At 33.7% G+C, this 72,089-nt stretch overlaps 1 protein-coding gene across 3 annotated transcripts; it reads right to left on the bottom strand.

Moving 5' to 3' along the window:
- Positions 1-24,727: 24,727 nt before the first annotated feature.
- Positions 24,728-64,436, bottom strand: LOC124365844 (transcription factor SPT20 homolog). Of its 3 annotated transcripts, none has more exons than XM_046821900.1 (17): positions 64,184-64,434; positions 60,169-60,280; positions 58,625-58,751; positions 57,926-58,042; positions 57,034-57,143; positions 56,311-56,507; positions 53,103-53,233; positions 52,154-52,252; positions 47,026-47,165; positions 45,553-45,630; positions 43,875-44,009; positions 40,793-40,966; positions 39,614-40,462; positions 38,851-38,924; positions 28,670-28,782; positions 26,064-26,114; positions 24,728-25,328 (listed from the first exon to the last, which is right to left on the bottom strand). In XM_046821900.1, the coding sequence occupies exons 2-17, from the start codon at positions 60,274-60,276 to the stop codon at positions 25,066-25,068; spliced, it is 2,766 nt and encodes a 921-aa protein (XP_046677856.1). In that variant the 5' UTR covers positions 60,277-60,280; positions 64,184-64,434; the 3' UTR covers positions 24,728-25,065. The 3 variants fall into 3 exon arrangements, with proteins under 3 accessions (XP_046677856.1, XP_046677857.1, XP_046677858.1); XM_046821901.1 differs by having other exon boundaries at positions 39,614-40,459; XM_046821902.1 differs by lacking the exon at positions 28,670-28,782 and having other exon boundaries at positions 25,241-25,328; positions 64,184-64,436.
- Between the last annotated feature and the right edge of the window lie 7,653 nt (positions 64,437-72,089).

Below are 72,089 nucleotides of genomic sequence, written 5' to 3'. Positions count from 1 at the left end.
TCTGTTGTTTGAAACTAATGATGTAATTTGTTTCTTACCTTTTTATTGATTTTATTTCTCTTCGACATTGGAATGAATATTGTTGAAGCTATTAAAATTTCCAATTACCAGTACCTAGAGTCGTTTTCACATGTAAATATACTACCTATTTAGGTTCATTAGAAATTATGTTTCACAGTTTAATATGTTGATCCAAAAATTAAATTTTACTTTTTTAATGAAAAAAATTGGGTTTTTAAGTCATCCAAATAAAAAAGGGGTTTTCCGAAAAGTATGTACTGTGAATGTACTTGAGTAGCTGTTACAAAACAAAAGAAACACATTTAAATAAAATTTGGCATAATTGGAAATACGTATTAAATGACTAAAATGTATAAGAATCCTATAACATTTTTATTGGTTTTTATTTGTACCTATGTGCACTTTCAAATTTAGGGAATTCATCTTCAGGTACTAAGAGTAAATACAATAAAAAAAACAAATAATTGAACTTAATATGTGTATAAATCGGTGGCTAAATGTTTTACTTAACTTATATTGTTTTAAAGTCTATCAAATAATAAATCTGTCTTAATATTAAATTTTGGGATATTAAATGTATATTTATTTCATTTTTAATCCCTATCCTATAAAAGATGCTTTTAGTAATCTCTAGAAATTCTGATTAAATGTTCACTGTTTATTTCCAATAGCTTGAAAATGGCTCAATCTTTATTCCTTTCAGAATAAAAAAATGTTTATTTCTTAGATTATTGCATATGTAACATTTATGACAGCTATTTTACTTATATTTAACTAATATATTAGTTTCTGCTATTAAGTATTTATTGAAATGTACTTTCCACATAAGTAGGATAGAGTTGATATTAATTATGTGCACTACAATTTGTACATGTATTTATAAAGCTACTGCAAGATTAAAAAAGCAAGGAATGAATGAATGTAAGAAGAATGAATTTTTGAATTGAACATATTGAATTAGATTTAGAATATAGGTATAATACAAAGTTTTTTTGGATTTCCATGAAATCCACAAAAGAATAATCAATGTATAAATAACCATTCCAAGATATTTTATTCTAAATAAATAATTATCGTTACCCAGTCAACATGTTTTTCGTCATTAAAGTAGTTTTAAGTCATGATGAGTAATTAAATTTTCACCATTAATGTCAATAACATTGTATAAACTATATGTTTGTTCAATTTTTGATTTTGTGTAAAATTAACTATAGGTACCCAAATGATGTCTCAACCTAGACTTTTCATAATTCACTGGTTATGTATAAAAACAGTGATATATCAGTTATTACAAAATTGTAGCTTATTTCTGAATTAGGTTCATGTAACTTGACACTAAACAAAGCAAGCTATAAATGCAGTTTTAATACAATTGTATTAAAATACAATACAAGCGCTCAAAACAATGGAAGGTTTAAGCCATTGAGGGCAGATATGAATAGATTGTGGTTGTCCCTATTCTCGCTGTGTATACAGACTGAAGCTGATCCACCATCTATTGACTTAGAAAGTATAAACAATGTTTTCTCAAACTTTGAATAAAGTAATGAATTTAGAATTTGCCACACTGCAAGTATTGAAAAATCTTGAATATTTCAATAAATTTAGGTTAAAATGGAATTATATTAAATCATTATTATGTATTTTAATTAAATAGGATGTTATTTTTACAGTGCAGGTAGTATTTTATTTTTTTGTTATAGATTTTTTGCAAAAATGCTGTAAATTTTAACTGATTAAAAAAAGTTGTATGCTTTATATAGCTATTTAAATAAATTTCTTAGCTGAAAATGGGTAGAAGTAGAAGGTTTATACAGGTATAAATAAAAAATGCCCTTACAAATACATATCATGTTTCTTCATATTATAATATAATGGCCAGTATTCAAAAATTTAAATAAAATTAATTTGAGGTTAGAAGGTTTGTAGAATTTTATGTAGAACAATAATCTGTATGGACAATGCCGATGTCTTGTGCATATCAACACAATTTACGCGTGATATCTTTTACTAAGACTTTGAGGTGACCATCTTATCCTTTTACGTAGTATCTGATGTTTCTGGTGTGCATAGTTTTGGTAAGAGGTGTCTTTTTCTAGGTGGCATTACAATGCAAGGGGTTATTTGCCCATAACTTTTGCTAGGATCATCGTAGAAATGTTTTGTTCATGCCATTGGGTTTCCATTGAATAGACCTTTAAAATGGCATGTTACAAGATAGGGGTTGTAATTTGAAAATTTAAAGTTACCCCCTTTTAGCTCCCTTTGAAAAGGGGATGGAATTGTATTCACCTTCCAAAAAGGTACTTTTATAAGTATGGAGAAGATTTTACATCAATATCTCAATCCAGTTGGAATAAATCCAGGCGTATCAGGACTTAATTTACACCTTTAAATGTAAGGGGTTGTTTGCCTACAACTTTTGCTAGAATCGTCATAGAGATGTTTTTTTTTCATGTCATAGTGTTTCTTTTGAATTTACCTTTCAAATGACATGTTACTAGATAGGGATTGCAATTTGATAATTTAAAGTGATCCCCTCTACTCCCCTTTAAAAACGAGGGGTAAATATTTTTACTCTCCAAAAAGTATTGTAATAGGTATGGTGAAGACTTTATACACCAATATCTCAATCTGTTTGGAATATATCCAGGCGTATCAGGACTTAATTTACACCCTGTATATATATATAATTTTAATAAACATTGAATTAAAAAAGTACTTACTCCGCTGGACTTGAACCCAGATCTCTCACTCCCTGGTGAGTGCACTACCGCCGCAGAGGCCTTACTTTTTTACAATTCAATTATTTTTGTATTTCACATTTTCTGTCACAAAGGTGTTAAAATTTCCAAACTAGCACATGACCAGAAAACCACATAGGCTACCTCTAATCCCCTGACCAACTAAAATTATAATTATTTTATTTCTAAATTGATTTTAAAAACAAATTTGGTATCGTTACTTTTGTAATTAAATTTTTAATAGATGATTATCCTTGCAATTTTTACTGAGATTAAAAGTTTTTTGGCTATTTAAGTTTGAAAACTTTAAAATGTTGCCATTTGAAATGGAAAGTAATAATAAGTATTAACATTTTTGTTGTCTTTTTAATTAACCTAACCATGTCAAGTTTTATGTTATTTGCTCCGAGTTCTGTGAGATTTTTGAAAAAAAAAACACATATGAACAAACAGACAGATATATTACATATATATCATAAAACGAGATATTACATATATTCATAAGAACGTTTTTGGTTGTTTTTGTGGCTATTATGTTATCCTGAAGTTGCGCTGGCATGAAACACACTGTGTATATATAATGAGTGTAGGATATGTTACATTCATATCATAATAATATCACTAACATTTCTCAGCATATTTTTAGATATGTGACATTAACTGATTGAATACATCAAAACAAGACTTTTTTAGTTACTCAGTTTTAAGACAGCACTGATATTCTGCCGGGAAATAAGGAAAAAAGTGGAAGAGAGCTAATGACCAAGTCATACTGCTTGTATAGCTGCCTCCATCCTGGTTTTACTTGGTAAATTATTACTCAATTTACATAATTATCTGTCCTCAATAGTTTAAACAGACTCTAGTATGTAAAATGAGAAAGTTTATACCATATTATATTAGCAATACTTATTTACCCACAGATTCTTTATTCGGTACACATCTTACAGAAAAAGTAATAACAAAACATTTATTTCTAATTTATATGGAAAAAGCTATAATCAGTCTCATTTTATAACAAATTGCGCCAAAAAACAAAAGTATTTAACATTTTACACAAACCAAGAATATTCACGATTGTGGGATGCACGAGTAGTAAAAGCCACCTTACCACCACCAGTTCCGCCGGAAACTAATAATCTAATTTTCCCGTATGGTAACAGGCAGAAGCAATTTTACCTGCTTTGATTTCCGAACTTTTCCTAATGACTTTTATCAAAATAATATTTAACATAATGACACACAAATACTTATTTACTTACTTTACTTTTAGTGAAGTTTTTTCACACAAATTTTTAAATTCCATTCTTATTATACAGTTCAATACAAATTGAGCATGAAAATTTAATAGGAAGACAATTTTATTGTAACATATTCTCCACTGTTATTAAGCAAAGAACCAAGCATGGTGCTTTGCTTACGATCAGTCGAAGAAGAATGGAACTAACACAATGCTTTACATCAAATCAGATTTATCTTCCACATTAATTTAAAAATAAAAATGTTATGTATGCTTAAGCTTTTGTAATTATGCACTTATTCAGGGATATTAAACTAGTTTCTCCGGGTCAGCATAAAGAAGTAAGTATATTTTGTGGCAGGAGAAATATTAACAGTTTCTTTCTTATGAGATTTACATGTAATCAATACATTGAAAACAGTTAAAGATACAACAAATATTGTTAACTACAGAAAAAATTTAGAATATGTTATAAGCATTTCAGGTTACTTGTTATTTTTCCTCTAGGTCCATGAATAACGGAGATGTGAATGTTTTAGAAGTTTAAATGGGCGTTATATTTGGTACAAAAGGGGTATACTGAGCTGGCCAATAAACTTAGCCAAGATTCAGCCCCATTCAGTTTATTTTGGGGCAGTTATCATTTCTACTAGCTGCATTATATAAAACACACACATATATATATATATATATATATATATATATATATATATATATAAACTTTGAGAGACTTTGGTTTTGGGGCTCTGAAGGCCATATTCGGTGAAGTAATATGGAAGTTTTCCTTATGTACTACCATGAGGACAATACAAAATCTACCTAAAGAACATTTTCATCAGTAACTCAATGGGTTAATATAAATAATAAAGTTACTTTGATTATACACTCTCATTAAATCTTGCTTCATTTACCATGTGTTTGTTTTTCCTTAAAAAATTCCTAACTAAAAAATTATTAGAGTTGTAATTAGATACGGTACCTACATATGAATGTTTTTAACTTACTATAAAACTTATTTTCACTAGTTACAAAATGTAACCAGTTTGTTATATCAACCTTTACAAATACAAATGTGAAGAAAATATTGTAAAGAAGCTTACAGACAAAATTTTTAGTACTTTGTTTGTTATGCTGGAAAGACTTTGGCTACCGAGTAATCATAAATCTTATGCAAATTTATTTAAATTGTTTGCACAAGAGTTGTAAAAATGCATTTTCTATGTTATTACACATCCAAATGTAACAAGTAAAGTACAACGTTTGGTATTTTTAAAGTTATTTTTAAGACCCTTAAAAATATTTTGATCTCTTACTCTTAGATGTACATCTTACAATTGTGATGTTTGACATGGAATCTTCACATACAGCCACCATTGTGAAACAGTAAAAATAAACTTCTTTGTCAGTAAGTCACATGTAGGAAGATAAGTGTTCATTCCAAATTGCATTACTATCACTGTTTTATAGCTTTGAATTTTTCAAGGTAATCCTGTATAGCCTGATAAATACTAAACAAAGTAAAATCTAATATATATACAACCGCATGTGTAACTGACTGACTGACTGACTCACGTATACTAATTCTAACCTACTTCCAGATGAGTTAGAGACTTGAAATTTGGTACACAGATAGCTTTCCACGTGTAACCACCAGGAAAATCCCGAAAAGTGAGAATTTTTCATTTTCAACCCCTCAAAAAAATTCCCAAAAAATCGCGCATTCTTCACCCCTGCAGGCATTTTTTGTAAGCCCGATAGCGGGCGAACCGTTGGAGCTAGCTCGGATCTGACGGAAAATTCATGGTCAGGAATGAAGTGAACTACAAAAAAGGTCTAATGACTTTTTGCTCTATCTTCCATGGTTAAGCGACAAAACGCTCGAACATTTGAAATTCCAGAGATTTTTTCGATAAAAATAATGTTTCAAGCCCGATAGCGGCCGAACCGTTGGTCGTAGCTCAAATCTGATTGACCCATCAAATTAGCAAATTGCGCGATCTACAGAAAAGGTCCAGTAATCTTTTGCCCTATCTCGATTGGTTTGGCCGAAAAACGTGATTATGTACAATTTTGTTGTAACTTTTACGCGAAACTTTTGTTTTTGGGGTCGATAGCGGCGAAAACCATTGGTCGGAGGTCAAAATAAGACAAACGTTTTATTTAGGAAATAAGATGACCTACAAAAAAGGTCCAGTGACTTTTTACTAAATTTCCCTTAGTTTGACCGCAAAACGCGATTAAGTGAAAATATTGGACATTTTCGCCTAAAAATTTACATTCCGGGCTTGATAGCGGCTAAACGGTTGGTCGTAACTCAAAACAAATTTTAAACGGGATTTAGGAAATCACGTGATCTACAGAAAAGGTTCAGTGACTTCGGGAGTTGGCTGAGCGTTAGCTAAGCGTCAATAGTAGATAGGGACAGAGGAATATTTATTATGTTCACAGACACAATACCCTCTAAAAAAGGCCCAAGTGTGTCATTAACCCCCGGTAATATTAACCCCCCCCCCCGGGGATTTCCTGGTATGACCTGATAACCTCCTGTACATTTCAACCCCCTGATGTGTTAACCCCCCTGGTAACATTAAACCCCCCCAGGGAATTTCCTGCCATGACCTCATGTCCGAATTTTACCAGTCACCAAATCTCTTAACCCCCCCCCCCCCTGGGAAGATCCTGGTATGACCAGATAACCCCCTGGAGACTTATCCCCCGGTAACGTTAACCCCCCCTGGGAATTTGTTCATATGACCAGACAATATCCTGACGAAATTAAACCCCCTCTTGTCTTAACCTCCTTAACATTAATCACCCACCCAGGGAATTTCTCGCCTTGACTAGATAGTCTCCTGGTGATATTAAACCCCCTGTTCGACTTAAAATACTGCCTTGAGGTCGGTTTTTATTATGTTTATACTAAACAATTCAAGATAGCTGACCCGTGCAGACTTTTCTCCCGAGCTCATTTCTGGCTAAACCATAGGTCGTAGATCAGATCTGAGGGCACAATCGAAAGACAAAATTAAATTTCCAACAAGAAAGGTCCAGTCACTTTTTGTCGTATCTCTAACGGTTTAACCGCAAAATGCCCTCAAAGTCAAAAGTTTTTACGAATCCGGAAAAAAATCTATGAAAAAGGTCAATTTTTAAATCCCTTGTCATTTACTTAATGTCCGGACTTAACCAGTCACCGAATTCCGCTTATCCCCGAATTTGCAAGCGTTTACTTTGGGGGCCTGGGGGCGTAGCCCCCAGCGAGCCGAAGGCGAGTATGTCATATAAACTGTTTTGTTTGTTTTAACCAATTTAATAATTTTCCCCTGCATTTCCTCATGGCTTTTAACACCCTGTACAAAGCACATTTTCAAACAATTGTGTTTTTGTACATTTAAAATAAAGCTTTGTCTGTTTCAGTTTTGTTGAATAATTTAATAGATTTAGTTCAGTACCATTTTAGGCTGCATATCTTGTGGACAATAATTAGATATTGTTTCCCACATATAACATAAGGGGTATCCCTCGTCTAACCCTTGATCATGAAATATAATAATCAAATCAAATTAAAATAATTTATTGTGCAAAAGAATGAAAAAATGATATATTATTAATATTTTCATTATCTTTAAAAATATATAATCAAATGAAATATTTGATTTTTTAAAATATGTTCAAAATAAAATTATAATTATATTATTTGAGAAATATTCTCACATGGGCTACAAAAGTCTGTGCGTGAGAACAAGTTACCACAAAGTACTTAGATGGAATTTCCAACCTTAAAAGTTTTAGTGTAACTTAAAAGAAATTAAGTAAAAAACAAAATTAAGTCTAAATCAATTTTTTATCAAAATGAAAATGAATATAAAGTGAGAATTTATTTTAATGAAGTAAGTGAATGGAAATCATCACAAAAAGGATAAAACTTTGGGCTTTGGAGCAGCTTTGTTAACAGACAGACATCAGAAATCAACTTAAGAGATTTTAACTAAAACATTATTTATGAACCTGTCTGATATTTTATAAAATAATTTCTTAAATGTTTGAAATATTTAATAATATTGCAATGTCACATGTAACAATTGGTGATTAATTTATGAAGATAAAACAAAACAAAAAATAATATTGAATCTAAATGCTATTTAGACATAATGCTAAATACTATAACTAACAAGAGAAGAAAGAAATTATTTTACAAGAGTAAAATATAACACTGACAGTAAAATAGTTATCAGGTACAGTATCAAGTTCCTTGTCTGCTTTATGAGGTATGCAATTCATCAAGCATTATACTCGTAGCATACTTTCCACTCATTAACATATGTAACAATATGGAAACATTGATAATGCTTCTTCTTGTATATTTCTCAGATTTATTTTTTCTCTTGTTTTCAAATTAGTTTTTGGGTACTGAAGGTATTCATTATTACTTCTAATTTTAACTTTTAATTTATATGATTGACAACAAATAAACCATATAGGTATCAATTATCAATGATATGAGAGTCGTTCAATAAGTCCTTAGTAAAACTAGTTTTTTCTGCAAAAACTTTTTTTATTCCTCAACATAATTCCTTTTAGCGCCATTCATTTTTGCAATCTTTGTTCCAAATTTTCTAAGTCATCCAAAAAATACGATTTTGGAAGTTCTTCAAAATAAGTATTTGTTTGCGCAATGATCTCCTTATTTGAAGTGAAGGGTCGTCCGCCAAGCCACTTTTTCAAATTTGGAAACAGGAAAAAGTCACTGGGGGCCAAATGTGGCAAATACGGTGAATTTTGCAATGTTTAGAACTTCAGATCAGCCATTTTGCCCGCCGACCACATGATTATTCTTTTTGCCCTCGGTAAGTAAACACAGCACCCATCTCGATGTGTTTTTTTTTTACTAACAATTTTTCATGCACAATTGAAGTGACTGCACCTTGTGATCTTCCTGTAGCCTTAACTATTGCACTTTAATTCTTCAATCATTTCCTGGATTTTTTCAATCATTTCTGGAGTAGACACTTCCACTGGTTGTCCCAATCGATGTTCATCATTTGTAGATGAACAGTCACACTTAAACTCGTTTACCCAATTGTAAACTGTTGCAAATACAGGAGCAAATGTGCCATGAACCGTATCCAACTCAGATTTTATTTTTTTCAGCATTAAGCCTTTCAAATAAAAATGTTTTATCATCACTCGAAATTAACTTTTCTCCATTATTATAAACAAACAAAAGTTGTTCACTTCAATCGTCAATAGCAACAAAACTATACGATAGAGATAGAGCTGAAGTTTTGACAGCTTCAATAATGTTGCTTATGAACTAAAGTTTTTCAATCCTATGAGCACCATCAGTAGGATTTCTAAGTGCTTATTGAACAATCCCCGAATTATGATCAATTGGTGCCCATAAGCGTAAACTCCCAAAACACTGACAACGGCCTCCAATATATTGTAATCTAGATTTTACCTAGAAACTCTTCATGCTCTACTAAAATGAATGTACTTACTACTGGTAGTAACTGTAAATAACCGTAATTTTTTATGGATTGCTACAATTTTGATATTGATCAATTATAGATGTAGCAGCTGAGAAAAAGCTATAACTCTTAATACAACTAGATTCCTAATACATCCCAGAACACGAGTGAGCCACGTATATTCATGGCAGCACCGTCTTCGGCAGTCTAGTGGTCTGCGCCTTCCAACGAGCAGGCACTGCATGAGCCACGGTACTTTAACAAAATCTTTTCCATTAAACCGGTGCTAAAAATTACAGTCTTACATTGTTGTAAATTGTTGTTACATCTTAATTATAGTTTACAAAATTGTACAGCCAAGATAATGACATTAAAAACCCTGTAACATGACCAATACAGAATTTTTGGTCATGTTATTGGGAAGACTGATAAAGAATAAAAGTTAAAATGCTAATTTAATAACATTTTTTTCATATAATTCTAAAATTACTTACTCAAAAACAATGTACTTTCACCTATCTTGTTTAAAAAAAAATGGTGTTCATATGATCACAAGTTTCCGAGCTATAATTGTTCGAAGTTGCAGTTGGTTAATGGCTTGGAAACCAGTCTCTTTTTTCATTCTTACTGACATAAGAGTTTGAAATTATTATTTTTGAGTAGTTTGCTTTATAAGTTTGGAATAAACACAACGCAGGAATAAACAAGCTAAAATTTAATGTAACTCCCATAATATTTAGTTCTACTTGTTACATTATGCTTAATGTTCAAACTTGGGTAGCTATACTTTTTTATCCGAGAGTAGAACAAAATTTTACTTACAGCCTTTAACATCGTATTAAAGTTTGTTAAAGTGTAAAACACAAAAAGTTTACATAAGAACTGTACAAATAATCTGTCATAAAGTACAGTATGTATAATAATATATCAAAGGTGTAACTACTTTTACCATTCCGATGTGGAAAACAGTAGGCATACATTTTAAGAACGAAACAAAAAAGTCAAAAGCACATTGCTACATTGTTGTTTACAACCTAATAAATTACTTTGTTTTCATAATTTTTAATATTCCATCATCATTTTATTTTACTAAACTTATTAAAATAAGAACTAGAACTATGGATTAAATTTTTTTTAAATTGAATTGTGTTTGGTGGATGTAAACAGATGAAAACATGCCGAATGAATGATGACTGATGAGTTGTTTTATTACATTTATCATAGTACGCCTAGCAATGCATGAGTGAAATAACACAACAGACTAAGTTAACTAGAGGCAAAGTCATAAAAGCTGCACAGTTAAGTCAATGATTTGCTGGCGTTTTCTCAGCAAATGTTTGAATTATAGACTCGAAAATAATGCTTGTAGCCAGTCAAAACCTCAACGAGGATAGGCTTGCGTAGGCGCACATGCTGTGTTGTACACTAGCTCTAGGTCTTCTAACTCCTTAAAGCTTAGCTTTTATATTTAAATTCATCCACCAATCAGAATAACTACCGTTGCTTCACAGTATTATAATTTTTTATGTTACCGTGGACTTTAAAACGGACAATAAAAACTCTTACCTAGCAATCCTCTAAGTACTATGTTATAAAATTGTGTTCTTTATAAGCAGTAAGTATCTTTTAAAGTTGTCATCAGAACTCCTTTGGGCCCAGGCCATAGAGATTTTGCCCCCTCCCCTCCCCACCCCGTTGGGCCTGCTTGCTTACACTGGTAAATTTTGTACAATCTCACATACAACAAAGCAAAAAAACTGAACACAATAATGATGAAATTAAAATTTTAAGCTAAACATACAGTATTCGTTTAGTTGAAAAATTAAAAAAAAAAACTTTAAAGAGGTATAAGTCCTAAACCTATGCCCTATTGAAACTCTAAAATACTAGAAGATAACCCTTCTTATTTCGAAAACTCTCCTTGAAAAAAAAAAAATTAGATACACTGTAAATAATTATAACAAATCAAATATAATAAGTGATGTGTAGCTTGCAATGCAGTTTGCAGGAGTGCAGGGACTTGGTCCACCATATTAATATCAGAGTTAATGGGAAAATGGTCCCAGTGTGCATTGGAGGTGACAAGAGTGTATAGACATTCTGAAAAAATGCTAGTAGAGTGCAAAAAGTTAAGGGATATACCAAATGCCTTATATTCATATTTAACAAGTAAGTTTCATCAAATTCAAATTAAAAAAATTATTTATTCATCAAATATACAACTGTATACATAAATGGTGTCAATGTGTCAACTAAAAAGAAAGTACAACATTATGTTTTTTTACCATTATGTATTAAAATTGTACAAGGCAGCCTCAACAAAAAATGCTTTTAAAGATTTTTTGAACTTTGTCAAATTTATTTAATTTTACATTGATATTGGGAGGTGATTAAAAAAACTGCATTCCTATGTAAAATGGCTTCTTTAAAAAATTTTTAATTATTTGTAAATTTTTTTATTCCTTGTGTTATATCTATGTTGTCAAAATGTTTAGGTAATGTGCCAATCACATTTCTCACATACAAAACGGTTTTTATACATGTAGAGACTGAAAATCGTCGTTATTCCCATTTCAGTGGAGTGTCTTTTACAGTGTACATCATGATTAAGAATTAACATCATTCTTATGGCTTTTTTTGAAAAGGTAAAATTCTGTTTATATTAAAGAGAGATGTTGACCCATACACTTCCACTCCATATGAGATGTGTGAGTGGATCAATGCAAAATAAATATATTAACGCCTTATTAAATTACAAGATAGAGATAACCTTTTAATTGCAAAAATACTCAAAACTTAATTTAGAACATAGTTTATCATTGTGAAAGGACCAATTGAGCTTGTTATCTACTACTAATCCTAAAAATGCTGTATTACATGAAATTTGCTAATTTGTACTCAAGTTATTGGAATTTTGACAAGAGAATTTGACAAAAGTGGTTTTACTTTCATTAAGCAATAGATATAATATGTTTAGAAGTTCTTTATTGTGTTTATTGCTGATTCCATTCCAGGAAAGATGTTGTCAATATTTTTGTTAGAGACAGTGAAGTTTACGTCATCAGCAAATAGACAAAATTCATTACTAATTTTCAGTTCTGTGAGGCATTGTTTTAATTTACCCATATAATAAAGAAATATAAATGGTCCAAGTACAGATCCTTGTAGCACTGAATATTTAATTAGTCTAGTTCTAGATTTTATTTTTAAGATTCTGTTTTTAATTATTTGTGTGATTTCAACGTATTGCTGCCTATCTGTCAAGTAAGATTGAATTAAAACCAAATCTTTACCAGCGATGCCATAAAAATTTAATTTTTTAATCAAAATAGCGTGTGACATATTTTCAAAAGCTTTAGTTAAATCAATAAACAAATAATTAACCATTAATTAATTAATTATTTGTGTGTGTTATTACTTGTTCATAATTATCTGTTTTATTTATTATGTATTCAACAAAGGATATTACAGCAGTAGTTGTTGTAGGTTTGTTCGACCTAAAACCATTCTGTTGATTATCTAATAAGTTATTATTTTCAAAGTAATCGGCCAAATGTACGAGTTATGACTAGAAAATAACCGGATAAGTATTGGCGGAGACACAAAACGAAAACAATAAGGCTGAATATCGTACGGCCGGTCACATGACTCCACCTCCCAGCCCTCCACGTGTCTCGACTGGCTCCCGTACTTATTCCGCCCATAGCTGATCATTTTCTGTAACCCTGTTCATTTCTTCTGTTGCTTTTACTGCTTCAACAGTCTCAAATCTCGTTCCTTTCAAAGCTGACTTGACATTAATGGAACACTTGAAGACTTGTCTTCGTGATAAACAGTCGTGACCGTACACTGCTGTAACATTAGAAATGTTTCGCTTACAGATTTTCCAAGTTTGAAAAGAGATTTGATGTTCACATGCTGTTATTTCTTGATACTCAAGATTTCAACACAGATACAAAAGGTTAACTGCTTAATTAATAATAATGTGAGCCAGATGAAACACCAGGAGGAGAAGTCATTTGACTGTATGATATTCAGCCTTATTGAATTCCTTTTTAGGCTACACCAACACTAATCCACACTAATCCGGTTATTTTATAGCCACACCTCATAAAATAGTATTTTACCTCTATATATTTTGAAACCTTAGTATTCATTTGACTTCAATGTAAATAATTAAACACTAAACCAATATACAAGACAAAGGGAAGAAATTCTTTAATGCTCTGCCAGAAGAAATCAAGAATAATCAAGATAATCTCAAGAAAATAAAGACAGCAATGAAGAACTGGCTACTGCAGAGAACCATCAATACAATAGAGGAATTCTACTCTTGGAGGCAACTCAATCAAGACCACTAATACTTTTATAATAAGACTTAACTAACAACTATGTACATTTTATTTTCATTGACGCTACTTGTAATGTTAAAGATTATCAATAAAGAATCTCCGATTTCTGAAAGGAAAACCCATTTCCATTGCCTTCTTATTACAAGAAATATTTGTTCTCAAATTCAAAATTATTGTTGTTTCTTTACAACCATTTTAGTGATTGTAATTCACCAGACCTAACTGTAATTTTACATACTGAAAAACTTTAAAACTATCCAATAAACAAAATTTATTTTTTTTCTATAAGCAAAATAATTTTTAAACAATACAATCCTTTATAAAAAATGTTTATAGTAGTAAGGTATAATTACTAGCTAACTAATAGTTAGGTAACTAATTAGTTAAGTATACCTATTTTTCGAAGAACACCTTCAACAATGCGATAATGATGCAAATTATGTGTTTTCTTCTTCATTTCCAATACGTTATGCAAGACAATTATGGATTTAATCCTCCACCCAATTTAAAAAGAGATCTGAAATTGAGTTATTTCAATTATTTTGTTTGGATTAGCTTCTGAACAAGTTATTAAATGAAATTAACCGCATAACTGTGAATGCACATAACACCACCTGAACTAAAAGCAATTATCGGTGTTGTCCTGAACATGAGTTTGAATCCTAAAACCTTCAATTGGAGACTATTTTTCAGACAGTTGGTTCAACCTGTCTTCAAAAGTATATTTTCCAAATATTTGGACCACTTCATGTCAGCTGAACATTGAATACAGGACTTATTTTAGATACAATATCCCAGTGCTTCTCAAAGTCTCGAATTCCTGCTAGGAGCACCGCGGTTGAGTGACAGTGTTTAAAATTTTGTGTGAAAAAATTAAAAATATACATTTATTATTTATTGCCTTCATGCTAGATTAGATTTATAATGTCATATCGAATTATTTCATTACGATTAATATATCTACAACTCCAAAAATTACTTATATGTTAAAAGAATTGTATATAAACTAAAGAAATTGCTAAGTCATCGCATGAATAGTGTTATAGTGAGAGACTCGAAGGCGAACTCTCACCACTATTTGTTGGTGTTATCTTGATGCTACACATCACTCCACCCAGACAAGCCAATAAGCATGACATTGACTACAAAAGTGTTGTAATATTCAGTCTACTGATAGTGGCAGTTCAATTGGCGGGTCGAAAAGGGGGCTTCAATCTCTGTTCCAGCGAGAGTGACCATTGCGATTTGGACCCATTGCATGATCCATAGAGAAGCATTAGGCGCTGAACATCTCATTAAGGAACTGCACGATATACTTAAAATTGTTATCAGTGCAATGAACTACATTACTCCTAAAAAGTAAGATTTTTTAAACAAATAAATAAGGACATGGGATCTGACCACTCATGTTTTATTCTACAGTAGTTCTTGGTCGTTGTCTCTTGGCAACCCCCTTTCTAGAGTGTTTGAGTTGAGACAGGAAATATATGCTCACCAGAAGGATAAAAACCATGTCAGTGTCGATAACTTTATTCATAAAAACTTTCTGTTGATGATAGCTTTTCTCACTGAATTGTCTGAAAAGTTGAATATACTAAGAAATTGCAAGAAAAGAACACAAATACCTTAACCTGTCAGACAAAGTGGAAGGTTTTTAAAAAGAAACTCAATTTGCAGAAGTCTATCATGGCTAAAGGTAAATACACTAGATTTTCCAACTTGAAAACAGTTTACTGAAGAAAGATCTTTCCAAACTGAGTATATTTTGATGAATATCTCCCTATCAACGATGTCAACTCTACAATGTTGGTATCATATCCATTTAACAAAGAAATGCTTCTAAACATTGAAGAGAGTGAACAACAGGTTGAATTTTTAACAGATACTTCGTTAAAGACTGAATTAAAAACTAATTATTTGCTAGAGTTTTGGAGTTTCGTCAAAAAAAGTGAGGTTGCAAATTGACAGGAAAGCATTGATTGTGTTGATACCCTTTGCTAACTCCTACCTTATTAAGGTGGGCTTCTCAGCTGTGGCAGTGATAAAATCAAAATACAGACCAAACTTAAAAAGAAGTGTGTTCAAACATCAGTCCAGTTTTTTATGTACTAATTAAAGGAAAAAATCTCATCCTTCACAAAGATATTTAGTAAATATTATGTCCAATTGGCTTGTGTGAAACCTTAAATGAATACTATGAACTGTGATGAATTTGAATAGATATAATCTGACTAGCTAAACTTTAATTTTTATGAACCAATCATTAAATTATTACAATATTTAAAATATTAAATACTGTATACTTTACTTACTTCCCACTATATATTTACTTATACTACTAAAAGTCTAATAATAATATAATAATAGTGTTCTTCTTTAAAAATCAGTAATAGTGAATAGGACATAGTTTTTATAATTTATTATAGTTTTTACTTGATATTTTTATAATGGTGAATTTACAACAAGCATGCAGACAAAAATATTTTACCGATGAGAAATAATTATTATGTGAATTACAAATTCAAAATTTTATGTTATTCTTCATCGACTTTATTGAGATGAGCTGAGGGGATGGGGCATCGCGGAAAGTAGTTCAGACCTAAAGTGTGCCCAAAACGTTTGGGAAAACACTGCGATAAACTGTTTTGGAAAAGTAAACCGTGTTCATTTCTACAGTGTCTTGAAAACAAGTTTCAAGAATATCACGTTCCCTCTGCAAATATCAGTGTAGATGAAAAACTATAGGTTTTGAAGGCTGTGTTACATTTAAAACCTACATAACAAAGATAAACCAACAAAACGGGACATAAAATAGGTTTTGCTTTATGCGATGCTTGTAATCGCTATGTGTACTGGAACCATACATGGGGCCAAAAACAAGCACTACTGAGCAGGCAGATTTATTAGCAACCAGTCTAATTCAGTAGGCATAGTCGTTCTAGCCTTACTGAATAAAATTGAAAATTCATATGGGAACGTGGAAGGTTTACACATATTTGAGATTTTTTTTCCTTCCTGAGGGAAAAAGGACAGTTTGTCGCCGCGCTTAGTCCTAAAAGGACCTTTGCGCCTCCCTTACTTTAATTTTGTGCCCTCAAAATTTGTTCGAGGCTTTTGCAAAAACCAATCAGATTTGAGGGCTCCTGTTCTCTGATATCCTTGGGGCTGAGGAGATATGCTCCCAGGTATTTTTTACGAGTTTCTACGATGGCAGGACAATCTAACCAAATGTGCTCTGCTGAATCCTCCTCCTCTCCACAGAGTCTACACTCGTTACTCTGGCTAAGGCCTACCTTCATAAGATGCTTCCTTAGAGGGCCATGTCCTGTCAACATTCCTAATATTAGTCTTATATTCTCCTTATTCTCGTCTAAGAGAGCTGTCCACCCTTTAACGTAAGGAGAGATAAACAATTTGGATAGTCTTAATCCTGAGGCTCTACTCCAATTATTGTGTCTTATCCTCTTTTCCCAATCTTTGACCAGAGCTTTAATGTTGGAGAAGGCTATCCCACAACCTGGCTCAGGCCCCACCATTGTGGATTTCGCTCCCTTTTTGGCGAGGATGTCTGCTTTTTCATTTCCCTGAATGCCTTCATAACCCGGTACCCAACCGAGTGTTACTCTGTTATTCATTGCCAGCTCTGCTAGAGCATTCTTACATTCCCAGACCGCTTTTGAATCAAACGAACAGGTATCAAGTGCCTTCAGTGCAGCCTGACTATCAGAAAGTATTAGGTATTTTAATCCTTTTGTCCTCATTTGTATGAGTCTTCTGGAACATGAGTCTATTGCCATGAACTCCGCCTGAAAAACCGTGGCATGTCTTCCTAGGGGCACAGCCATGACGACTCCAGGTCCGTGTATTCCGTATCCTGCCCTAGAGTCAAGGCGTAAACCATCTGTCTAAAACTTCAGGACTCCTTTTGTAGGGTAGGCCTCCTTTCTAATCCATTTCTCCCTACTTCCGATAGAGACCATATATGAGTTGTTAAAGGAGTATTTCTTAACCGTTGTGTCTGACACTTTGGTTAACATTTCAGCCTCAGAAAATACTTGCAATATCTTCATGTGGCCTTCTAAGGAGGTAGCATTTATTACCTTTGTTCCTAGAAGCTTCATTGCACTTAGAGCGGCTGTTCTCACCACCTCCTGCCCTAGAGGAGTGTATCCCAGGACCGCTTCAATTGCTAGTGTTGGGCAGGAGCTCATCGCTCCCGTGATGCTTAAGCAAGCTAGCCTTTGAAGACTCTGTAGCCTTTTAGCAGCTGATTGTTCTACTTTCGGCCACCACACTAAGGCAGCATATGTGGCAAGGGCCGCTGTCGCTTTGGATATCCTGTTTTCAATATGGGAGTTCCAAGTGAGCTTTTCATCCAGGATTAAACCCAGGTATTTCACTTCTTCTGTTTGGTTGATGCTGATTCCCTCCAAAACAGGTTGTGTAAGCGCACCTGGAACTTTCTTTTCCTGGTAAAGGTAATCATATTTATTTTAGATGGGTTGATCTGTAGACCTTCCCCATGACACCAGTTGCTTATGAGGTTTAGTTCTTTTTGTATTAGGAGTTCCAGCATGCCTTTGTTTTTTCTTTTGATCATAAGCACTAGGTCGTCCGCATAACATAGTAGCCTAGTTCCCCTCTTCTCTGCTTTGCTTAGAAGATCATCTACCACCATCGCCCACAGGAGAGGAGACAAAACTCCCTCCTGGGGGCGGGGGGCAGCCTTTCTGGGCCGTGATTGCGGCAGATTCGTCTCCGTACTTTGCTTTTACTTGTCTGCTTTTTAGGAGGGCTACTATCCATTTGACTACATCTGGGAGAATTCCAAAACATTCCATCGCAGTCTCCATGGATTGATATGCTACTCGGTCAAAAGCTCCTTCAATGTCCATAAAGACGCTGACTAGGGCTTCCTTTTTTTCGAAGGTGTTCTCCACCTCTCCCACTAAGCTGTGGTAGTTGATTTACCTTCTATGTAAGCGTGTTGTGTGGGACTAAGTGGGTGATCTGGTAATATTACGTCCCTTATGTGTCTGTTTATTATTTTTTCCATCGTTTTCACCATGAAGGAGGTTAGGCTTATGGGTCTGTACGAGTTGGGATTAGTCGGATCCCTGTCTTTTTTTCTGTACAAACACCACCAGTCCTCCAGTTTTTTGTGAACTAAGGCGAAACTGCTTCTAAACAGAATGCAAAGAGTATTTAATAGTATGTTCAGCCCCTCTTGAAGAAGGGCTGGGAAAACTCCATCTGCCCCAGGAGATTTAAATGGCTTGAACGATCTTATAGCCCATTTAATTCATTCATGTGTAAATAGTCTGTCAGACCACTGTCTGGCTTTAGCAACCCCCCGGCTGGATCCCCCCTCAATTAGAGAATAAATATCCTCATTTCGAGCCAAGTGACCCCCCGGGAAGTGCGTATCCAGAAGCAGTTCTAAGGTTTCCTTCCTGTTCACTGTTAGGTCACCGTTGGCCTTTACTAGGGTCCCCATAGGGTTAGTGTGATCATAGGGTTTGGAGTGTTTTTTGAAGCCTGGTAGCCTCAGGTAGGCTGTTAATGTTTTTGCAAAAATTTCTCCAGGTTCTTCTTTTATTCATTCTAAGTTCTTTCTTATATTCGTTTTGGGCGTGTAGATAAGGGAGCCAATTGTCTGTCCTTTTTGCCCATTATAATAGTTTCCTAGTTTTATTTCTTAATGTCTCCAAACCTCCCAGTCCACCACGGAACGTCTTTCTTCAGCCTGTTTTGCCTGGGAGGGCAGTTTTTCTCGTAGGCCTTTATTATAGCTTGTTTTACTAATTGTGCAGACCTTTCTAAGTCAAATTCATTTTTCTGGAAGGGTTCTATTTCTTCCAACTCTTCTACTAGGGACACTCGGTATCCCTTCCAGTTGGTAGATTTAGGAACCCTGTGGGTTATGTTTTTTTCCCCTATCTCCTCCTTGTCGAACCTAATAGGGCAGTGGTCCGATAGTGAGGCCTCCTCTGAGACATGCCACCTTACAATGTTTTATGTTTTTGAGTCCTGTGGATGTGGTTATGTCTAGGACTTCTTTCCTAGTTCTAGTAATAAAGGTTGGACTTGACTCTCTATTTTCTAAAACTAAATCATTGCTAAACATAAACTGTACAAGTTCCTCACCTCTTTGGTTTATATTTGTGCTTCTCCAGTAGGTATGGTGAGCATTGCAGACGCAACCGAGAATGAGGGCCGAACCTCTATCTCTGAAATAGTCTTTCTATCTCTTTTGGTGTACAGCTTGTTGACGGGTTGGGGAAATAGGCTGAGGCTATAGTAACCTCTCTCACCCCTTGCAGTGATGCCACTTTCACTGTAGCCGCAACCAGATCTCTTGTTATAAGATCTGTAATAGGAAAGGCTGTTATTTGTTTTGAAATTAGAATACATGTTCTGGGGTTTTCAATTGATCGATCATATATGGAGACTACCTACCTGAGTCGTCAATCCTCTGATACAACCTCTATTGATCTAAGGTTCCTGGATTAGGGCGATATCCAGGCCTGTTGAGATAAACCTCCTTCCCAAGATGTCGGTTGCGCCCTTAGCATGGTGAAGGTTTATCTGTATTAGGCGCATACTTACACCTTTTTTCCACCTCCCCCTGGTGGTCCATTCCCGTCCCTCCTTTTGGATTGTTTGGAGTCACTGTCCCCTTTTCTTCCTCGGGGTGAAACGGATGGTCCTTTTAGAGAGGGTCCCCTCTTCAAGAAGAGGGAACAAGTTGGTTTTATGCTTTCGACCGCTGCACTGGCTTGTGGAGTAGACCTTTCAGGTAAGGTATGTACAGATTGCTCTGACACCTTCGTGGTCTCCTCCACTTCCATCTCTTCAGCGGTGCTTTTTTCCGAGGTGACTGTCTCAGATTTCTCTGAAGTCTCCTCTACCTTTGTAGGTTTTTCCGTGTTTCCTTGATGTTTCTTTTTCAGTCTGAGCTGAATTTTCCCAAACTTTTAGCCGATCCATGGACCCTCCTTCTCAAGTTTGTTTTCTGTGGTGCAGTCGACTGCCAGGGTAAGTAGTACTGACTTTCCCTTGTAGCTTCTATGCAGAACGTTCCATTCTCTGACAGAGAACTCTTTGTTTTGTACTTTCAAGAGCTTCATAATCTTGTTGGTGGTTTCATGTATACTGTTAGGAAGATAGACAGTCGCAATTCTTGCACTTAGAATTTCTTCTCTGGTACAATCCTCAGACTGACCCCTTCCAAAGGCTTAAGAGAATCTTGCTTTCCCTTAAGCCATTCAGTGGTATTGGTGTTTTCACAGGTGAAGATCAGAACTCCTTCTCTCCTGTTGATACCGTAGAATCTTGGAGAGTAGGGACCCTCCTGTTCCTCCACGATAGATTCCAGGATGAAGCTCTGGATCTCCTCCATCTGTTCAGTCATGAGTAGGGTCTCGGGAAAATTGGAGTGTAGAACCCCCACCCTTATACCTTCTACTGCTTGTTTATATGAAGGTTTCTGGGATTGTACAGATTGCTCCCTATGTTCCCCCTGTCTTCCTTCGTTTTTTGTTTTCTTTCTCCGACGAACTTCCAGTGTGGATCCATCAGAGTGAGGTCTTTTTGATTTTTTCCCCTCCTTTTGTTTGTTCAGATGTTTATTTTCTTCTTCTGGTTTTAAGGCCAATTCCCTGGCTTCTTACTGAGAATAACCTCTTTTCCAAAACCAGATCATACGTTTCCTGGCGGCTACACATAGTTTAGGCAGTACTGGTACAAGCCTTTCGACTTTTGCTCCCTCTTCCTTTTGGTGTTCGCCCTCCAGTATTGCGTCTTCTTCATCCGTGTCGACTCTAGCCGAGTCGGAGGTTTGAGTACTTCTACTAGGAAGTCCGCCTGTTTTTTGAGTTTGTTTTTCATCCACTTTTTGAGTGCTAAAACAGCTCTCTGGTTTGTTTTCATTTTTGTGTGTTTCTTTACTCATTTTGTTCCCACGAGTAACGGAGATCTAAAGGTCACCCCAAGCATTGTCCCGCTCTACTTGGGGAAGGCTAAGTTTAAACTGGAGGTCGCCAGGTATCCAGAGTTCACATATTAACGACCAAGCACTCCCTTGATCACGCAGCCCTCGGCATATGCTGTTCCACCTTGGCTTGGATACAGAAGGAAATTTAGATTTAGGATAATTATAGATAGATTTTCGGGAAGTTTACCCGACAGGTGAGAGTAGTAAGAAAAGAAAAATGAATGTAGTGAGGATAGTTTGAAGAAGCCCGCCAGATCAGCTCAGCCTGATCGGAATAATCAAAGAAGACAAGGTTTGGATCAGGCAATTCCCAGGTGCACGCGCACGAAAAAGTACAGCACTTTAGAAGAGAGAAGATGGCTATGCGTGTGCTTCGTGGACATGTGTTGGGGTACGAAGACCCCGCCACTTCCGCACCCACATATTTGAGATGCGGCTATTCGAAAACGAGACAATCATCAGCTTACCAACCGGCGATCTGATAAGCGGATAAACAGGTTATCTTTTTTAGGTACCAATAAGTCTGTGTATGTTAAAATAACATCGCTAAGTCCAGTAGTCTGGTCCTAACTGTCATTTAAAGTGCATCGAGTAAAATTGTGTGCCGGGAAAAGGATCATTGTAAAGATTTGCACTAGTAGTAGCTGGCTAAACATAAAAAAATCCGCAGCGAGTCTTTGAATATGTTGAATGAAGCGTTTGGTGACTCTCCTATATCATGGGTTTGTTTTTGAATGGCACAAACAGTTTCATGAAGGCCGAGAAGAGGTAGAAGATGACAAGCATTCCGGTTGCTCTTGCAGTTCAACTACCAACAAAAACATCTAAAGCTAGTTGCCTCAGACTCATTGAGTACTTGGCAGATCGTCGAATTGTGCATATGGTGCTTAGTTGTGTTAGTTTCTGTTGTCCTTGTTTTTCTGTTTGTTGAAAATGGAAATTGTTGCAATCATGGAGCAACGGAATGTGGTAAAAGTTATCAAGAAATTATTGAAATGTTGACAGCTGTTTAAGTAATAATGCTCTGGAGAAAACATCCGTTTTCAAGTGGATTCAGAGTTTTAAAGGTGGTCGACAAGACACCACGGATGATGTAAGGCCGGGACGACCTTCAACCACCTGTGTTGACAACAACATTGATTGTGTGCAGCCCCTTGTTGTTACCGAACGTCAAAAACTGTCCGAATAATAGCTAATGAACTGATTATTTAAAAAATACAAAGTGCATACTATTTTAACCAAACATTGGGTATTAAAAAAACATGCAAAAATCGCCCCAAGCGGCTATAGCTTAATCAAGAGTTGAAAGTGTTACTGTCTGAAAAAATTCACTTGAAAATGATACTAGGCTTTTCAATAGGGTACACACTGGTGACGAATCATTTGTTTTATGAGTATGACATTGAGCTAAAATCGCAAATCATGGACTGGTAAGGAATGAACCTCAAACCAAAAAAATGAAGAAATAGCTAATCGAAAATCAAAATCATGCTCCTGGCTTTTTTATGACGAAGGTGTGTCTTCATGAATTTCTTCCTGAAGGACAAACAGTAAATGCTGATTCCACCCACATTTCTCAAGCATTTGAGAGATTGCATGTGTCGTGTGCGACCAAATTTAACTCAAGGATGGATCGCTATGACAATGTACCCACATATTAAGCATTGATTGTTCGCCAGTTTATGGCAGAAAATTCAATCACCTCTTTGATCATCCCCCTTAATTATTGCCAGGTCTCGCCCCCTGCGACTTTTTCCTATTCCCAAAATGCAAAAATGTGATGAGGGGACATCACTGGGAAGATTTCGACACAAAAAACAACAACAAAATTAAAAAGACCAACTGCGGAGGCCTTCCAAGGGTGTGCTTTAAATAGTGGAAAATAAGATGGACTAAGTGTTTAGCAACAAATGGAAAGTACTTTGAAGGAGACAAAATCGATTTTGCAAGACAAAGATTTTTATGGCTTCAGTTACGTATTTACTGGATATATCTTTATATGTTGAAAGATAATCATAAAACAGTTATATTTATTTCATGTAATTGTTTTAAGTTAAGAGAACAGTAGATATTCCTTCACACAATTCCAAGTGTGTTGAGGTGGTTAAAATAGATAATAAGTAATGAACATCAATATTTACATTTCCTTGTTTATTCCTGTAATGTATGGTGGATATTACAAATAAAACCAGATTCCAAAAATATGCTTAAAACTTTCTGATAATACTAAAATGTAATACAATTTACAACATAGTTGAAAATCAATTGCAATACTATCTAAATACGAGAATTAACAAATTAACACAATTCGTTTCAACTAATAACAGTTTCTTATTTCGTCAGTAAGTACTTGGAAATAACACTTCGTCAAGCGTACAAATAGACTGAAGCTAATTAAATGAACTAGTTCCCCTTTATAGTAACATTACACAATAATTTGTATACTAACAAACTGTACATTTTAAATCATTTGTAACATATAACTTGCTGACAGTCCTTGAAAACTATTATGCACTATTCTTTGGTATAGTGACAACTAAATAAAAAAAAAACTCTGTACTATTATCGGCTTGTGGAAATTAAATTATAACTGGCTGAATGCATTACCAGAGGAGTTAAAGGAAGATGGATATGAAACAGTTTAGGCTCAGTTTCAAGAACCGGCTACAGAAACAACTATTCTACTCTGTAAAACAATTTTATGAATGGAAGATCCAAGACAACCAAAATTAAAGTTTTTAGTATTGTATTTTATGACACCACTACTAAATTTTAAGTTTATGTAAGTAAAGATTATTTGACTTTGACTTTAACAAAATTAAAACTTAAATTGTTACATACATAGTATTTTGTTCTACATCATAGTCTACTGGATTATGGAAAAAATAATCAACTTTCAACAATTTGGTTTTAAAATTATGTATATTTCTAATTACAAAAACAATTACAAATACAAAATTTCCTGATAACCGCCATTTAATAAATGTACACGTAAAATTAACAAAAATAAATAAATAATTTTTCTAGTAATAACAACAAATTATGGTCCAAATGTTAAGCAAAAACACACTATCTATGGACGAATGGAATTAAATTAAAACTGTATATTGGACAAAATTGCTGAGAAGAAACCTAACGCAAGTGATATTGATTGTAATCTACAAAGAGTTCTCACTTATTTACCTAAATATTATACACTGTATCAGATACTGAACCACTGCTAAAGCATCGCACGAGTATACTACTGTTGATGATGCATCATAAAGTACGGGTATTGGCTGGTGGCCGGCGGCTGCTGGTAGAATGGGAACTGCCCCGCCATGGGAGGGGTCGGGCCCGGTGGTGGCGGAGGTGGTGGTGGTGGGTATGCCCCCAGCCCCTGCATGTGAAAGGGCATGTTTGCATTGTACAGCTGTGGTTTGGACGAGTAGTGGTTGAACGTCGGACGCTCTTGCCGTGTTCCATTGGCAGCTCGGTTGTCACCCTGAGGCACTGGTTGCTCTACTGTCAGTTTATTTAGATTAGATAAAGCCTTCCAATTAGACCAAGAAACACTATTTCATCAGAACAATCAAATTAAATATTTTTAAATATTAAATCATTCCAAATTAAAATTGACCAACTATTTTCTGCCTAGTCTTCATCAACCTTCCATCATAGACAAGCTTCAAATTGCTTACGAGTATTGGTCCAGGCTAATTTATATTTACTATGAAAATCGGTAAAATATAAAAAGGAATTTATCCACAACTCATTATTGTGTTTCATCATCCCATTCTCAAAATAGTTGCATTGTACAACATAAGTTCTACATCACTCAAAATTGTATTTAAATACACATGTTTAGATTTACCACTACATTGCCATTAAATCTAATTTGACCAAAAATCTGTGCATGTAAGGCACTTGAAATTGGTTTCTCTAATGTTTAATAAAAAGTGTTACTAATTTTGTTTTTTGTTTTAATTTGTACTCATTACTGTATGCATTTGTATATATTATTATATTTGTACATTATACTTTCTCAAATGTATATAGAAAAAAACATTGGGGTTGGGGGGAAACTTTTTCAGATTTATTGGAAATTTTGGGGTCACCTGTCCAAAAAAAAAAGAAATGGTAAAAGATTGTTTGACTTTGAACAACAATTACATCAGTTGTTAAAAGACTTTTAGTGAAAAAATTATACATAATTGTCACTCATTAAAACTAAACATTTTACTATAGAAAGTAAATTACCTCGTTCACCCTGATTCATGAGTTCGGGAGGTTGGTTATTTCGCCATTCATCTGTAAAATGAACAAAACAATAAGAGTCCAGACAGAGCATTACACACGAAACACTGTAGCTGTAACGCGTGCAGACAAAGGCTGAAAATTAAGGACAAGGAGATTAGTTTATGTGAGGCAGTTAACGGACCGAGCTTTCTGGATACCAATGCCAGGCCGTCCAACTGCCGTTAAACCATACTGAAAGTAAGGTCAGTGTATGTATAGTAACTTCTAAGCGAGCCATTATGAACGGTTGGACTGTTGATCATGGAACTGTCAGAAACCCAACTCTTTATAAAGCTATAAAATAATTTTTTTTTTTTTTTGGGATAGTAAATTCCACAGGAATCATTTTTTTCAATCTGTTATGAAACAAGTGCTCGGCTGATGTGGACTGAGACAGCTGGGCTTATGCTCCTATTCATGCAATACAATATGACACAACCATGACTTTTAAGGGAACACAATTTTATCCAAATGGACATTTGAGAAATTACCAACTAAGAGAAATTGAGGGTTTATTGTAATTGCTTAACTATTTACTGCACTAAAGGATTAAGTAACAAGAATAAAAACAAAATTGATCTTAAAAGAATCCATTCAGAATGGCCCATCTACAACACATTTAGAGAAAATTTTCTAACAAGACAACTGGCGTTACACTTCGCGTCTTAGCAAGAAAACATCCATTCGGGGGGGAAACCTGTAGATAGAGATGTGATTAGTATCGATTTATAAATGATACACAATTTATAAAACTAACAGATTATGAAACAGTTATGTCAATTCTAATCACAACATATTACAATTGACTCCACAAGTATTAAATTACACAAAACCCTTGCTTATATTAATAAGATGCAATTTGCAGTTGACTAAACCACAAGTATAGTAATTTTCTTTTTAGATTTAATTGAGATTTTTCTCACTTTAGTGCTATAATCAAATTTCTGCACAATTTTCTTCTCAATATATTTTCAGTTGTAATTTATATAGATTACTTTGGAGAGAAACCAAGGGTTTCTTAATTACATTTCTCACTCTTTTATACAGTATAGTTTTCTTTTCTTTTTTTGGCAATGTGATTTTTGTCCTCTTGCTATGTTTTAAAACATGCATCACATTGTTCGATTCCAAATTAAAATTACTTACTCTTGTATATGACTAAACTTGTGTATGTTTTTATTACTTTTCCATGTCTGTAATGTTATGTGCTTGGTTATTTTTCACCTAACGAAGAAATCTGATTACAAGTCCCAAAATCTAGCGTTTATTTTCACTTGTTACACAACAATGCACAATTCTGATGTCAAAACAATACTTGAAAATATACTTATTTTCCTTGCTTTTATTGCTATTAATGTAATCAATTACACAACTGTAGAAGTATAAAAAAATCAAACAAACTTTTTGGAGAACTTTTATATTTAAGCCTACAGATCATGTAGCCCCACTGTCGATGCTTTTTAAAGCAGGTCATGAGAAATTAGATATTAGAAAATAATACTATTATAAAGCTATAAAGAATGTAAACTGGCATTGAAACTGTAAGAAGTCAGACAGTCTAATATAAGAATGTTATATTCTATTCTTATTACAAAATGACCGAGTATTGCTTCAAATTTATCTCCAACAATCATCTCTAACCACAGTTTGAACTCTAGTCTCAATACTGATTATGCTATTAATTTCTTCCCGTAAAACAACTTTTAAAATCTAGTACAATTTCAGCTTGCCTTTTATGGAATTCAATCCCTAAACAAATCAGGTAATAGACAATCGAGTTCAGTTTTGGAATGAACTTAAGTGTTTTGTTATGAAACACAATATGTGGTGAAGTGTTTGGTATACTGTTTTAGAACAAAGAGAGATTTTACACCTATTATATTTATTTTATCAATATTAATTTGAAATCAACTACATTCATTTTGAATTTCTGAGTAATATTACAAAAACTTGTTTCTATCTGGAAAACTATACTCATTATACTTCCACAGGTTAAGTGGTACAGGCATTTTATTATCACATGTTATTTCTTGTTGTTGAGAAATACTTAAATTTTCAGCATTTGTAGTAGTAATAATAATTTCAAACTTATTGTTTGTCTTTCTCATAAGAATTTCCAGTTTCATCAGACTGTTTCTTCTTTTAAAATTTAATTTGTAAATATTCACCCTAAAAAAATTCAATCACACCTCTTGCATCTTCAAAATTTTGGGTTTTAAATACACTTTTTAGAATATATTTTATGTAGTTGTAAAAATTGTCAGAGGAAAAATTAGCTTAAACATTATGAAGTACCTTGTGTTTGCAATTTTGTATCTGAACTACATGTAAAGAGTCTACTTGTGAAAAAGTAGAACAAAATCAATCACTATGAAATTAAAATGCTCAAAATTGTATTTTCACTAAAAACAAACAAAAATGAAATTTCTCGTCATGGCAGGTGACAAAATTGCAAACACATTGGAGGGGAGATATAGATGTGCCGTTGTCCTCGGATCAGGTGCTGCAAACAACGGTATTAGTGGACGTGAAGTGAACGCCAGCTGTCGGCGGGGCTAAGTACAAACCTGGAGCCCCAGGCTGTGGGGGTGGCGGGGGAGGTAGTAGCTGCTTCTGTATCTGTGGGGGCAGCTGAGAGAGCGGCGCAACCGCTGCCTTCTGCGCCGAGCTCGCACCGTTCCTGCACCAAACAACAACATCGCACATAGTTACCCCTGGCTCCAAAGACGGTGTCATCCTCGCTCACTTTTAAAACTCATTAAATTAGTGGTCGAACTGTAACTAGTTTGAAACAAGAACTTCTCCAGCTGTTCCAGAACGGCGAGAGCACATTGGAGTAAAAATGTGTATGTTATGTATGTTACACGCTGATAATTGCAGTAACACTGCCCCTATTTCGCTTCCACAAAGGTTTATGTAATTCTTAACAAATAGCTCATTTATTCACTTGACTGATTTAAGTCACAAAATTATATAGCGATAAGCTGATAATACAAAAACATTTATTATAAATATAAATAAAGAAATAAAAATAATTTCTTATTATCACATGAATTTATTACTAGATCAAATAAATTCCTGCTATAGCTATTTTAGTAGGAATAAACAACACAATACACCGGATCTGAGAGTACTTTAACACATGTAGTCAATGTTTTTCTCTAGGTTTCAGCACTTGTTATGAGAGTCTTAAAAATATTGTTCTTTTCCATGAATTAACAACCTTTCAGCACTTGTTATGAGAGTCTTAAAAATATTGTTCTTTTCCATGAATTAACAACCTTTTCGTAAAACAATTACCAATTCTGACTGTTTTTATATAAAACAACAGGAATCTGGTAGTGGGTAAAGGCTAGACCAAAGCTTTAGCTTTTAAACTGAAAATCATTATTTTGAACAACTTTGTCGTAAGTGATTTTATTTACACGAATTTACTTGTTATACACATAGACAGAAAAAGTTACAATAACCAAACAGGAATTAAAATAATGGGAACATCATTAGGAGGAAATAAGAAATATTATTATACTTATTCAGTGCTTGATTTCTAAAACTGGAAGTGGTGGAACTGTAATCTCTCAGGGACTGAGGGTTACGGAATATCTCCCAAAAGAAAGGGGGTTCAGGGGAAAATTTCCCAGACACATCAAAAGTTCTTATATTTTTCAGAGGGAATGATCAAATCACTTCCCGTGGTTCTAGCTCAAATCGAGCACTGAGCTTAGTTACCAATTAATTGCAAAATAATTATTAAGTACTGTCTGATGTATTTATCTGTGTTTACATGAGAGTTGTCCAGAAAGTAACAGATGTTTCGTCCTAACACAGCTAGCTCACAGCCGTCATTGTGTCAAAACATTTGTACACTAACTATGCATACATCCATGGTATCATGTGGACTGTTGTGTCTATCCTACTTTGTTCACTGAGATGTGTTGAAATGTGGTTAACAATAGGAAATCTCAGTGAGGTGCAATCGGTGAATAGGTTTTTGGTAGGAAAAAACCACAAACAAAATTAAATTTATCACCAACTGTGTGATGTGTATGGAAAATATTGTGAGTAAAAGCCAACCGAGACAGGGTTACTCACTGATTTTAAAATGTCTACAACAACGTTCACAAAGAGGACCGAATATTGTGAGTAAAAGCCAACTAAGCCAGGGTTACACTGATTTTAAAATGTCTACAACAACGTTCACAAAGAGGACCGAATATTGTAAGTAAAAGCCAACTAAGGCAGGGTTACACTGATTTTAAAATGTCTACAACAACGTTCACAAAGAGGACCGAATATTGTAAGTAAAAGCCAACTAAGGCAGGGTTACACTGATTTTAAAATGTCTACAACAACGTTCACAAAGAGGACCGAATATTGTGAGTAAAAGCCAACTAAGCCAGGGTTACACTGATTTTAAAATGTCTACAACAACGTTCACAAAGAGGACCGAATATTGTAAGTAAAAGCCAACTAAGGCAGGGTTACACTGATTTTAAAATGTCTACAACAACGTTCACAAAGAGGACCGAATATTGTAAGTAAAAGCCAACTAAGGCAGGGTTACACTGATTTTAAAATGTCTACAACAACGTTCACAAAGAGGACCGAATATTGTGAGTAAAAGCCAACTAAGCCAGGGTTACACTGATTTTAAAATGTCTACAACAACGTTCACAAAGAGGACCGAATATTGTAAGTAAAAGCCAACTAAGGCAGGGTTACACTGATTTTAAAATGTCTACAACAACGTTCACAAAGAGGACCGAATATTGTGAGTAAAAGCCAACTAAGCCAGGGTTACACTGATTTTAAAATGTCTACAACAACGTTCACAAAGAGGACCGAATATTGTAAGTAAAAGCCAACTAAGGCAGGGTTACACTGATTTTAAAATGTCTACAACAACGTTCACAAAGAGGACCGAATATTGTGAGTAAAAGCCAACTAAGCCAGGGTTACACTGATTTTAAAATGTCTACAACAACGTTCACAAAGAGGACCGAATATTGTAAGTAAAAGCCAACTAAGGCAGGGTTACACTGATTTTAAAATGTCTACAACAACGTTCACAAAGAGGACAGAATATTGTGAGTAAAAGCCAACTAAGCCAGGGTTACACTGATTTTAAAATGTCTACAACAACGTTCACAAAGAGGACCGAATATTGTAAGTAAAAGCCAACTAAGGCAGGGTTACACTGATTTTAAAATGTCTACAACAACGTTCACAAAGAGGACCGAATATTGTGAGTAAAAGCCAACTAAGCCAGGGTTACACTGATTTTAAAATGTCTACAACAACGTTCACAAAGAGGACCGAATATTGTAAGTAAAAGCCAACTAAGGCAGGGTTACACTGATTTTAAAATGTCTACAACAACGTTCACAAAGAGGACCGAATATTGTAAGTAAAAGCCAACTAAGGCAGGGTTACACTGATTTTAAAATGTCTACAACAACGTTCACAAAGAGGACCGAATATTGTGAGTAAAAGCCAACTAAGCCAGGGTTACACTGATTTTAAAATGTCTACAACGTTCACAAAGAGGACCACAGTGATTCTGTCCGAAAATTTCCCCACATTTCATAGAGATCGGTGCATGATAAAATTGTGGAGGAAAAGTATGGTCAACATGGGTTTAGGTGAATTCCAGAAATCCTATCAGAAGGCCACAATACACAGAGAATGGATTTTGCACTGGCATTCCTTGAAGATAAACTAATGGTAACAAATTTATTGGTTGTTAGTACTGTTACTTGGGAATGAGTTGTGTAAAGTACTGAGGCCAAACTACTTGCTGATGTAAACTATAGGTTAAAATCACAGGTGACTGGCAGATTTTTACCTGAGACAGTATTGAAAACCTTGTGTCATCCTTTTAAGTATTTATGATAGAATTTGGTTTTTCATATTTTTATTCCACAACGTTTTGTTACTTTATACACAACCCATGTGGTACAATCAGGAAAAAATTACAATTAAAGTAAGAACTATCCTAGCTTTTATGATGTCTATTAGAGAAGAACCAATACCGATCCTCAAATCCAGAATCAAATTTAATTTTAGCATCAGCATTATCATGCCATGTCTCCAAATCCACTATTTTATGTTTTTTGGCAGATAAATTCAAATTATTTTTATTCATCATATAAAAATAGATCAAATTTAACTGGTAACATGAGTTCTTACAAACAGAGAATGGGTTTATATTGCAAATAAACCTAACAGCCCTAAATGATTTAAGACCTATTTAAAAATCCAATAGACATTGACATAAAGAAAACAAAGTACCTAAAACATAAAAAGATGGTGAAAGTACTTTATTAACCCTCTTGACATTCTATAACAGGAGTAAACCGCTGGTGAAAAAAGTACCACAAACACACTGTGAAGTGATTGTAAGAATTTATAACAAAAAGAAAATAACAGAAGATGAACTGCAACAGAAATACTAAGCTTAAACAGCTCAGATTCTGACAGGAAGTTTAGTACTTCTCTAGAAGGTGATGAGACTCTATAGCAACTAAATCATTTAAACTTTGAAGACTTTTATATCACTATGCATTCCTAACATTAAACATTGTTATCGCACTGGTAAAGACGGTATAATAAAGGTGACGACTACACCATCTCAAAATTCTCAGCTTTCACAGGCTACATTACGGGGCTCCTTTTAATCCCATTCATAAAAATATCCAGACGTGAAATATTCGCTTTTAAACATCTAAAATATAGTTGTGCACATTATCAAACATTTGGAGTTTGCATGAACTGCAAACAAATGAATTAATACTGACAATAACTTAATTCTAAATATTGATAAGATAACCGCTGTAATATTTACCCTCAGAGGAGATCCTAATAGGATAAAAGATATATTTTAAAATTTGTAGGTTTAACTTCTGAACCTAATTTGAATTGGTGTCAGCAAATTATAGGGGTTAAAAGTAAACTTAGTACAAGTGTGCTTGTAATTAAACGTTTATGTGGTAAACTAGGGGAGAAAGCTCTTATATAATTTTGTTTCAGGCGTTTTCATTGTCATTTAACTTATGGTTTGATTGCTTGGAGCTCTTCTCCTCATGCAAATAAGGTATTCATCATCCAAACAAAACCTGTCAGAATATTGACAGGCGTCAATAAATATCATAGTTGCAGAGAACTTTTAAAACGCTTAAAATTTGACATTATTCTCTATACATATACAACTTAATCCTCTGAGCCAATTTAGATAAAGTAAACTAAGGAAAAATGTTCACAGTTATGAAACAAAAGTTCTAACAATATCAACCTACCTCAAGCTAGACTAGCTACGACTGACTATACAATAAGTTACCATTACATGTAAGGATGCTAAATGATAATGAATTTAAAAGTAAACTAAATTATTTTCTTTGTAAAAGATCATTCCATTCGTTGGAAGAGTACATCTCAATAGTGTTGACGAAGCAAGACAACATTCATTGTTTTACAAAAGTTATAACATTGTATTGACGTGCCAATATATTTGTGTGGAATATTTTCTAGCAGAATACAATTATTATTCTTAATAAGACAATTAATGATAATTTGATTTGAAACCTTCTGAAGATAAACTTAACACGTTGGAGCCAGTCTATGCTTGAATCCTGCTCAAATGCCACTGTTTAGGCCCGCAGCCAGTGCACGAGCATAGAGTAACCCAAGCATGGGTTTTTCTATCCAATTATCACTTTCCAGTGCCATCTGACTTATTATTAACAACATACATGTTGGTTAATTTTCAAAAATCTGCTGGGAGCACACTAGGTATTTAGGGGGCTATTCTTTGTTGACCGTTGTCATCGGATTATAGAATTAGCTTACAATGCTTAGAATTAGCAGATAATTGACATGGTTTTAGGTTCTAATGAGGATCCCACGGTTATTATTAATGACATTGAAGGTAATATCTATTATTCTTTTCATTGAAGATATTCAGCAAAATATTGTAATAAATTGTTTAGTTTCTTATATCATTGAACTGCTTTTATTAATTCGCACCAAGACAAGTTTTGAGTAAAAATTTGAATGAACGGTTTTGCAAATTTGTGTACATTATTATTAATAGTTAAATAATATCAAAAAATATATAGAAATCAAGTTGTACTGGCTTTATAGGGGTAAACCAACGAATCTATTCATGTAGAAGAAAGTTTTTAACTTCAGTAAGTTAAGAATTTTTTTTATTTGTAGCAATATTATTAAAGAATAAAGAATGTTATATATAATTTCAAACAGGAAACCAAACGGTTTAAAATGAATATAACATTTTTAAGGCAATGTTTGATTACATGTTGAGAAAAATAAAAAATCAGTAAAATTGCCCAGACCAGACTACTATTTCTGTCAACACAAGGTCAGAGTGCTATGTATTAATTTAGAGTTGAAAATGTCCATAAACTTTGTACAACACATTTAGCTTATATAATCAATAATTTATTTATGAATGAGACAACTTCAAATCAAGAATCAAATCCAACTTTGATAATAGTTTTATCACCAATGCTTGAAAACACAATTGGTTCAACTTAAGTCTGGTTATCAATCACGGAATCCAGTATCAATAATAATCAACACTTTATAACGTTCAACACAGGCACTTCAGCAACCAATGACATTGAAAAAGTTGTGAATGATCTAGAAATGTTCAATACATAAAAAATTGAATAACAGTTTTAAGATAATATTTACATTTCAAAAACTGTACGGTCATCAACCAAGTTAATAAATACAGTTACTGCTTTGATTGAAGCCTTAAAAATGTTTAATGGTCGTACCATAACCATAATGCTTACATAGAAACAAACAATATTTCACAAGATAAAAAACAAACTGATGATTTCATTGTTCTAAAAATCTTTAAATTAATAAGTTTACATTATGAAAATAGTTTTACTTAATTAATCTAAAAATAATGACCTTGAGTACAAATTCCCTCCCAACTCATATTTGTGAAACCACTACAGTCATAAAAATTGTGTTGTACGAATAAAAATATCTTGCTCTAGCAAGTTGATAATATGACAGTCTTCTGAAATTTTCTTTACTTCTTTCCATAACCATTTCACTCTGTAAACAAGTAAGGAAACTTACTTAACGATTTCTTTAAAATAAACAACCAATCTGAAAGAATGACACGATTTGAAACAATTGCCATTCTTAAAGGTTACAAAAAATTTTGCTAAAAATAAGCAAAAAAGTGACCAACAAATCAAGGACACGCTTGATTAATTTTTGTGAGTTCGTCACCAACTGTGTGTGTGCTCAACACCTTAACTGTGACACGAGTCGAGTACCAACTTTAGTACAGTCACACTAGTCGTGAAGTGCGTCCACCCCAATCAATGTGTTCACCTTTGTTTTAGATTTTTGGCACATGCCGAAGAGGACAAGAAGTAACAATTCTAAAAATCTTAAGTTCTATTTTTGTAACATAATTTCACAATGGCAAATGTCCAAAAATCTTGTTATCCCTTCAAATTATCCGTTAGACGCTGTTGACTTGGGAGGGTAAAAAAACTTTTGACCTTTAAAGGAAGACTATTGCAGGCAGACAATGTTCCACCTAGATCACATGCAAGGGGCTTTTTGTAGAGTTGAGAGTGCTGTTATTGCAATTTCTATATGTTTTAACTGCATTATTATTCATTAAAAATCTTTTTCTAGTATGACTACAATCATATCTAAAACATTGTAGAGCACTAAACTGTGCACCTGATGAGACAATGAAAACACCTCTTCATATATAATATATAAGATGGTTAAGAAACAGTGCTCTTTTTTAGTCTAGGCGTCTCTGATGTCAAAACAATGCATAGTGTTTGTTTTGAACATCTTCTTTGACCACTCTTTTTGGACCTTTTTATACGGACATGAGCTCAGATTCCAAGAGTCGAGTCTGTGAGTAACCAATTTCAGATGCTGCACTGAGCGAAAGGTAAAATAGAGCTAAACTCAACATGCGCAAAACAATTTTGTTAAAACACCGGACAAAAAATTTTAATAGTTTCATTTTGAGTTCAAAATTGTATCCTCAATTCTTAATTTAACTAAAATTCTCCTAAAAGTAATTACTGTACAATCTGTTTTTGGTTATATATTATGCAAATAATTGGAAATTATCCTAAAATTGTTTAAGTTACGTTCAAAATAGACCCACATATGAACAGATTTAAATCACAAAGGTGAATTCTCTCCTAGGACAAAAGACTTGCTTGATTCACAATAACAACTTAAATTTAGATCAGTATAACGATGGTTTATACACGCTGTACTCTTAAAATTTAGGCTATTTCTCAATAACCTGTGTATAATTAATTTTTAAGCCAGCAAATTGTTGTAACTATGCCAAAACATTGATTGATTAGATTAAAATTTAAACTTCTAGAATAGAAACAAAAAGTTTACTTATTGTTGTCTATATGTTCTATGATAACCTGTGTTCAACATTTAATTATTAAACAATTTTAATTTCTTATATTTTTGAATAATTGCTACATAACAAATATGAACAAATACCAAGAAGATAATTTCTTTGATAAGAAAAATTCCATTTAGTACAAATCTAAAAGACTCATCCAACAACTTGGCGAAGTGTATTGCTTTTAGGAAGTCTAAAAATAGAAAATGAAACAAATACCACAAATTAGATCTACAATATATTAAGAGCTTGCATTAAATTGTTTTTTTACTTGTCGATTTTGTGCATCTCAATTGGGCTAAAAATGAAACAATTATTTTACTTAATATCTTAATTACAACTAAATCTTAAGATTACATCATTAAAAGCTGCACACCAGCGTCAAACTGAAGCAGAAAAAACAATGTTAATTGAATAAACAACTTACTGTACAGTCCTCTACAATATAACAGTCCATGTTATACACACAATTCAATCAAATATTCGGTTGTCATACATCATTATTAGTAATCATTTAGAAAGAAATCTTCATACCCAAACAGTGACTATAATGAATGACTTTGGAAAATCAGCCAAGCCATTGGAGTAGAATACTTTTTTTAAGTAAATCAGCCTCAATCACTTAGATAATTTTATTGTTTTGTACAGTATTTATATCAATTTAATGGAAATTATAGAATTAATAACTTCCAAATCTTTTCAATCTAAAATATTCCAAATTTGTTATATAAAGCTGTAGCTACTTTTGCATACTTATAATATGACAAATAATAAATTTAAATTCTTCCTTTTGAAATTTGAAGTTACATGTATCGGGATTGTGTACTTAAATGACATTCAGGTAAGTCAAAATAAAAAGAATTCTGTGTGCAAATTGAAAAATTAAAAGTAGACTATTTAAAATTTGTCCATATTCATGGATAATTCACAACTGAATTGCAATGATGAAACACTAAAGGATTTATCAACATTTAAACTTATCACTTATCAAACATATCACTTCAAATTAAATTTAGATAAAATATTATTTTAATGTAAAAATGTGATTTATGTTTTTACACATTAATATTAAACAGTATTAATAAAATAATTTTCTTAGTATTGTACACTTAATCAAGCTGATGTATAACACTTCATGATAGTTTCATCAATTATAAACTTCTACACCTCTTAATGCAAAATGGGCAATATGGCGGACGATTTATAGAATTAATATGATGTAAACTTTCAAACTTGTTGTATTGATTGTAATGAACATAATATAGTTAAAACAATTTAAAATCGGACATTATATATAAATAATAACTACAGTATCATCATATCTAACAGCACATAAACATAAAAACCATTATATGATTTCTTTGTTGAAATTTTTTATTGTTTTTATTAAAAGAGTAATTGATGCACTCATAAAAGTAGTAAACATTTATTTTAATTAAACAGTCGTTAAAAGCTTGAAATGATAAAGTTTATTTCATAATTAATTTAAATACGAGTTAATTGAATTAATTTATCAAGTACAATCTCCTACTATTGCAACTCATTGTTTAGTGCTTAAAGATAAATATTATGCAAATGCATTTATCTATAAAAACACAGACCAGTTACTTTTTATATATGTTTCATAAGGTATTTTCTCAGTTATCTTGTATCCAATTTTAATAAATAAAATAACAAACTGTTTGTAGTTTTATTTATCTTCTATGCAATTCTGGTGATAGGTTTTAAAACAGATGCCATTTTAACTTCCTTTATTATTAACTCTACATCATATCTAATTAGATAAAGATAATAAGATAAAGCAGCAACAAAAGCAGGAATGCTGTAATAATATAAATTCTCAAGTAAAAATCAAATATAGACATAAAACCAACTACTATAAGCCACACCTTTGTTAAGAAATGTCTATATTTATTTTTGGTAAAATATACCACCCCTAAAATATGGTTCAATGTCATGAAAACATCCTGTACACTAGACAATAAGCGAACTTTGTTACATTTATAAAATTATGAATAAGTGTTACTAATTTAATTTAATTCAATTTATTTATTCACAATACAACATCAAGTTATATAACTCTAAACAAAAACTTCAAAAGCCTAAAAAGGTTTGCCTGTAGTCGATATGGACTAAATGCCTTTATTTTGATGTGGTTGATTATACAGTTTTTAAAATTATATACATGGTCGATAAAAATGTAAAAGTTTTAAAATGTATTGCACTCTTAATCAAGCAAATGTATGCCTCTTTGTTTGGCAATATTTTGCCATCAATTGGCCACAACAAAAAACACAACTAACTCACCCAACACCACGGGAGGGAGGCTGGTTTTTCTGTGGTGGCATCATCTTTGGTGGCGGTACTGGTTGCGGGGGACCCTGAAAAGTAACAAATCGATTTTGAACTAAATATAAACTTAAGTAAAAAATTTAATTTCCATAAAAACAAATTCTTACAAATAATCAAGACAGCCAAGACTACAAATAAGGCTATTAATATGCTTAGTAGTAGAATATTTAAGTAACAAACTATTGAAGAAAACAGTGTTACTTGTGAATGATTTGTGATCAGTGATACTGATTTTTTGTATCGCTGAACAATGGCAAATAATGCAGAAAAATCCTGTTTCCTTCACAATCCTTCAGTAGTCAAAAATAAAACTTCAAATAACAAATTAAGTTATTTTATAAAAAATCTCACTTAGATTACAATATTAATTGCAAATAAAAATATTTTTCGTAAGCAGTCCTTGAATTTTAAAAACAGCGTTGTTTTTTAGAAAATATATTAAAAAAATAAACGCACAGTACAGTAACTAAAAATTAATAATATAAAATCTTAACCTATTTTACACAAAAGGGTTTTTATTCAAGTTATTATTTTACAAATTTTTAGACAAAATTTTTATTTACAAAAAATATTGTGGCCTTTGAGAAAATAAAGAATGAAGAACATTTACAATATATATATATATATATATATATATATATATATATATATATATATATATACTTCAAAAGTATTTTAACATAATAATACTTAAATTTAATATTGTCCTATAACTTACTCGATAAGTGTTTGATTGGGGTTGTTGGTCGCCTTCATAGCTACGTTTCTGCCCCTGTTGTTGCTGCTGTGGTTGGGGAGGAGGCATTTGATTCCCTGTAACTGGCTGTTGTTGATTCATTCCTGGCTGGTTCTGCTTCTGCATTTGCTGATTTGCTTGATTCTGTTGCTGTGACCCCTCTTTGTGAGGTGACTGTTGTTGCATATGCTGCTGTTGCAATTGTTGCTGAGCCTGTTGTTGTTGGCTCTGTTGTGTTTGTGGCTGCCGTTGTTGCTGAGTATTTTGCTGTACTTGTTGAGGACTTTGTTGTAGATTTTGTGGAACCTGCTGTGAGTTTTGTTGCGATTGCTGTGGACTCTGTGGAGGTTGTTGCAAGTTCATTTGTTGCACTTGGTTGGGTGAAATTTGCTGCAATTGCTGACCAGGCGGAATTTGGTGGATTTGCTGTACCTGCGGTGGACCTTGCTGTGGTTGGATTTGAAGAATCTGCTGTGGTGGAGGGTGCTGATGCTGTGGTGGTCCTTGTTGTTGTTGTTGCTGTTGTTGGAGTTGCTGAATCTGCTGCTGCACCTGTTGCTGTTCCATCTGCTGTGGCCCCGGTGGTCTGGTTAGTTGCAGTTGCTGAGGTGAGATAGCTCTCACTGTCTGTTGCATCAGCTGCTGAGTTATTGGCTGCTGCAGTTGCAGCTGTACCTGGGTCTGACCTGGCTGCAGAAGCTGGGGGTTAATAAGCTGCACTCCTGGCTGCAGCTGAATTTGTACAGGAGTTGCCAGCCGCTGTTGACCAGCCAGAAGCCGTCCCTTGCCTGGTTCGTTCTGTTGTTGATACTGCAGAAGCATTGTCACCTGCTGCACACAACCTTATATCATACACACATACTTCAGAATCACTGCAATCGGAGTGCAACTTAACATAGTAGCCCACAGTCACAAAACTTTCATATTATTTTTAATTATATGTAAAATTTAACTTTATATTTACCTTGGACTCAAAGGTAGGCACAACTACACATCGCTCAGCATTTTTAAGATTGGAAAATCTAGATACCCAGTAAAGTCTGACTAAAATATTGAGTAAGCAATTTTCTCCAGTATTATTCATGCAAATAACAACACAGAAACATTTAATTTGAATTTTTTACATATTAGTGAATGTGTATAATGTATTATAGCACTGACCTGCTGAGGTTGCTGCATGACCAACTGCTGCGTGCCACCTGGTCCTGGTATCAATTGCAGCTGTGCTGGCTGTTGCCCAGGCTGCGCCTGTATCAGCTGCACCTGACCCTGTGCCTCCCCTGGCTTCATCTGAGGGTACGCCATCAGAGTCTGCCCATTAGCTGTTTGGATGTACTGCAACAACCACTCTTTTACATAGTTACACTAAAATATGCCACACACCAGTGTTATTTATAATTCAGTATACTAAATGTTTTTAAGGAAAAATGGTCCATTTGCAAATTTGTATTGACCTCCAAAGGAATTGAACTTTTAACCCACTGATTAGTAACCCACAGACTTAACATTACGTCTACTGTGGCCTTTCTTTTCTTAGCAATACTAGATAGTCTTAGCAATATTCTTAGCTGTCAAACAATAGTAATAGTTTATATAATTTTTTATGTATTTATCATATAATTTATCATATAAATACATAATGTGAACGGCACACAAATCGTTATTGGTGCTAGTAGACTTGACTAGATAATTTATTATCACTTTTTGGATTTGTTTTGGAAAAAGTTCATATTTTAAAAGTTTTTCACTTAAATTGATTGATGTTATTAAATTGTAAAAAAGATGTTTAATTACTTTTTATTTCGAAATCTGTATTAACTCATTACAATACAGTGTATAAATGTTGATTATGGAATACTACATTCTTATGTGCAATTTAAAAACCTCCAAAAGAATTATTACATAGGAGAAAATCCTAAAGCACCATAGAAACATACTAAATTGTACAAATGAGTTGGTAAAGTAGAAGTTTTAAGAAAACAGAACGTTTTCCAAATTTATAATACAAATAAAATAGAACTGAAACTAGTTTTTTTACTTTTACCCTTTTAGTGTCAGAGGACAAAAAATCCATGTTCCGGGTTATTTTTTGTGTGGCTATGCGAAAAGTGCCAGAGGACAAAAATGCAAGGTTTTGGAAAACAGTCACCAAAAATTTATTTATTATCATAAAAGAAGCTGCTATTGATTTTCTATAAAAGTAAATAAATTTAACATAAAACGTGTAAAATCTTGGATTTTAAATCATTTTTTATTTAAAAAACATTTTACACAATAACATTTCTATGAAAACAAAAATAAAACTCTTGTTTGAGTTGAAATAACTATTATTAACTAAAGATATTTTAAAATCTCAACACATTTATGATAAAGAGCACTTAATAGAAATCTAAATTCATGTGTAATAACGTACTATTATACCATAAAAAAGCTCTTAAATAATAGTCAAGCGCTAGAGGTATTTTTTGCTAAAACATAGGGTCTTGGAAAAATATTTATCTAACACTTATTTTTCATTATAAAAAGCTTATTTTTATCATGTTTTTTAGATAAATATATTGTATATTAGAAAATATGTAACATTCAGACTTATTTAAATTAAAAAAAAATTACAAATAACTTTAGACAACAATATTTCTGTGGAAAAAAATAAAAATCAAGTTGGATGTGAATTATCTTATAAAAAAAAAACAACAATATACAGGTTGTTGGCATGATTAACAACTGGTGCAAATTTTACACATGGATCATTGGGTTAAATCTTTGTGTTGTCGACAAGACAACATTTCATTTTCATATTTTTTAACAAGGTGGAAGAATTTCAGTATCAGCTGGAATTGATTCCTGGTAAACATCTGGGAAAACCATGGTGTGGCATTACAATCAGTTTTCGACCAATAGGTAGAAATGGATGGTTTCTTGATTAGTCCCATGTTCAAAATACAAGCGATGAATGCCGTCATTTCATGAGCACTAACAGGCAGCCAGTCTGTCATATGTGAGTGTTCGGATAACATTAGTAATGACAAACACTGGTACTTATTGGCCTCTTGAACCATCCAGTTTATTATGTATGGTATAAAAAACAGACAAAAATGAAAGAGGAGGAGCATCCTTGTTTGGCACGTGTTTGGGGCCAGTAACCTCCATAAAATCCGGTGATATGTTATGAAAAATGACACTAGAACCCACTTCATAACAGGTTCATCTTTATTTTCATCACTGGAAAGTGACTGAATCGGTATCATCTGAATACTAAGATACATTACATACATTATTATCATTATTATACATTTGAAAATATGCCTAGAAGAATGTATTAGTTCCAAATTCTAGGATGGCATCATTTTACGTTTTTGTATTGGAGTAGAGGTAGGAATAACTTCACCTCTATGAACTTTTAGGCCTAAACTTAGTTTGGATTGAGATTGATTCAAGATCCAATGAAGGATAATAATCCTTATCCTCATTAGTATTGTCCACTGGTTCACTGGAATCACTATCAGTGTCTGTAGGCCTGCTTTGACAACACATTTTTTCTGCACTAGTCAGCTGAGAACTTGGACCAGGATCATAAATATCTTTGTTTTCTGTAGTTTAAAAAGTCAACTCCACAAAACCTTGCTCCAAAAATTCAACAACACTTTCTTCGCGGACACTCAGATCTATGGAAATATCACCAGCAATTTCGCCTTCTAAAAGTTTTCTTATGCAACTTTCATCACATTTCTTTTTCATTTTAAAAACTAAATTAACTTAAAAACCCTTTTAAATGATTAAAAAATTCAAAATTACACAACATAACAACGCTCTGCTACTAGTCACGACACCACCCACAGAACTAAGAATGGTTCTATTGTCAGTCGTATACGTCATCTAACGGCAGTACAAAAGAGAAATAACCGTTGAAAACTTTAGTTCAGTTCATATTTTAGCCTTTGGTATGATGTCAGCCAGTATTAGATATTTCATAGCCGTACTATAAATAGAATAGAAATCGTCTTGCTCCGAGACTCTGGTTCTCTTCGCATAAATACATGTCATCTCGGAGAGAGACTCTAGGGACTCAAGTATATATTTAACTTCGTCTCGAACGAGATCCCTGGCACTAAAAATGTTAAATTCCTATTTTATAAACCGTCCAGTTCCGTACAGAATGTTTTTACATAACTAAATAATTTGTTTAGTAACATATAACCTTTATTATCGATGATTATAATACAATGCAATGTTAGCACATTACCTGTACAGGGTACGTGGCGTGAGTAATGAACGCTTGAGTCTGCTGCGGGATGGATGTGACGACAGATGTGGGAGGTGTTTGAGACGTGATTGAGGGGGGAGGTTGACTCAAGATAGGTCCTCCCTGGCTGATAACCTGAGTATAGAACAGTTAGAGCACCATTATACTAACTACAACGTCCCAACACAGAATCTTGAGAAACACAAACACTGCATAATAGAACACATTATGAGATAAAATAATATGTAAGATCTAAAGGTGATCTCTTAAGTAATATTATTAGTCTATACTAAGTATGTTTTGATAAAATATACTTTTGTACCAAGAGGAAAAGATTAATAACTACCAGAGCTGAGCTGTTTATAATAGATGTCGTTAATACAATTAATTCAGGAATTTCAGAATTTCAAATTGAACTCATTTGTCTAAATGTGTAATTTTTATAAAAGTAAACTGTACTGTAATTTGGAATTTGAAAAAAATGTAAAGTGAGCCCTTAAGTTAACACATTCACTGCGGATGACAAAATTACCGGCGACAGAAAATGTGGGAAGTTTTTTGATTTTTACTTACCCAAAACGGAGTCAGGATAGCCGAAAGGGTTGTCCAAGGTATCCCGGAAGCTTCGTTGGCCGGAACAGGTGACGTCATGTCCATGCCGAGTCTGCTCGTCATCTGCACCGGGTGCCAGTCCCCGTGTTGTATGTGCTTGCAGCGCAATAGGTTTCGGCACAAACACTCGCGAATTACACGTATATAGTACATGAATGACACGTAGATAGTACATCAATTACACGTATTGGGGTTGGGTGGCCCACTGGGGGTGGGGGACGCCGCCTTCACCGTCCTTAGAAACTGTTTGAACTCGACTCATTGTCTTCATCAGATGAAAAATTATCGTCAATAACATTATCGTCTTCCTCCATTATGAGTACATACACTTACACAGTCAACAGACACTATAATCCACTCACACAATGTCGCAAAGCATACACAACAAACGAAAATGGCGAACCGGCGACAAATCGCATCAACTGACTCATCGAAACAGGCACACCTCGCTATTAGTATTACAGCCTTCCCGGGCGACTGCTCAGCTCACACTGAGGCAATATGAAGGTAGCTGCCATATGTCGAGCTCGCTCATCCACCGCGTGGCGTGCCATTTTCGCATGACGAGCATGTTCGTCACCCGCAGTGAATGTGTTAAAAGAAACAGTGCAATAAAACTATCAAACTAGCTGTGACTGCTGCAAAATATCAAATTCTCAGATAAAATTAAAGTAACGACTGACTTGGTTATCATATTGACCGAAACCTCAGACCAAGAGCTTTTAATCATAATTGTTTTGCATTTTTTTTTGTTTTGTTTTTTGTGCATAAGTGAAAAAGCCAGGCACTTTATAATGAGATTGTGTAGCACACATTAATAATATTCAATAGTTAATGACAATATTCTTGGGCATTACACAACCAAGGAAATGGTAAAAAAAAAAAAACAATTATCTGAATTGAAACTTACAAATGACGCACAAACGAAGATTGTTTAACTTAGTCTTTAAATCAATTAAATGAAGAAAATAATGTCACTATCACCGATACACATTCCTTAACAAGCTTTGCGGAGTAAATTACTTACCGGAGAACAATTAACATAAATTTGTAGTAACAAAATTACCTGATGAGAGATTTGGGTATGTCCAGGAGGAGCTACATTGGGCGGTGGCTGCTGTAGTATTTGTTGCTGAATTATGGCCTAAAACACAACAATTACTTAATTCTACTCATTTAAATTATCATTGGAATAATTTATGTATGATAAATTTAAGACATTGGATAGAACAATACTAGTTGTTATAAAATAAACCAACAAACTAAGCTACAAATGATGAAATTTATAGAGTATATAATTGTTAAACAAAGCTGAAACTACAATTAACTTTTTTCTACACCACAGTGCTTTAGAGTAATCTTGATCACAACCTGGCTATTGTAAAATTAAATTTCCAGCTGCATATTGCTAGAGCAGTTACCAAACTTGGTTTATCATTTTCAGAGCCTAAATCAGAAGTAATATTTTTGGTAATAACAAAACGGTATATGAAATAAGTTACATACTAAAGTAATAACAATCAAATAAGGTCACTAAAGATCACTTAATATAATTTACATATCGGTACAATATGACAGGAATTCTTACACAGAATATTGACATCTCTCCAGCAAAATCGTTTTAACTTTTTTTTAGATAATTTTTTGAGCTGGATAGGTTTTCCAGGTGCTGAGGCAGTGTTTTATAGAGCCGCAGAGCTGAATAGTGCATGCCCTTTTCAACAAGTGTAAATCTATGGATTGGGGAGACCATATTACCCTTGTGGCTGGTATTTTTGATAAAGATATTTTCTGCAAAAAGATTTATGTTATTTTTAAAGAAAGTTAAAATTTGAAGTATGTAGATACTTGGAGGGTTGAGAAGATTCAGTTGTTGAAAAAGACTAACAGTGAAAACAATTACCAGATCCTAACAAAATGTGAACAATCATCTTTTGGAGTCTTAAAAATTCACTAGACGACCCCATAATCCGACCTCCAGAATCCATCAGCATATTTTAACCTACTGTACACATAAGCTTAGTCAACTTGATGGATAGTTTCTTTACCAACTATATGCAACAATACTCGAAAAGAGAAAGTAATTGATGACAGCTTTGTGCATAGGGTATCAATATCTTTAGACAAGTTGAGTGTATCATCCAAAATAAAGCAGAGGTAATCAAAACAGCAAGTATGCAATGGAATTATTTCACAGACATGGCAATACCAATCTTATTATTAACAGTAAGCAAAATATGCAATCATCAATCAAAACAAAGAATCTCATCAAATCAGTGGTACCTACACTCAAACAAAAAACTACATTTAAACAATCTCCCTTAAGAATATAATCATACTATTAACACAACTGAAAACATTCCTACTACTTTGTATTTTCAAATCCACCATACTATTAACCACCCCCAATTAAGATGTTTATAAAAACTTCCTAATACCACATACTAATATCATATTATTAAGCTGAAAGGTTTCATATCTAAATGAAAATTCCCCAAATCTGGTCATCATTAATAATGAAATACGAGAGTAAGTTTACCTGTTGTTGAGGGACTAAAGGGCCTTGATGGGGTGGTATATGCACCCCTGGTGGGGGTAGGGTGACCGGAGGGGGTTGCTGCAAGAGCTGAGGTGGAGGCACCGTTAGACTGGGCGGTGGCATATTGACAAGCTGACCCACTGTAACAGTTCATCACCAATCACATAAAAAGAGCAGAAAACAATTCTCAAAAAGTTGCAATCCAATTTTTTTGAACACCTAACAGTTCATAGTAATGTTATCTTTTTGAATGACACATTGTCAAGAATGAACTTCAAATAAAAAACTAACAATCGGTTCATACATTTTAACTAGAACTTAAAATACTGAATATCATGTACAATAACTATCTACGATGCAATAAGTTTCACTTTTAACACTAGTACGAGGCATCATTGCGAGCCTGGGTCGTGGTAAATATGTGGTAACTGTTGTTTAATGCACTTAGACCTGAGCTATATACTTTAAACTTTGTTTCCGTATAGAAGATCAGTTTCATGCCATAACACTGTATATTAAAATTATTTTTGAGATTTGTTTACATTATTAATAAATAATAAAGCCAAACGACTAGACTTGCAATGATTTGTCTCGTAAAACATAATTCATACCAACATTGCCATAATTGCCTACACTATGAAGCAAAATGTATCTCTTTCACATTAAATTAGTTTTCATAATTCCCTCAGCTGAAAATTCTTATTTTGAACTGTAGTGCATGTTTAATTCAACCGAACAATCTATTTATTATAAATTTTGTATTTACTAAACAATCACACTATAAAATCAAGCTATCCCAATAAACTCTTACAACTTGTCAAAGATAAAAAATGACAAACTGAATTTTGAGCATCCAAGCATTCAAAAAGAGGTATTTTATAAAACAAAATACAATTGACCCATAAACAGATTTTTCTTGAAAACATAAATAAACAGCCCCAAAATATGCACATTGTATTTCTTTACTTCCTCAGTATTTTAAAATTCTGGATAGTCCCAGATGATATGTGGTTCCTGTGGTATTAGTTGCTTTTTAATAAAAACCAATATTATATCTTTCTTAAAACATTCTTATGCCAGTTTTACATATTCTTAAATTAATCATTAACCCTCCCAGCGTTAGAAGTCTATTATTCGATGTCGAAGTACACCGCTGGAGCGTCAATCGTCGAATAATCGACGTGTAGATAGTAGTTTACAAAGACGCCGCTAGATGCGTTTCTATCGCAACAAACGTCAAGTATCGTATATCGTTGTAAAGAGCAGATTACAAGCTTTCTGCCGTGTACTGTCTCAAGACAGTTATAATGTTTGGTGAGCTGTACGGCTTGTAGAAAAACAACGACGTATTACTGACAGCTGTTCTTGCACAACAGGTTGCCGTAGAGTTGTTTTGTCGTGGTCAGTTCGTGTTTATAGTTGGTTATCTTTTGAAAATGAGTGACAATTTACGTTCTCAATCTAGTCCTATACGGAATATATTAGACGAAGTGATTTCTAGTGAAGATGAGAGCAATGGAAGCGACATTGATGTGGGAAATATTCCATCTGACCATTCACTAACAGTTTTTTCATCGGGCAGCGGTGAGGAATACGTTTCCGATTATGAAGACTTGGAAACATCTGACAAAGAAACTCCAGGTAATGAAGATGATATTTCTGATAATGGTAGTGTTGTCTGTGATAAGCCTGCAGGCCGTTTGAATCCATGGCTCAGAATTTATCCCCCAGAGCCAGAAAAGGACATTAGGCCTCAGTTCCAAGTCAGAAATCCTGGTATAAAAAATTGCCCTCCTCATAATAGTAGGCCAATTGAGTATTTGAATTTGTTTCTAACTGCAGCTTTTTGGCAATTACTAACTAGAGAAACTAATGCATATGCTGACAGAGCAATAGCTAAAAAACGAAATGAGGGAACCCTATCGAGAAATTCAAGGTGGACAAAATGGTCACCAGTCACAGTAGCTGAGATGAAAAAATTTATGGCATTGACCATAAATATGGGGATTGTTATAAAAAAAAATGTGAAGCACTACTGGGATGTTAGGACATCTCAGGGTACACCATTTTTTTCCATGGTTATGAAATCAAGCAGATATTTTCTAATAAGTGGTTTTTTGCATCTGTCATCAGCAGTGAACATTGAGATAGGTCAGCCCGGTTATGATCACTGGCAAAAAGTAAGATACTTTCTTGACCATTTAAATTTAGCTTTTGCTAGGCACTTTGTACCTTTCCAAAGTGTTTGTATTGATGAAAGCCTAATTGGGATGAAGAATAGGTGCACCTTCATCCAGTATCTTCCTAACAAAAAACATAAACAATATGGGATCAAAAAATTTGAGGCTTGCGATAGCTCAACAAACTATGTATTGCGTGTTGAACTTTATAGTGGAACTGACTATCTAGCAGTTCACCGCAATGATATAAATGAACCAGTCTTGTTCACCGAAAGAGTTGTGATGAATATTATGGATAAATGTGGACTCTTGGACAAGGGCTACCATTTGTTTACAGACCAGTTCTATACGAAAATTTCACTAGCAAATAGTCTGTTGTACAGAAAAACCTTTTTAACAGGTACCATAAATAAAAACTCTAAATTTTTACCCAAAACTGTCAAGAATGCAGACCTGGAGCCCAGAGAAACCATATATTTCAGGAAAGGAGATTTGCTGCTTGTCAAGTTCAAGCAGAGAGCTGGTAAAAAGCCTGTGTTTGCTCTGACAACTGCATGTCATGCAGAGGATCAGCTGATAAGAAGCAAAAAAGGTCTGGAAGGGATGAAACCTCTTCTCATTCATAAGTATAATCAGGACATGGGAGGTGTGGATGTAAGCGATAAGTGTGTGTTTCACACTACTTGCAACCGCCAGACAACTAAGTACTGGAAGAAAATATTTTTCAATCTGTTTGATTTGGCTCTTTTCAACGCTTATGTTCTATACTCCCTAAACACTGACAAGCCCATGGACAGGAGAAATTTTATTGTAAGCATCGTGGACACTCTTGCTGCCAGTGAAGAGCCTGTGGTTGTAGGACCTGCTGGTGACGCTGGACCTGATCCTCATCGACTGGAGCGTCTTCCTGGGGTCCAAATGAGGAAGTGTGTTGTTTGCAATAAAGGAAGATCCACCTTCTGGTGTCCAGGATGCAACTGTGGTGTGGAGAGCAGTAGCAGTTCCTCTGACTGAGCAATATCAGTCTTTTCTGAGATTGCACATAGTTTTGTTTTTTAGTTGTAATTATTCTAAAACTATATATAATGATCTAAGTGTTTATATTTTCTAACAGAAGACTAAATTGTGGACAAAATGGCTATTTTGGATTTTTGAACTTTTTGGTTGTGTGTTTTCTAGGGGGGGCGCAAAGTTAAAAAAAACAAAAAAAAAAAAAAAATTACATTTTCAAGGCAAAAGAGTTTATAAAATGCAAGGTAAGGACATTACATTTATTTTTTATATAATCTCTATTCATTTGTAAATAAAATGATATATAACAATGCATGATTTTGTTAGTAAATATGACAGCTGTATATTTAAAAAAAAAACCCTTACAAATGGTAGAAAATGGCTGTGACGCCAAGAGGTGTTAGAGTGGATGCTTGGAGGGTTAATATATTAGAGTCTAAGCTTGAACAAGGATCGAGAAAAATATATATGCTAGATCTAATTAAGGAGTCTGTAAAACTATTATATATATATAAAACAATTTTCTGCTTAAATATTGTGCACAAAAAAAAATGTTGAAATGGTCTTTGATGAAATATTTTGGTATTTTATTCACAGAGTCATAACAACCTTACAAAGTTTTATTTTACTAAAACTATTGAAGAATTACTATTTAGTTTTACATTTCCCAATCAACCTACTGTAATTAGTATAATTGATGTTACAAGGATTCAGCACGTGAAAACAGTAAAAAATTTAACTTCTTAAACATTTTTTAAACGTTAATTTGTTTGGTTCTAAAAAAAAGAAAATAATGAAAACATCAAACACTTAGTTGATTAGGTAAGTAATTAGCTTTTAGTAGTATATAAATAAGATTTGAATTAGTTCAATTTGGTAAGCTGTAAGTAAATTTATAGCCAGCACTAAAATATAAACTAGATAAATTATAACGCACAAAACATATTATTATTCAGGAGGAAATGGCCTTAAAAATCAATACTTAATGAGATAAGACTTGTAATTTAAACTGAAAGCACAGTATCTTGGTGTAAATATGTTGTCTAACCTTGATTGTAACTATTTAAACACTTCATATCAAAATTGAGCTTATCAACTTGTATTGATTATAAAAGTAGTTTCGTAGGAATAAAAAACAAATCTACAAAACCTTCAAAATCAGTAATTTTCACAGCATTTTAGATTTAATAAAAATAAGGGATAGAGTTTTATATTATTGTTTTGGAGGCAAAAGGTTTCAATTTAAAATAATATTTTAACAGTAATATAATATTAAAACGATTTAATTAAAATAAACAACAATCTAAAAACAATGGAGTTCAAACCATTACAACCATATATAACAGACCAGACTCCACATTTTAATGGTGTAAATTTAATCAATAAACCAAGAAATTCTTAATCCAAACACTTATTTTTTTTGCACATACTGTACTGTTACAGGATTTTTTTAAATCTTTAAATTAAAAGTTTTCTAGAAATACTGTTTTTGTATACAGTATACAGTGGAATTTTAACAGCTTCAGACCATTCATAGAAGTTCACTAAATACTATGGTTTTAATTCCACTTAGAAAAAACAAAAATCAATCTTTTATAATTTTTGGATGAGTGTTTTTAGATAAATCTAATTTGTACCATTTTTTAAATAATCTACCTTGAACAAAATACAGATCAATACATATTCTGTATTAAAAAATGTATTAAATTATTAAAATAATTAATTTGAAAATGGTTTGTTTTTTGTTACTTAAATTCAGAATTTGTAATTTAAAACGTTATAAAGCTTAGATATTTAACAAATATTCCTTGCTGAATATGGTCCCTAAAATGAATATATGTACTGTACCTAAATAAAAACTTAATTTTTACATTTTATATTATTACAATTATTTCAGTTATAATGTATAGGGAGAAAGCTATAAAGCCCTGACTGACCTTGACCAGGCTGTTGCCCCAGGACAGGTAGCTGCAGTGTAGTAGGAACCATACCTGGAGGTAACTGGTCTGGTTGAAGAGTAACCGTCTGTAACTGACCTGTAATATATAACTCCATCAGTTTCATACAATGTCATACTCGGAATGCATACCTTCACCATACAATGTCATACTCGGAATGCATACCTTCACAGATAATTCTTCTCCATGTCTACGAGACTTGTGTTGTGTTTCAATCAGACTTGGGTTCATAAATCCAAGAAAGTTAAAACGAAGTTTCCTCTTTCCTTTACAATTATTTAGTGAACAATTTTAGGCACATTTTAAATCTTAAATGATTTAAAAGATATTTTTTGCAAATAAATATTTATAACAAACAAAACATGGCATTTTCTAATCCACAGAAAATAAAAAACAATCATAATAAAAATACACAACATTGAAATCTCAATTAAAGTCATTCTACAGTCGCTGTAAACAATATTGAGATGTAACCATATAGCAAGCAAATTCGACTTAAGAATATACAGTAGCTTGCATGCAGATCTCAAGAATTGCACTGTAATCCTTTGTTTATGGAAAAAGCCATCAAATGCACCAGTATACAAAAAACATTTGTGAAAAAATATTACTCTAATGATATGACAACCCATTTCGGATTGATAACAGGTGGCCGATAATTACAAATAGAGCGCACCTGTAGTCTGACATTCAGTTAACATTCTAACGCACTTTATAACCAGTTTTACGAACTACAGTGCACGATCGAGGTCCAAATTGTAACAGCGAGATTATTTTGTTCTCATACACTTTTTGGAGTCACCTTTACTACGTGGGATTTCCCATAATACACGTGGGAAGGGCTAGTTGAACCCTTGCATATTTATCCCGAAAAGTGCTCTTCTTTACCCCTCCCCCCTTACCCCGTCTCTTGGTCTCCTGATCTCACCTGGCTGAGGTGGCATCTGCATTGGCGGCTGCGTTAACTGAGGGTGAATCTGGTTAAACTCCTGTTGTATAGTTTCGACAAGGTTGAAGGCCAACTGTCGAGCAGCCTGGAGCACTTCTATCTTCTGGTGCCTGTCAAACCAGTCATCTGTGTTATAGATTTTTAATAAATAAAAAAATATGCTTATTTGTTTCTTAAAAAGTTCAAGGAATGGTGAACTTTTCACATCTAAGGCAAGCAATACTTCTCTTCTGACTCAATGAATTTTGTTACCCCTTTAGAATTATCAAAACAGTGTCAACAGTAACCCATAAGCTACAATAGCCAGAGGCTACAAATTTAATACCAGTACCCCCTTCTCTCTCTGTCTCCCCCTCTCCTCGAGTCTCGTTTCCTAAACTGTGTCTTTCCAAACAACAAGTCTGGCTTGCGGGTTGTGCACAAGTTATACAGACTAGAAACATAAATCCAGATCAAGTGACTAAATAATTAATGTAGAGTGAAATCAGAGTTAAAAAAGCTAATCAACAATATTTAAAATCTATAAAATGTTAAGAACTTATCGAGATATCCTGCCACATGATAAATAATTTTTGTTCGTTAAGTTGGGTTTCATAGTAGTGTTTAAATCATAAAAGTACCAAGTCACCAAGTAATGATGGTTAATTAGACTAAATTTTTTGTGTATAGTTGATAGTTAATGTAGTTGAGCTGTTGTTTTGGATTAAATTGTGTCTGTTTTTGTTGTTGTTTAAAGTTATCCAATTATATTCATATAAAATAATATTAATGTCACAGTGTAATTGGCTTCGGCTGTATTGTAACATTATAAAATATAAATAAATGTTATTATTTAAAATCTCAAATGGTTGTGGTAAGTTTGTTTACAAATTTATTTATCCAGCCAGTGATTTTCTTGTCATCATTATGGTTACTCTTGCAAAAATGTTAGCAAATGCTTGGCCAAATTACGTTGAGTAAAATGGACTATCATTAAATTCAGTATATCCTATATATAAATTAAGCTTTGTGCAAAGTTTCAAGTTTATGATAGTTTGTTTTTGTGATACGAGGAGTGTTTTTTAAGTAAATACCATTTTGAAATTCTGCCGCTGCAGCGCTACGGTCAGTCTCCCGCACATGCACAATGCCTATCTTTATTTGTTAGCAAGCCATAGACGCAATTACAGCACAAACTCATTGTGTTTACATCTGTTGATGCATATTTCAAATGCCAGTATCAACTGAGAAGCCGGTCCTTGACTGTGAAGTACGTGCTGTTATTTGTTTTCTTGGTGATAAAGGCGTGAAAGCAATTGAAATTTACCAACAGAATTGTGAAGAGTATTGACAAACATTATGAGTGTTGATGGCATTCATAACATGGGTTAGAACTTGATGGCTACAAATTGTTCATGATGAGAAATGCAGTGGACAACCCTCACTGATCACCTATGAATTGGTATAGAAAGTTAACGATGAAGCAGATATGAACAGACATTTCACAATTTCGTTATCAGAAGACTTTCCTTAAGTTTCAAGAAGTATTCTCTGAGACATGTTTATCGAGTAACACGTTTTCCTGTATGACAATGCCTGTTCACATACTACAAAACGAACTCAAATCACAGCATTTTGCTAGGAACAATTTGATAATCCCTCTAAGAGCCCCAATTTAGCGCCCATTTTTCACCATTTGTTTTTTCAACAGAAGAAGCATTTTGAAGGTCAGCACCGCACCAACGACAATGGCGTCCAAATGATCATGTTCAGTCGCTATTCAATCAGGCGGTAATCTTCTATGACAACAGTATACAAAAGGTTGTTTTTAGATATGATAAATGCCTTAATATTGATGGCAATTATTTAGAAAGGTAGATAAAAGTGTAGGCTTGCATGTCAAAAAAAATTGTTACAAAAAGTTTACTTGATTTTTTATATATCACAACAGTACTTACTTAAAAACCATGCCTCGTATTGTGTGGTAAGAAAGTTTGATAGACAGACAAAAATTATATTTTCCAGCACCTTACTCCTTTTAGTGCGAGACATAAAAAAATCCATGTTGAAAAGTGCAGTTATTTTTGTGTGACTATGCGAATAGTTGCAGAGGGTTTGGGATGGAATCAAAGGTTTTAGAAAAAATTCACCTAAAAATGTATTTTTGATCATAAAAAGATCCTTTTTTAATTATATTTAAAGGTAAATAAATTGTGTATCAAAAACTATGTAAAATTCAGATTTTTATATAATTTTGTAAATGTTAAAAAATCACTTGAGATAGCAACATTTCTACGAAATCAAAATAAAAATCCAGTTTGAGGTGAACTATTATAAAAAACTTTATTTTGAAATTTTAATACTTTCATAATAAAGGGCATTTTAAAATAACCTAAAATCGTGTGTAATAACCTAATATCGTATAATGAAAAAATTATGAAAAATTAATCAAGCGCTAGAGGTTAGTTTCGCTAAAAAACAAGGCTTTGAAAAAATATTTAATTGAAGTTTATTTTTCACCATATAAAGGTCTTTTTTAATTCTTTTTGAAATTAAAATTCTTTAATGATAAAGACAATCTAAAAACAACGCAAAACCATGTGTAATAAAATATTACTTACTAAAATGAAACTCAGAACATAAACATAATCTTACTCAGGCAATTTTCAAACAAACTCTACAACACTATCTTCATGGACACTCGGGACGTATCACCAGCACAAACATCTTCTAAAAGTTTTGTTATGTGACTATCATCACTTTTAAAATTAAGTTTAATAACTAATATAACTTATAAACACTTTAAACGCATAAAAATGCACAATTACATAACAACAAATGCTCCGCTACTCGTTACGACTCAACACAGCGACCCAACTGAGAAAGTGTTGTATTTTTAGTTGTTTATGTGATCTAACAGCAGTATAAAGTAGAAATAACAGTTGAAGAGATTAGTTCAGTTCTTGTATTGGCCTTTGGTTTGATTTCAGCCAGTATGGCATAAATTATAGAGGTACTACGAATGAAATAGAAATCGTCTCGTTCCAAGACTTTAGGCCCTTTCCCAGAGGTAAGTATAGTCTCGGAGCAAGACTTTCAGTGCTCAAACGATTTTTTACATAGTCCTGTAGCGAGATGCCTGGCAATAAAAGGGTTAAGTGATAGACTGCAGGTTAAAATTGTGTCTGACGACCACAACTTAACTTACTCAACACAGATATGCAGAGGTTCAGGTGATTCCTGTCCTGTCCCAGCCTCAGGGTATCCACTGCTCCGGCCTCTCAGTGTTACCACCGCACCAGTCTCATTGCTGATGTATTGTAAGTTCGCCCCAGCCGGTCCCAACACCTTGTTTCGAACGTCAAACGTTGGCGGAGCATTATCTAGTCCAATAATCACCTTTTCCTGGAAACCAATGTCACATTCAGAGATCTGAAGGAAGCGATTTTATTCAGCAATTTAAAAATTGTTGATAGGTTAAACTCCGATAAAAAATTTGCACATCAGTGAGGTGAAGACTAGACAAAATAGTACATGCCTGAAAACATAGCCAATTAAGTCCAGACAACCACAAGCAACTAAGTACTGGCTAGACAACAGTATTGACTAAATCATGTGGGCACTATAAATATTTGTACAAATTTGTTTGCGATTCATCTAATCTGTTGAATTTCAGTATTATCATAATTTCCACAATAAGCAATAGTTACATTATACAAAAAAAAAACAACATTAACATAACCCCGGAAAAAGAAATTCACCTAGGCAAAGATGAAGGCAGGCGAAATGGGTACTAATTGACAAACCACAAAATAGTGGTGTTCTGTGACCTGAATAAAGCACAATGGACAAACATTACTTACTAATTTAAATCACACAAAAATTATCTAACACAGAGACTACACCTATATATTAAAGCAACCATACTAACCATGCCTGGCAGAGATGTCTGCATTGTGATCATAGGTGGAGGAATCCCCATTTTGAACTTTTCTTGCTCCATCACCTCTTTGATCAGTGAATCGATCCTCTGAATTGCCACTGGGAACAGCAAAACAATGATTCAACAAAGAAATCATATTTTTTTTATAAACGATGTCTGACAATCGAATCTGCTGGAATTTCTAATAACTAATGAACAGGAGTCACATTTTGTCATATTACTTCAAAAGTGTTTAAAGATCAATGTCATTTGTCACAGTTATATTGCCTGCCTGCACGAGTGTAGTGTCATAGACAAAATCAAACATCCCATCAGAAGATTGGTCAGGATCAGCAGCCCCGTTCTTCTGTGTACTGCGGAACGAACATACATCGGTTATGCAGCACACTAGATAATTCAGTACAAACTGAACGGTAACTGAAGGCTAGAAATACGGTGTGATAAATTTGACCATAATTATTGCAATCGACAAAAACATGTAAAATTCATAGAGTTAAATTCAATCGGTTATTTCTGTAAATTAATAAACAAATCTTGCCTGATATTTGAAAACCTGTAACTTGTATACTACAACATTTATACATTTCTTCTACAATTCCATGAATAACTAGACTGTGTGCTTATGCGATGCAAATAGTCTCTCGGTTCCTGAACTATACTAGGCTATGTTATACTTACAAAAAATGGTACTTTAATTGCATAGCAGGAATACAACATTAATAGGACCAAACATTTGGTTAATTTATTAGTGAAAAGCATTACTTCCTTAAAAAAAATCACTGACATAAGTACATAAGCCTCATTTGCATTTACATCACGGAGACATCAAAGTGTGGTTATTGATACACTTTAATAGTTTTAAAAGAGACAACAAACTCACAATCCAATGACTGCTTGTTGGGCCCCTGAATGAATAAGTAGAGAGGCCGTTCACCCTTCGGTAACTTTGGCCTGTCCTCCGGTGTGACGTAACGGCCCCTGGTTGAGATAGAAGCACCTGCAACAGTCACAACTCAATAGAAAATGCTACCAGTCATTTAGAAACGTTACTAGTTTAAATACAGTATTATTTTAATGATATGCGTTATATAAATGTAATAATTTATTTACTATACAGTGTGTTCCAAATGTTATGCCAACTGAAGGGATCTTGGAAACTATAAGAGTTACAGTAAAGATTAAATAGACAAAGTTGTACGTAATAACAAGACCAACAAATAAATTTGTTGTATCTCTAAGGTTTTTAAGATATTGAATCTGAATAAATTCCTTCAGAATTTTTCTATCACCATGAACTGGTGGTATCAATGTGACAAAAATATAAACTTGGTACAAACATTTATCCAATAAATGTTTAAAGTAAGTTCGTTGGCCAGCTTTATACGCCATATCATTCCTTTATAATGTCCGTTCAAACTTTAAAAATTTAAAAAGTCCATTTCAAACAAAAAGTTTAGGGAATACTGTGCTCATATTGCTAAACTTTTTGTTATAAGCAATTTTTTTGTACCTCAAACAGTTTTTGAGTATTCTGGGAACAATTTGATTTTACTTTGGTTTGTAAACGCGATTAGCCTACCTGAGAAATGGTTGATCTCCTCCTGCGTTATCCCTTTTGTTAGCAGGTTCCTAGCGGTTAGTGGGACATCATTGATTTCAAACTCTGTCTGAAAAAGATCGGTTGAAGACTTGTTTGCTGTTGCCAACTGAAAAAGAACACACCACCAGGCATTAGTAATAAAAATCACATCAAAGTTGCTGATTGAGCCAATCAAAATATTTCTAACTACATGTTACACTAGACACCTGATCACGGATTTATCACACAGCATTTACATCATAGTAAATAATAAGATATGTCATATTTACTGAGACTTATAGAAAAAAAACAGCTTGATCCCTAATATGCAAACTCTGGATACCAGGTGACCTCCAGTTTAATACCCTTCCTCACGTAGAGCTTAGTGCTGCAGAATGTGGAGTAAAGTTCATGAAAAGTAGAGGGATTAGCAATAGGCGAATCTATACCTAGCAATCCTGATGATTTAGAACAAGCAAAGGAGATAGAAGGGCTTCCTGCAGAAGTCTGCGATCTCCTGAATCCTAAAGAGCGGGGGGGGGGAGGGTCTTGTCAGAAGGTCGTCAGGTCCAGACAGCACTCAAAAAATATATTTTCAACTAAAAGGGTTAATTAGGCCGTCACTTCTTTCAAGTCCTTTATATCACCAGGAGTGGATGTAATCTTTCTGGCTCTACTACAAGAAGGGTTAGATATTCTTTTAGATTCAATGTCAGGAGTAGCTATGCCCTTGTCTATATTCAAAAGAACTAGAGGACAGCCTTAGATGTATTACTGTTGAAAAGAAGGAATTGTGTAATTATCACTAACTGCTAAGATAACACCCTCACCCCTCATGCAACATGCATTTTCGTTATATATTTTAAACATGCTTCACTACTTAACCATTACAATCAAAAACATAACAAACATTTAGTAGTTGGTTTTTTCAAAGTTTTTTTTTATCTTCCACATTTATAAAACCAATTTCCTTAAACTTAGTATCATTGGATTTGTAATTAAATTTTATAAATATAAAGTAAAAATGTGACTTTTTTATCATATGTTGTTTTTAAGATATTTACGTTTAAAGATTTTAGGTAGCCACCATTTGAAAATAAGGCTTCTGAAAAATTGAAATTTGTTCTATACTTATGCCTTTATATTAGAAAGGTACATAACAAATTTCAACTTATTACAAGGCATAACAAATTGTTAAGTGAAAACAAAACGGTGGCAATATAGGTAATTATTGAGTTTTCCAAGTTTTAATATGATATTTTTGTTTCTCTTTAGTTTAGGAATAATACCTGAAAATATTGGTAGTTCTGGGACAACATATATATATATATATATATATATATATATATATATATATATGTAATTTCAGTATCTTCCTGTTAGTGAGTGGGTAGATCATTGTTTGCACTTGGAATGCTTTAAAACCTTTTTTCCTTATGTATTTTTATGCTTCTGATGATGTTAAATAAATATAAAAAATTTTACCCAATTACATTTATAATAATTATTACAAATTCGATGTCAATAAAGGTAGCCATACTCACTGCAGTTGCGATTGGGTTCGGTTTAATCTTGCCACGTTTGGCCAAAACTGCGTCAACCCGAGCTGCTGCTTCAACAGCGACCTCAAGACTGCTCTTAGATTGGTACATAGCACTGAAAGCAAAGGTGAAATGAAAAAGGCCTTTATTGAAGAGGCGGAGCTATCAAGCCCTCTCTACCACTCAACCAGTAACTTTACAATACAAGGTAATAATGTTATTAAAATCTATACACATCCATTTATAACAAGGTAAGAGTACACCACACTACGTTGCATAACAGGCTTTGCTGAAGTGGCATGCAAAGTTTCAAGCCAATAGCTCATTTCATTCTTGAGATGTCCTGCAGAGAGACAGACAGTTATACAGAAAAGAAATTTTTACATCTCCCAGACAGACTAACAAGAGAAATTGTGCCAACATACTGAATGATAAGCTTCAATGGCACTCAGCCAAATCCCAAGGATAAACAAGTATGCACCATCATAGTACTCATTTTTGTCTAAGTAAAAATGAAACCATGCAAAATTTAAAGTCTACAGATAACATCTTTGATCAAGATATCTTGCTTATAGCTAGGCTACATGTGCTACTATATCCCATAGTTGTGCTAAGTTTGTTTACAAATGTATTTATTCTATGATTCTATAATTTTCATCATGACAAATCATAAGACTAATGAGTGACAAGCCAAACTCCATGGAGTGACATCCGCCATCATAGAACTCATTGTTATCTATAAAGAAATTAAGCGTTGTCCAAAATTTCAAGTCTGTAGGTGAATTTGTTCTTGAGATATCATGCAAACAGAGACAGAAATGACATGTTTCCAGTCTCTGGAGTGATAGGCTTCACTAATAATGAGAGAACATTACGTATTTTCATATGAAATGAGAACTAAAACTGATTACATTATTTAATTGTACTTTACCCTCATATTTACAATAGATTAAAACTAAAATAAACTTGTATTATGACGAAAACAACAATAAAAGTACAGAGAACCTGATTCACAGTGGCTCGACAAGATGTTTGTTTATAACAGCAGACAATTCACAATTCACTCAGCTGGAAAAAACGGCTGCAATATTTTTTCAAATACTTCAAACTATTCTCAAGAAGTAACAACAATGCTGAGCCAGTCCCACCAAACTAATCTCATGTGACAGTGAAATGAGATGTAGTACGCCAGCCGTGGCCTGTGTTTCCTCCATAAAGGGTTAAAGGTCCGTGTTTACTAGGTCCTAAAGGCTTCTCTTTAGGGGTAATATGACCCCAAATTTTAACCAGTTGTTAGATTTTGACCAAATATTTTTTTAAACATGAGTTTTAATGTCTACTTTCTAGAAAATCCATCCACAATTTTTCATATACTTAATTTACTTTGAGTAAGAGGTCAGAAAACACTGTCAAATTACATGACACGGGGTGTAAGCCATTTGGTCACCACCACATTGAACCATCGATATTCATGATTACCAATACCATAATGTCGACCGATTTACATTACAACTTCGGTATTTCAAATTACAGAATAACTCAGCTGTTTTATATCTAAAATAGCAATTATTTTATAATGAGTAAAAACTATCAAGGCTATATGTAGGTACTTATAAAATATAAGAAACAAAACAGTAGGCCTATAAAATTTAGTTACTTTTTATTATTTTGAAGGATAAACGTGTCTGGCTGCTTGTGACACATATAACACAAGTACTTGTGGTCATTACTCAAATAACATACAAGACATTTTACTTTGTTTGAATTAATTTGGAACAATACTGTTATTCAATACAATAATAACAGCTGGCAATAATTAACTGTAAATAACTATAATTAGAATGTTTTTGTATTCAATAATTTAGGTATTTCTTAATCAATAATTTGGTACACTACTTCAATTGTGATCGTGACCACCTACTATATTACAGCCATTTCCCGACCTATCTAGAAAGTAAATCATAAGGGATTATTGTTTGTTTGCTTTTTCAAAAAATTAATAAATAAAAAACATTGAAACATGTTTTGAAAACATTTTGCTGAAAATCATACAAGTTAACCCGCGAGAACTCGCGCTACAAGAAGTTACGCAAGAACTCGCGTTGTTAGATCGAATCTAACATCCTCCAACCAACTAAGAACTGCTTTTTCATGGTCTTCATTCATTGCAATAATTTTAAAGTCATAAAAGAGCAATCTACGAAATATAACTCAAAATCAAACAGAAACACAAGAAAAATCACTTAACTGATGGATTTAATTTGGCAGTTAATTAGATGATGTGTCTGGCAGATTTAATCGACATTGGGCTGACGCGATCACTCGCGCTGTTAGGTTGAAACTAATAACCCGCGAGGAGCGTCCACCCCACCCACCATGACGCCCCACCCCAGCAACTTCTAATGTCTAAACATGATGCAATATGCAGCAGACATACCCATAGAAGAATAAATTAAGGGTTCAGTGTTGTAAGATAACAAATAAAAAAAATGTTATATAACACAAAAATTATGTTAGATTCAATCTAATAGCGCGAGTGCTCCCGGGTTAAAAAGGTGGGTTGGTCAGGAGGTAAATGGGCTACTTTACTTTGTATTCACTATTAGGCATAGGAACAAACCCACAAGATAAAAAAAACCCCGCTTTAGAAAAATACCAAAGCAAATTTCTAGTTTAAGCCGTATTAACAGTAGTATTTTAAACCTAAAAGAAACGTATTAACAATAGTAGGCTAGCCTTAAAAGTAAAAAGTACTAGATGTAAACTGTTCTGTTTGTTACATTTTATAAATACACAACATAGATAGTTTTTATATAATGTAATCGTGTCAACATTTTTGTTTCTATAATTTAGGTAATCATAAATATGATCCTATTGTGGTGGTGGCATCTTATTATACTGTACCCTTGTTTGGATTCTCTAAATGAGTTCTAGCCTATTTGAACTGACACTGATATATGGAAAGAGTAGGGTACGACAAGCGGACCCAGTTTTTTATATCGAAGAATGTAGTCATCGATACCTAATATTCGCATCTGAAATCCTAGACTATCAATCGATATAAAAGTACGGTTAGGTTAGGTTGTATCTATAGTCCTCACTAACAATCATATGTTTTAAATTAAAATATGAATTTAATATTTACAGTGATCAAACAAATTATTATAACCAAAATTAGGAAAACTGAAGACGACCATATTTGCTCCTCTCACAGTTACAGTTGTTTCTTTCCCACAAATTTCACATACGTTTATCGGTACGAGTCCAACATGTTTTACAACGAGAAGAACATGTCTTATCATCTTTCAAAGCATTGTCATGTAGTTTTCTAAAATTTAATGTCATTTTTAATAATTTAGTTAGGCTATTTATATAAAATTGAAATATTAAATTACGAGTATTTATTTTAAAGTGTTTACAGCTGTTGATATAGATTATTTAAGTTAATTGTTCAAAATAATTAATCAGTATCGATTGATTATATCGATGGTAATATTGTTTGCCAATTTCGATACAAAAAACCGGGTCCGCTTATCGTGCCCTACCCTATGGAAATTTCACCTTTTGTCAGCCATTAAATTATAAATAGATTATTTATTCATTTTCGAATTTCCAAATGTAGGCTAGTTTTTTTTTTTTTTTTTTTTTTTTTTTTTTTTTTTCAAAATTCCCCTTGTAGGTCATATGAAAGTACAGTAGACCAAGAGAATCTTTAGCTTGGCCCCATAGACTTAGTTGTTTCAGAAATGGTTGATAGTAAGGTAAGAAAATCACTGAAATCTGTAGTCAAAACCAAAAGTAGACTAAAGAGTTTCTAATAACATTCATACCAATTGATTTTACTTTCTGTGTTATCCAAGTTCCAAACCACTAATTCAGCCAAATAGGCTATTTAAATTCAAAGATACTAAATGGCTACCTTATTATCAGTCACAATTTCTATAATATTATCTAGTTGAAATCTTTCAGCAACAAATTAATATATAAAAAAATAACATCGTTTGGTAGATTTACTTACCCAAATAATCATTGTATATTAAACCTTCTGAATCAAATGCATATTTGGCTTCGAACACAAGGTCTTATAAAAAAACATTTACATTACTCTTCATTTTCTTCACACGTCCATATTATAAAACACGCTTAACTCAATTCTATTTCACAAAATTATATCAAAACACTACAAATCGAACAGAAGATCTAAATTTGCTAGCTAGTTAGTAAGCTAGTAAGCAAAAACAGTTAAATCTAGTAATATTAAGTAACAACTATCCCCCTCCAACTAACCGTAGTCTCAGTGTCGACCAATCCGGATTGGCCCGTGCTTTGTCACCCTTCAAACCGCAGTGTTGCCACGACACCATGACGTTCGTTAGCATAATTTACCTTTACACTTTAAAAGCTATTTTTATATTTATTTTTATCCTGTTTGATTTAAAGCCGGTCCTGCATTCACATTAGCCACATTTACACTTGTACAAAATTTTAATACAAGGTGTTCATTTTAGTTTAAACTTTATGTATTCACTTATATAAATACATCGCTAACATATAACAAAAGCCTATCAGATCATACAGCAACAAATACATGTTTAAAGATAATTCACTTTTTTATTAGTACTACCGTATATTCTTAGTATCATAACTTATATAACACAAAATAATAATAGAAGCATAGCCCATAAAGATATACAACTACATCCGTAACAACAATACAAGAACTTATTCAACAAAAATCAACTATTTATTTATTTTACTTATTTGTTTATCAACGGCAGTAGCTAATTCATACATTATAAAATATATGACAAGAAGAATACACCACTTCACAATGCAATGTACAGCTGATTAAGAATGAATAATAGCAAGTTCAAACCCATAAGATACGTATACCTTAAGCTATAAAGATAAGGATACATCATGTTAAAGGCTGTCGCAGAAGAAATCAAACTCTGGGGCAAGCTGGTTCTCTAGACGGACAAATCTCGCTAAGAAACTATTCAAGCCAATGCCTGTGGAGTGATGCTTACGACTTTTATTGGGACTCTGAAGTCTAATTCAGCCAGAAGATTGTGATCCAAGCCAGATGAGGCCATTTACAATCTTCCAAAGCAAGAATACATCAGCTACGTCACGTCATAGGGCAATAGATAGAAGATTTAGTTTTTCTGGAAAGATTTCCTCAGGAACCTCCATAAATCCGAAGCCAAACCTGACCCGAACTAGACGGATGAAGCACCGCTGCAGGAACTTTAGTCTCTACTTCGCACCAATTGCAAAAGGCAACCTTACTGGGCTGGCATACTCTACTATCTGTCTCACAGATGGTAGTAGATAGCACGTAGAGAAATAGAAATGTTGATACCTTTAGAGAATATCATTATAAAGCCGAGCATCTTGTCAGTATTTTTACAAATACCTTCGATTTGCCGAGAAAATCACATATCGCTGCCGAAACAAATTCCCAAATCTTTCATGCTATCGAGTCCTGGAATCTGAAGGTTAGAGAGTATAGTAAGATATAGTAAAATAGTAAAATTTTAAGGTTGGCTATCTGGTTCTATTAAAGTTATTATAGAGCATTTTCTGGGTTTTACCAACGTACCGTTTCTCTTACACCATTCCTCTATGAAAATAAGCTATCTTCAAGTTTTTTAGAGTTTTCAGGTGAAGTCATTTCAGTGAAAACTTTCAGAACATCTGAAATTGTAAAGCGTTTACGCTAAATACCTCCAGGAGATCATTTACAAAAATACTGAAGAGATAGAACAAAACACCCTGATATACCCCTGAAGGCAGTGAAAACATGTTGGAGACAGGAAAGTTCATTTTCACATATGACGACCGATCCAAGAGATAGCTGGATATCCAAGGCAATAAGGGGTGGCCGGCGACTCCGCAGCCGTTTAACTTGTACAAGAGGTTAGGGTGGTCCGTTTTGTCGAAAGCTTTTTGCAATGTCTATGTAAACCGCATCAACTTGCTTGTTCATACGAAAGGCAATCATTACGTACTCTTGGAAGATCAGGAAATTAATACAGTAGATTGCTACGAACAAAGCCATATTGAGAAGGATGAATTATCTTCGACATTAATCGATTAAGTCGTCCACTATGAAGCCTTAGAACAACTTACCAATGACAGGCAGAATAGTGGTCGTGCGATAGTTTCGTATATTGCAATAATCGTGGGATTTATGAATGGGTATGATGTAGCTATTTTCAAATCTCTAGAGAAGATGCTCTTTTCCAGTGATGCATTGAAGAAATATTCCAGAGACTCGGCAAGAAGATAGTGGCAGGATTTTAATAAGTGACCGGGCAATACATGATCCAAGGCGAGGAATTTCCTCCATCACTGCGACATTTGAGGAATAAGTATTACTATTAAGATTCCACAATATAAGACCAAATGGAGCTGTGTGTATGACACACAAAACACAGTGTAGTTAACTACTTAAACTACAGTACATTTAAAATAAACTAAATTATTTACGAAAATATAACAATAATCATTAATTGACAGTGAAACTACCATAGTCACTTTTCTACACAAACATTAACTGATCCTGATTCAGTGCCTTCCTGTTTCAAATAAGTTGTCATGAACAGCCAGAACAGGAAAATCAGCCCGCTGACACATAAACGTTCGTTATCTGTTGCAACTGCCATCATCGCGCAGCAGTTTTCACGTTGCAACAGTTTCGATTTAACGATTTCTGAACATCCGTCGTCCACACATCTAATTGCAGATAAGGTGCATCTTAACATTCAGGTACGAATGACTAATTGCATCCTTCAAATAGAAGTTTTTACTGTTTCCCCTGACATGTACATTAGTATCAGTAACAGGAACTGAACTAGCAATACTGTTCGCCTGGAAGTTCAGTTCCTGTCCACTAGATTGCTGGTTGAAATAGTTGGTTGGGGCTAAAACCGATAGGTTGCACTGTTCTCGTTCTTTCTTTGTCATAAATAAATAATTATTGATATTTAAACGAAAAATAAAAAACTTTGACAAATTTATTACGGTTGTATGTATTTAGAAACCTACAGTTTACAATAATTTTTTCTGCCACACAGTATGAATATAAATCTAGCAAAACTGTAACGCTATTTTAAAAAAGTTACCTGTTTGCAGATTTACTTGTAGCACCTTCATAACTACTGATACTCAATGAACATGTCAGCGGAAACAGTTGTTAAGTAAATAATCATGGTGTAGCTTATATTTGAAGGCTGCAATTAGTCATTCGTACCTGATTGCTAAGATGCGGCTTATCTCCAAATAGTTGTATGAACGAGTGTTCGCCGTTCGGTTCACTCGACTGATCCGGGTCGAGCGATGGCTCGCTGAAATCGTTAATTCGAAACAGTTCCGACAGTGAAACTGTTGCGACATGAAACTGCTGCGCGATGGAACAAATAACGAACGTTTATGTGACAGCAGGCTGATTTTCCTGTTACAGCTGTTCGCAACAACTTATTTAAAACATGAATCAGGATCAGTTAATGTGTGTGGAAAAGTGACTATTGTAGTTCCACTGTCAATATTATAATTCTTATTTTTTTCGTAAATACTTTCGTTTATTTCAAATGTACTGTAGTTTAATTAGTTACCTACACTGTGTTTTGTGTGTCATACACACAGCCCCATTTGGTCTTATATTGCGGAATCCTAATATTAATGCTTATTCTTCAAATGTTGCAGTGACGGAGCAAATGTCTCGCGTTGGATCGGTGCGGCCTCATAGTGCCACAGCTCATAGCGCCACAACAATTTGTGGCGTTGTGAGCGTGGATGCGATTATTTATTCGGTTGTTTTGGCGCTGTGAGCACTCGACCAATTCTGTGGCGCTATGAGCTGTGGCGCTGTGAGATTAGGCACTATGAGCCACCACCCTTACCATATACCTATACTAAAAGTCAAATAACACTACATTGATGTTTATAAGAAACTACTTTCTCTGGAAATGCTTATAATGTCTCGTTTCATTGTAAACTCCAGGATATATACATATTTTCCATTTGTTCCGTAAATACATTAATTTTGTCTATAACGGCATATAAAAATAAATACATTCAAATCGGTCCAGCCGTTCTTACCAACGAACAACATATTATTTTTATTTGTGTAGATACAATCGCAGATGAATTGTTTATTAGCTTAGTTATGTAAGCTCCACTGACTTTAATAATGTACGTTTTACATCAATGTGACTATTACAGTATTTTACAACTAGCAACAATGCGTAATCAATCATACTATTTATGTTATTCCGCCACAATACGGTATACTCTGTATATTACTCAAATAACACCCTAGTGATAACAAAGACATTCTTCTCTAATGCAAATGGTTATATCATTTGTAGGTCTAAATAAGTTTGCTACTTAACATAGTTTATAGGTAACATATAAGAACAGGTTGTTTGGCATATTATTACTTTTTTTAGAAACGGTTTTTAATATTACTTGATAGTGCACGTATTAAATTAACACCGAATTAATAGTGGAGTTTAAATATTTCGTGAATTGAATCCTGAAAGAAACCATTCCAAATTAGTTGCCACTAATTTTCCTTGTCAAAAATAGGTTATGTCTTGCATGCTCCTTTTAACGTGTAATATTTTTATACAGATGTAAAGAGTTGTGATAACAGTTACACTTACACGCTCACTTGTTTAACCTGTGATTCCGGTGATCACAGTTATTCCGCTCTTCCCGTTCTTTCTCCAACGATAGTGAAAAACAACGTTTGATCGCTGTAACTGACTAGTGTTACTATGAGTTAATGTGCTTTTTAAAGTGATAACGTTGTATTTATTGTTGCATAAGTAATAAATGATAATATAATTTGAATATGGGAACTATACCATATAATACAATATTATTTATTCTAATTTATCCTCGTGTTGTTAAATAATTTAAATGATTATTTAACAGCACTAATACTATTTCTAATATAAAAAGCAAATGTAATGCGTAGTTTAAATTCTTGCACAAGGTTTCAGTTTCCAATTTTTAATAAGAGCATTTTGTACAAACAAATTACAATCCTAAAGCCGCGTTTACACTGGAAACAAAACATGTTTATAAACATTGTTTCTGGAACAAAAGTTCCAGAAACAATGTTCCTGGAACTTTGTTTATATTTTGCTACTATCATGAAATATTTTGCACACAATGTTCCTAAACATTTTAGGACAGCCACTCTTGATGTCGTCTGACGAGGAGGATGTTCTTCTTCATATGCCGCTACCTGTGTTTTGTTATGTGACAGAGAACCCAGGAGGTTCTGGGTAAAGCCTTCACTTGCGTCACGAGGTGTTTATAGTGGAAGTGACCTATTCAAAGACCTTAACCCTAGAGAGCTAATGTGTTCAAAAAGTTACGTTAAAGCTAACGAATCGTAAAAATTACGACAGGATTCAAAAAATGTACAAATACATTTTATTTTACAAAAAAGTCATTTAATTGCGTATTAACACTTATAATACAGCTTAGTAAACCTTTTTAAAACTAAGTCTATGGTTAAATCTCATCTATACAATGGACACAGCATCTTCCGCGATGCTCGGCACAGATTGGCTTGGAACATCGGCAGCAAAAGATTGACGTCATCCTCCGTTTTGCTGATGGACATATTCCACAAATTGTTCGACGGGGGTGTTGAGGGACATTAACTTTGTTTCTTTGAAGAGGTGCCTTAATTATTTCAGCAATTGATTAGCGGAGTTTTCTTGGTAAGTTTGGGTAGTTCATACGGTGCTGAAGCCATGGTGTGATGAGGTCATATTGGATTTGCATTGCAAAGTTTCTCCTTGTAAGCGGTTTCGGTCCCATTTTCACCATGTTACTAGTGTAAATAACATATGAATTTACTAGCATGATATTTATCATGCCAAAAAATACACATGATGGCCACCGCCTCGTCTTTCGGCTTCACGTCATTTGATGGCATATTTGATCCAAAGTATCAACTGCACCTTTGGTTGCGTTGTATGTCTCAATGATTAGAGGTTTTTTTGAGTCCTTATCAGTTGGTGGCTTTTCATGACAAGTCGATAGAAGCAACACATTTTTGGAAATCTTGACTTTGTATGACACCATTGTTTTCATTCCATCGAAACAAAACATACTGACAACTTGTTCTACCAACAGAACGCATTAAAAATTATTGGTAGACCTGATGATTTATGTTTCTCAACAATGTTTCTATATCTAAACGTATTGTGTTTTCGAAACATTCCACAATGTTTATAAACACCCTTTGATCTTACCGCTTTCTACGGGAAACAAGAAACATGTGGAGAAACACCGAATTTCTGTTCCGAAACATTGTTTATAAACATTGTTCCAAGTAGTTATTCTTCGATTTGAGGAACATTGTTCCGAAACATTGTTTATAAACATTGTTCCATGTAGTTATTCTTCGATTTGAGGAGAAACACTGTTTATAAACATGTTTTGTTTCCAGTGTAAACGCGGCTTTTCACTGTCTTGTTTTAGCTCTTTGGCATACCAACTGTTATTTCCGCACCATTGATTATTCTTTTTATCTTTATCTGTCAAGTAAATAATTTAACAAGGGATAAAAATCTTCATTGTTGTCATGTTTACTTCACATATCAAGATAATTAATCTTGATAATTTAGTTTCGTTTTGGGTGTTAATTATTGTGATTCATTACTTTGACTTCTAACTTCACAGTCAAACTGTTAATGAGAGATAAACTGTGAGTTTATTTGAATTTCTTTATGGAGTTTGTCTTGTTTTCAGTTGAACGCTTAATGAGAGGTTAGGTTATAGTGGTCAGACATTACCCCGATCGAACTTTGTTGAAGTAACTAGTGCTCTTTGCTGTAGTTTTCCAGTGATTTGTATTATTTTTTAATTATTAGTGTACTTCTGATCTCATTTCCTTCTGTGTACGGGACCTGACCCGACATGTCGGAGGATCCGCCGAAACGGAGAATATGGAGGTACAGAGAGCTGTCCACATTATTATTGTACCTGATCATGATTACATGGATAGTTCTACTTTAGAAAGTAATGAAAATAAACGAAAAAGAGATTTAGATGCTAGTAGCCCTTTTGAGAATCAGGACAATAACAAAACTTTACCAAACGTTAAAAAAGCATTTATCAAGAGATAGGCTATTAAAAATCTGACAATCAAGGACCTTTTGAAATTATCATTCAAGATAAAGAAAAACGTAAATTAAATCCATTTACAATAGGTAAAATAATCAAAAACCGGTACTTTGGGCTTACATCCACCACACCCAGACATGAATCGTTATTTGACATTTTGCTTCAACTGATTACTAGATTAGCGTAGAACAATATTTCGTCAATATAAAACAGGAATTTTTTTATCACAAACCCCTCCCCATCCTCAGACAGAGGTCAAGGTTGAGCGGTCTAGTAGATAACGTGATTGCAGAGTCTCGCCGCCCGTTCAGCTGGTGCGTCGCTTTGTTGTACTTCCGTGTTTTACCCCTACATTTCTACAAAAACAAACATTACCAAACAAAAACTAAACTCTTTATTGAAAAATCACACAAAACTTATTTTTATTCTTGATAACACTCCGCCACCCAAAATGTGAGTGCCTCCGGCCATCACCGCGGGCTTCGGCAGGTTCGGTGCTGCCCCGCGCTGATGTCAACGAAAGAAAAACATCCCTCGAGATAGTACCTATGAGTAAAACATCAAATTATAGAGGGACTGATCAGAAATATAAATTTAATTGTAATGGAAAGGCAATTATGTACCGTGCAAAAGCTTAAATAATCATGTGATGCCGCGCAGCCTGCCGTAATCGGGATTCTTGAGAAAGATAAGATAACAGCGACAACAATACCGATCACAATACCTGGAAATGCTTGTTGATTGATGGAATGTTAGTTCTGTTACTC

This window comes from Homalodisca vitripennis, chromosome 7, assembly GCF_021130785.1.
Source record: "Homalodisca vitripennis isolate AUS2020 chromosome 7, UT_GWSS_2.1, whole genome shotgun sequence".
NCBI lineage: Eukaryota > Metazoa > Arthropoda > Insecta > Hemiptera > Cicadellidae > Homalodisca > Homalodisca vitripennis.
The sequence above is the reverse complement of the archived record's forward strand: the minus strand, read 5'-3'. Positions and strand labels throughout refer to the sequence as shown.

Coding starts and splice junctions, on each gene's coding strand:
- LOC124365844 (XM_046821900.1), bottom strand. CDS start 60,276: ATGTACCAATCTAAGAGCAGTCTTGAGGTCGCTGTTGAAGCAGCAGCT. Junction 40,463..40,792: donor TCATGCAGCAACCTCAGCAG/GTCAGTGCTATA, acceptor GGTTGTGTGCAG/CAGGTGACAATGCTTCTGCA. Junction 26,115..28,669: donor CCCACAGCCTGGGGCTCCAG/GTTTGTACTTAG, acceptor TTCATTTTACAG/ATGAATGGCGAAATAACCAA.